General features: G+C 44.7%; 1 protein-coding gene across 2 annotated transcripts; it reads right to left on the minus strand.

Annotated features, from left to right (window-relative positions):
• Positions 1-14337: 14337 nt before the first annotated feature.
• SENP5 (SUMO specific peptidase 5) lies at positions 14338-51155 on the minus strand. Of its 2 annotated transcripts, none has more exons than XM_009559266.2 (9): positions 49690-51155; positions 46299-46404; positions 45994-46141; positions 45318-45365; positions 43330-43407; positions 40549-40686; positions 38772-38855; positions 37368-37418; positions 14338-37273 (listed from the first exon to the last, which is right to left on the minus strand). In XM_009559266.2, the coding sequence occupies exons 1-9, from the start codon at positions 50645-50647 to the stop codon at positions 37163-37165; spliced, it is 1722 nt and encodes a 573-aa protein (XP_009557561.2). In that variant the 5' UTR covers positions 50648-51155; the 3' UTR covers positions 14338-37162. The 2 variants fall into 2 exon arrangements, with proteins under 2 accessions (XP_009557561.2, XP_053930145.1); XM_054074170.1 differs by having other exon boundaries at positions 14338-37291.
• Between the last annotated feature and the right edge of the window lie 20934 nt (positions 51156-72089).

Consider the following 72089-nt stretch of genomic DNA (forward strand, 5'->3'; position numbering starts at 1 on the left):
GGATCAGCCTGTCTGCAATGCTGTGCCCTGAGGCGGACAGATACCCCTGGTAGGAGCCACCCTGTTCCCAGGCTCCAGCACAAAGAGAACTGGGGTTGCCCTTTGTTAAGTGAGGGTGCAGAGACCTCAGCTAGGAGCCAATTCTTGATCTGGGAGTCAATGAACCCAGCCACAGCCTGCCCCCAATTTAGTTTATTATTACCTGCTTTATTTATGGGCACCCAAACGTGGCCCCAACAGCGGGATGGACATTGCACCACCCAGGCAGCACCGTGCAGCCCCTGCACCAGTCCCAAGAAGCCAGCAGCGGAGAGGATCCATGGACAGCATCACCACTCCCCTTAGAAAGTGCTGGGAGAAAGGCAGGATCAGTGGTGTTATTTTACTTAATTTATGACTAAATGCCCCCAGAAGAGTTTAGCTCTTATTACTAAGATATAATGGCCTATTAAGGGAGCAGCATTCCCTGGAAAGCAGCCCGGTGTCAGCGACTCCTTATTGCGATAAGACCTTAATAATCACACGTGGGGTGAGGACAGGAGGAAGCCTGCAGCCTGCCCACGGCTGCAGTCCAGGAGGGATCCTGCCTGCAGGGAGGGAGGATGGTGGGAAGCCCCACCAGGGGCTTTGCTGATTGGGAAGGAAACACCCCAGCTTGTAAATCTGTAATTCCTTGCTAAATGCCTCTTAAAGACAACAAATGTAAAGTAGTGTCCGACACCTCTCATTTTCCTTTATGGCAAAGTCAATTCCTGAAGTCAAAAAAAAAGAACTGAAAAAAATATTGCTCACTCGCTGCTTCAAACACGCCTGTCTTCAGCATCTTCACAGCTTCTTTGACCTGTTTTCCATGTCATCCTTTGGGCAGGGTGGGAGCTTAAGTCCTGAGTGTCTCCTTCCCTTGCAATCAATTAATTTTAAATGGAGCTTTCAGGAGAAGGCATTTCCCACCCCTGTCCCCATTTCTCAGCACATCGCTCGTAAGTGCGATGGTCTCGTTTGCTTCTGGGTTTGTTATTGAACAGGGAACATTTTCTCAGCAAAATGTAAGGCTGAGCGATAAGGACTGGGCAGGAACTGATAGAGACTTTGCAGATCGAATATGATGTTGTTTATTTGACTATGATGTATATTTAAAGGTCTCAGTTACAATTGGCCCCAGGCAATTTCTAATGAGCTGCAGCTGCCTGGACTCTCATTAGCTTTAATGACATCTTCTCAGTACATTTTTCTTGGGGTAAGACCTTGTCCTCTCTATGGTTGTGCACACACTAAAACCAAGAGACATCTCACCCTAAAAGGGCAGCCAACTCAAAACAGTGGAGCAATGATAAATGATGCAAGTGCCCAGAAGAGACAAACCTTTCCTGGAAGAGTCATTGTTTATTTAAGGCAAACTAAATGTAATTTACTTTGGCACGCCTTAGAATTAGACTGGGAGGTATTTGCACGGGGGTTCAAAAAAATAGGTAACAAAGTCATCGTGTGTGTTAGGCAAAGATCAATTTGCAATTTCCCTGATTTTTTGCCATTCGTCTTACTCAATGGACAACCATCCGCCTTCTCAAGAGCCACTTTCCGAGGCAGAAAAGCTGCGAGAAAAAAGCTTGGATTAGCAAAGGAGGCGAGAGGAGTGAACACAAGCCCCAGTGTTAGGCAGCACCTCCTGGCTCCCACACCGAGCCAGCAAGCTGCCGGCACTCCGGCAGGCTGCTGCCTATTGATCCGGCCCCCTTTTTTTGCTTTGGGTATGTCTTCTGGTGCTCTGCCCCTGCTGCCAGCAGAGGCCTTATCCAACTTCCATCTCTTCTTTGGAGAATTGAGGGAGCAGTCATTAATCATCCAAGCTGTCCCCTCCGTGGGAGTACAATGGCCTTCTTTATCCCGCACTTCAACAGCCCTGACATGTATAATAACAATCAGCCTTGACGTATCTGTATTGCACCAAAAAGACTTACTCTAAAGGCTCTTTTGCAACATTTCGGGTTGTAGTTAAAATATATTGGTTTATTGTAAGGCGAGCAGTACAGATCATATCGGAGATGTATACGGGTTTCTAGGTAGCAGGGCAGCATCTCACAAACATTTCTCTCACCGTGTTGCTAACCCAGTCAGCTGAGGTATAGCTGGCAGTTACAGGGAAGATGATACGTGCTTTCATGGGGTGGTTTTCCATCCTGAATGTTTTCTTAGGGAATCTTTCTAACGGGAGAGTTTGGCTGCTTCTTACTGAGACGTGCAGAGCTTAGGAAATTCCTCTCCCAAAATGAGTGCAGTCACAGCACCATCCCAGCGATGCCAGCAGAGCTCAAGAGAAATCACATGAAACCTCCATCTCCAAACGGTTATCTTCAAACCAATCCTGCAGCCAGGGGTTTCTCCAAAAACAAAGGGTTGTGGAAATTTACCCCCCAAGCTCCCCGCAGAGACACCAAAGTCTGCAGGAGCTGCTCATCAGACTTGTCTAGGGGAGGGCTTGGACCTTGCCGCTGCTGCCACACGTGCGCACCAAATGTCTGTGCTAGACACGAGGTGGGAGAGGACAAGCTGAGTACCACATCCCCTGGGCGTGAAGGGAACAGGGGGGAGGTCAGGAGAGGGAAGGGAAACACTGAGCAGAAATGTGAACTGAAAAGGCGGTAAGCCACCTTCACCCACACTGAACTAGTTGAAAGCTGACTTAGGAATTTCTAAGCCCTCCTTAAATTCCTGGGCTCCAAAACACCACTGAGCTAACAGAGGTATTTCTGGACAAGTTGCAGGAGCTCCCAAATAACCAGGGAACACTAAAAAAATAAAGAAAGGCGGGGGGCAGGGGAAAAAAAAAACAGGAAACAGGTGGGGTTTACTTTTCCCTTTCCCCCCTCCTTGTTTCACTGGTTTTTGCGGGAGCAAGCTGCACCTCTGAAGCTCACATTGAGTAGTTTGCTACAAAATAAAAATGCAACCCACTTAACAAGCTCTGAGATTTAGGGAGACACCACTCTGGGAGATATGTGAGTAGGTCATTGGGGCATTCCTCAGCTGTCTAGACCCTGTGGCTAACTGCTTTGCCCCTTCCAGCACCGGTGAAACCTAAGCCTGTCGTTTATTTGCAGCCAGGCAAGCTGCTTTCGCTCAGCCGTCCCGGCAGCCAGGCCTCCATTCGGCTTCGTTGGCTGTGGACCTGGCTCCCAACCCCACCTGGGAGCAGCTAGAGTTTAAAAAGCAGTGGTAACAGAGTGAATATTGGGATTATTTTGCGTCAATGGCCAATCTTGAAATTACAAAACGGTTTTGCTCTCCTGTGCTGGATAAATGGTTTGGAAAAGCATTGCCGGAGGAGTTGCATGGGGTCCAGCTCTCCCTGGGGACCTGCAGTCTCCCTGCAGAGGCTCTGACCTGCTCCTGGTGCAGGCAGACACAGCATCCTCGGCACCAGGCAAACCACGCTGAATAGAGTGTGTGCATGTTGCCCTTTTACTTTCTTCCACGATCCCGCATTTTTTAAACACGTCTTTTCTGCTGGCTGCCAGCCATGGGCTTTATTAAAATACATATAGATATATTTTTCTTTCTTTCCTTTTAATTTTCTGACATTTCTAAAAAAGAAATGCAGGAAGAAAAAGAACCAACCCAAATAGCCTGTTTTCACTCCTCACAGCACACAATGCCCTGGTGAACACCCTGGTGCTGGCGCTGGCAGTGCCTGCTGGACCCAGTACAGATGGAGCCCTGCAGTGGCAGCAGTTCAGGAGCAGTGCTGGGGGCTGGGAGATGTGCTTTGGATGGTACCAGACTCTTGGCAGCTCCAGCAGCAAAAGCAGCTTTTTCCTCTGACATAAACCACTCTCGGATCCAACCTCTCATCCTCTTTCCTTGGTCCTCCGCGGAACCCTGCATGGAGGAGTGATGGGTGCCTGTGGAGCTCTTGCTGCTGAGTGCTGTGAATGGATGTGGGTGATGCCACTGGCTATGACGTGCCGGCGTGGAGCTGAGCCGGGGCCCGGCAAACGCTTTCTATTTGGTCATTTTTTTGGTGCAGTGGTTTGAAGTGTGATTAGAATAATTAGTTATAGGTTTAGCCTGTCCTCCCTACCCCGGCAGTGAATTAGCCCTGATCTCCTTGCCGTGTTTGCATTGCTTGTAAATGTTCTCAGGGGTGACTGAAATTGGTGTGGGGAGGACTGCTCGCCTGCAGCCACGTGGCTGCCGTGACTGGGGGAAGGCATTTCAAACCTAGGGATGGCACACCATAAGCAGCTGGCAAAGGGGAGGAAGATAGTTTGAGCAGAGCCCCACGAGCACTGGGTGTAGGGTGAGAGGACTAGTTCTTATCCCTTTCTGCTGTGAGCCGCAGACGCAGGCACAGAAATTTCAGCTGGTGGGAACTTGCACATCAACGCCTCCATACCTCCAGGTTTTGCTTTCCAGCTTTTCCCCAAATAAAGGCTCGTGCTGCTGTGCAACGTGCTCAGACCATAGGCTTTTTATTATTTCCAAGGTCATTTTCTCTGCAGCAGGGCTGAAAAGCAGAATTGCCTTTTTTGCGCTGTTTATGTCTACCAGATACACACTACTTGCTTTTTCATTTGGATTCATTTTCTGTGCTGTCCTGAGAGAAAGAAGCAAAGCAATTTTCTATTTACTGCAAAATTCCAAGTGAGCAATTTTGTGGATCTGGAGATTGTCAGGAAGAGCTTACTGGACTGTGTTCACGGAGGAGGAGGAGAGCAAAAGTGATAGGAGAAGTGCATGGAGCAGGAGAGGCGGTGGCTAAAGCTTTTACAATCCCATTGCCATCTCAAGAAACCTTTGCCTAAACAGCCAAGACTGGTAACTATTACTGGATGTGTGAGTAATTCCTAGATAATTTTTTAAGTATTTGGAAAAAAACAATGCATAATGAAAACATTACGCTATTGTCGTGCCGCTGACACTGTTGGTGAGTTTCTCAGCTGCTGCGAATCATGCTTTCGCCTTTGACTTGAGTGGAATTATGCCTTATTTATCCCAGCTGAGGATCAAATGCATTGGTCAGTGCTCGTACCACCTTTGGCTTGCAACTCAGAGCAAAGCTCTGCCTAAAAAGCTGGTAAATTCTGCAATGCCTACCTGTAGCCCTACTCTGAAACACGGCCAAGGCTGCAAAGTCCTGGCTACAGCTGGTTGTTGTTGCATCCAGCCTAACCCTGATGTGATGAGCTTTATGCACATCTCCTGGGGATGGGTAAAGGCAGGCAGCTGCTTTGCTGGATCCCGAGGATGGGAGCCCTTGGCAGGCGGTGGGCAGCGGGCTGGGGTGTGAGCAAGGGGCAGGGCTGCAGCCAGGGAATCAGGAAGCACCCAGCTAGCGGGAGGGGAGCATAAATAAGGAATAGTTAGCAGTTTGCACACATAGATTAATTTCTATATGGCTTTTTAGAACTTAGAATAATTTATTGTAATTACTGTTGGCTGAGTTGTGTTTGAAGAAGGCAGGGCTGTTTAAAAGGATTTTTGAAAGGCATTGAATAGGGAGGCAATTATTTTTTTTTTTTTAAATATGTTTAAGGATTATAAAAGTAATTACTGCCCTCAAGCCAGGATGTCTAATTATGTTAAACTGTGGCTTAAGACAGCACAACTTTCATTCTCTTCCTTGGGTGGTTCACACAGGAGCGGAGTGCATGTGGCACAGCTGGGGCAGGGCTTGCTGTGAGCGAGGATGTCCCCACGGCACCGTGGCAGGGATGCAGCCTTGCAGAGACACGGGATGGGTGCAGGCGGATGAGTAGGAAGCTGTAAGGAAGCAGGGGGAAAGAGAGAAAAAATAAAAAGGGAGAAAGGGGGAAATTGGAAGAGCAATGGAAGCAAGGGACTGTGGGTACCAAATGGGTACCTCCGCCACCCCTGTGTATGGGCACAAGCTACCCTGACGCCTGCAGGAAAAATTTGCTCTTGCTTTGAGGAACGGGCACAGTGACCCCTCCGGGGCCTCTTCCTGCCTTGTTTTTCTCTGTTTTCCTCTGGGAGCCCTTCACGAGCAGCAAGAGAGAAGTATGCGTTTATTTTTCAAGCTTGCCTTTTGACTCCAACTCCCCTCTGTTCTTCTGCCAACGTGTGAGAAACAAGTTCAGGTTTAAAAGGCAACCTGAAATGTGCATGCATGCACAAAACTGTTTTATTTTTATAATGCCGTGATTTATGGGCCAGCTTGGGGAAGGGGGGATTTCACTGGTGCTTTTTGAGCGTTTGAAGGTTGCCCATAGCAGGGGAGGCAGCCGACATGCCCCGTGCTGGGGAAGTGGCAGCTGTGGGCAGGGGGAGAGGGCAGCACAGGCAGTGCTGGAGGGGCACAGAGGGTGTTTGCAACCACGCTGCGCCTGCACGGGAGCAGGGCAGGGCTGAACGGGGCAAGGCAGGGAGGAGGATATTTCAGCAACAGAGAGGAGAAGCGGAGCTGCGGGAATGAAGGGCAAAGCTGCATCTTAGGGGTGTGTAAATGGCTGCTGAGATTAGGGTTCAGCTTGGAGGTGGGGAATCCAGGGGGAAGTAATTGCTCTCATAGGCAGAGATGGGTGGAGGCTGGTGTCTGTGCAGAAACCAGGCAACCTCCTTCACCATCCTTTCCAGCATCCAGCACTGGTGGTGGGCTCACACAGCTGACCACACACATCAGTTCTGAATATTAATACATATCACCCAGCTGATCCCTCTCACCTCACACCTCACTTCTCCCCCCTGGCAGCAGCAAGCCCGAAGGCTGTGGGAGGAGCTCCTCTTCCAGCATATCTCGGAACAAATTCATCCCATTTAACCCAAATGGTCAAGCAGCATTGACCCAGAAAAGGCTGTTCCTGGGGCAGCAGCAGGCAGAGCAGGCTGGAGAGTGGGCGGGAGGGCTTTGTTGCACATGGTGCTGGCAAGCAGGGACCAGGGAACTTGCAGAGGTGTGGGGACACTGCAAGGATGGAGAATGCAGTAAGAGACGATGGAAAATATCTGCTTTCTGAGAAGGCAAAGTGCTGCACTGCCACCAAAACAGCAACTAGAAAGCAAACCAGGAGCTGCCAGCACAGGGAGAGGAACAGCAGGGCACTTTCCAGCATCCCACGCTGACCAGGAGGTCTGTTGAGTGTCAGGGCTAGATTTATCTCTGGCTCGGCCACTCTAAGACTACGGAAAATGCAGTCCCCACACAAGATCTTTTTCAAATATAGAAAATTGTTTATCATTGTTATTATTATTGTTATTATTGTTGTACTACCACTATTATTATTTTTCAGTTTAGCTCCCAGGTGACTTTGGGTGATTGTCACCCTTAAAGTCTGTCAGCAGAAATCTTGGTGTGTGTTTTTGGTTTGTTTTTTCACAAGCCACACATGGAAGCAGTTCTTGGTGGTTTGGGTCCTTTGTGTTCTGTGGATTATATAAGGTCTCTCCTGTAAGGAGGCTGAAAAAGGAAGAGTACTAATTATTATTAACTCTGCCAAAGCCAATAATATCCTTGGGTAATTATTGGTTTACCCAATTTTCCTGTGAGCCTACTGTGTAAATACACCACTGTGAAGAGGCTATTATTTCCTCCATGCTCCATCTCGCCATAGCACTGATGGTTTTGGGCTAGTCGTGTGCCCATTGTGAATGGGGTTGTTAATTTTGGCAGGAAATCACCGCCAATAATCAATTACAAGTTGGGAAATGGCATGAGTTGATGCAGTCCCCCCACCCTCCCAGTTCAGCCCCTTCTCTCTTGCCTTGCCAAATGCCTCTGGACCCTGTTGCCCCAGCTGGGGCCATTTGTCACCTCCATGCAAAATCCAGTAGAATTCTCCCCAGGGACCATGGCCACCCCTCCGATGCTTCCCAGGCTAGGCCAGTGTCACAAAACGTCTCAGCAGGGACCATCCCATTGACTGGCTGCCTCCATGTCTGGCCCCAGGAGTGACTTTCCCTGCCGTGATGAAGTATGGGCAGGGAGCCGGCAGGGAGGAAGTGTGTCTCACGGCGGGAGACCCAAGCCACTTTCCCTTTCATCACTACTCATTTATTTGGATTAGAGTCAGCTCTCTCCTGAATCCTTTGTTCGCTGTTTGTTATTCCACATACACCCAGCACTACGCGTTCATCTTTATTAGCTCTAATTGCTTCCCCATTCTAATGGGATCTCACTATTCGCATACAATTGAAAGGAAATGTATTCATTAAAATAATTCTCCTCCTAACTGTTGTTTAGGGTTGGTGCTGTCAGTGCTGCTTGCTGTGATTTTCTCCCTACCCACTGCAGAGCATCAGATGGGACCAGGATGCAGGCACTCATTAACAATTTTGTGTTAATATGAACCGTAGGCTTCAGGCTCAGGTCAGTTTGGGCGATCTTTGTTGACAGAGGAAAGGTTGCAAAGCCACCCGGCTGCTCTTTCTGTGAAGCTTGAGGAGCACGTGAAGGTGTATCACGTGTGTTCTCCCATCCACAGGCACCTGAACAGCTCTCCCAGCTGCATAGGGGCTGTGCTTGGCCCCGCTTGCAGTCCCACGCACCAGAGCTCCCCAGCCTTTGCCTTTAAGGGGAAGGAATTCAATAAGCACGTTGCAAAGAGAGGATGAAGTCAGGGATGCTTGAGAGCCTCTAGGCAAAAGTCCCTGGTTGAAATCAGTGACAAGAGATGGCTTCAAGTAGCAAACAACCCATCTTACTAACAGCTTGGCTTCCTCCCTAGCACTCAGACCAACTTTTCCTCCTTATTTATTTTCTCCCACCACTGCTAGTTAAGCATCTTTAGGGAACAGTTTAATGACCCTTCTTCCTCCTTGCTGTTTATACTCAGCTTTCCCTCTCCTACCTGGGGTGGCTGAGGTACCATCGCCCCCGTAGCTAAGCAACCTCCCCATTAGCACACTTGTGGCTCAGACCAAGGCATCTCCTCACCAGCTTTACACAATTAGCCCTTCAGATTTTGCCTGCAGTGTCCCTCTCCTTCCCTCCTGATGCCTCTGTATGGCTTGTTTCTGCAGCACTGTCCGCTCAAATGACTAGATCTCCCTTTCAATGAAAAAAAACATCCCCTCCTTTATCACATTCCCAATCCTCTGTGAAAGCAGCCTTCCCTCGCCTGGCATATTTATGCCATAATTTGTTAAGACCATCATGTAAAGCCAGGGATTGGAAACTGGCAGTTTCAGGGCTTGCAGAGCTGTTTTAGTGGAGATGGGCAGCATGTTTGTCTTCTAAGTGTGCAGATGTGCAAGAGTTGTCCCTACAAATGGGGCTGATAGGGTCCTTCCCTGTTGGGCCAACCCATGGGTCACATTTAAGTCACTGATGGGCTATGAGAGCATGGGCATGGCTGTGGGCCATGCTTGGAACACCAACACCACCCTGGGTGAGATTCTGGCCGAGACGAGCCCTGCCGGTATCTCCCATGCTCTTTCTCCCATCCTGTGTCACCTCTGCACGGATGGCTTTGCAATCAGCACAAAATCTGAGCCCACACAATGTCTGTTTTCACTAGCAGGTTATTCCTGGACCCTCCCAAAGTTCCCCGAGTGCAGACACAGCCTTGCAGCTTTCCTGGAGCTAATCCTGGACTGGAGCTGGTCTGGGAGCTTCATTTAAAATGCAAATGACTTGGCGTTACCTAACAGCAATGGCAATAATGGGATGTGAGTTTGTACCCGCTAATAGCATCCCGCAGTACTTCTGAAGTAAGCGTCTGCTTTGTCTCCGTGTTTGTCTGTCACAGAAGAACATTACCCAGGCCCAGGCTCCCATTCTATTAATATATTTGCTTAATTACGCTGTACAGAGTGAGTGCCAGGCTGGCAGACAGACTGCAGAAGCTCCGCTATCACTGGAAGTGCTTTGCTGAAGAAGACAGCGGTGACATCACAGGCGGATGACATCAGCCCTGTGACACACTCCCCCTCTTCCATCTGGCTCCTGAAACCCTTCTGACATTGTCCTGCCAACCTCAGGCTTGTATAATGGGGGTGGTGGCTACCAAGTTGCCCCCTGCTAAAAAACACCGTGCTCCACAACAACTTGCCCTGCACATCTTATGCCAGCATCCAGCTGCCGAGTGCAGCCTCCTCCTTCCTCCAGCAAGGGCTCGCAGTCTATCTGCATTTTAAAAGTGCCTATCAAGCCCCAAAAGACAGAGTGTTAGACAGACAGTAACCATCTGCCTGCAGGTCAAGTGGCTGTGACAGGCGTCCTCTGGCCACTAAGACAGCAAGGTGGTTTTGAGACTGTCTTCACTGAGACTCCGGCTGCCTGCAGAAATCACTACCTGCTCTGTCGCTTTTTATTCATCCTTGGGATGTACTTGAGAGCTGTCAGCTCCCTGAGTCACAGCGAAGCTGGACATCTCGCCAAATCTGTGCTCAGGTAGCAAGAGTGTGATGAATGCTTTTGGCCGAGCCACGAGCCCTGTGCTGGGTTTCTCCTCGGCTTGGGCAGCCCACTTGCACCACAGGAAGCTGGAGGGACTGCAGTTGTGATGGCCAGAAGTGTCCAGGCAGCACTGGGAATTGCTAGGGCTCGCAGGAGCCTGCGGTACTTGGCAGTAAATGCCCCTTTAAAATGTCACCATAAGCTGTGTGCGAGGGATGGTGAAGCACTGAGATGAAAATAAGGCACGTGGCTGCTCATGGTGCCTGGTCTTTGGTTGGTCACCTGCAGACCCCAGCTCTGCTTCTGCTTTTTTGGAAGCCTTGATGTTTATTTGGCCAAGTGGCGGGACAGCCTGTATCCAGCCTGGGAGCTTTAATCTCCAAAAGCCCTATTGAGCTGCAGCTGAAGCCTAGGTTTCTCCTTTTCTTCTTCCTTCTGCCTCCCCACTGAGTTATTTCCTGACCCTTCCTCTTCCTTGATGCTTCACCTTGGACCCCTCTCCTCCTTTTCTGCCTCCTCCATCCCTTCTTTGTTCCCCATGCTAAACACCTGCCTTTGCAGGGCTGATGCAGGACACCCTGACGCGTGGGAATTAGCAACAAACCTAAAATAAAGAAAAGTAACCACCACACCAGCCCAACCCCCTCCAAAAAACCCACCTCAAACCACAAAGGAGCAATAATGGTATCACATGATACCTCGGTTACCAGGAGGAGCCCTAGGCACAAACTGCTGATGGATGAAGCCGAGCCAGGGGCCAGGGCAGCCCCAGCAGAGGGTGAGATGCACTCCCAGGCCCTGGGACCTCTTGCAGCAACTTACTGGAACCAGTTCCTGCAATATCCTGGAGCACTTGCAGGTTTGGGGAGGCACCATGCTTACAGGGAGTAATACTCATGGGTCTTGGAAACACATGGCAGTGGCAGCAGGATGCTTTTCTGCTCTTCCCAGCCACAAATGAGGAGGGGAACTGAATGGAGAACACTTCTTGTTCCAAAGAGAGTAAAATGAGATTATTATTTCTTTGCCTCATTCTGCACATAAACTTAACACTTCCTTTGAGGCAGTCCTCGAGGACTTCCCAGACCCTGACTTCATCAAAAAGGAGAAAATTTAAAAAACTAAGCTGTTCCACCAGAGTCGGTCTCCTGAAGCTTATAAACACGACTGAGGTTAGAGAGGGGCAGGAGAGACGAGGAAACATGGGCCTGATCCTGGAAAGGGCAGTGGGCAGAGAAACCAACTGGTGCTGCTGGAGGGGGTTGGGGCAGGCACAGAAACAAGCAAATTCCCTGCAAGCCAGGCCTGCCTGCAGGAAGAAGGATCATCCAAACCCTTTAGAGAGGGAGACCGCAGCCCTGTGGGCAAGGGGCTACCTCTCTGCAGGCATCATCCAAACCCCTCCTTGCCCCTGGTGCCTTATAAAAATCTTCTAAGCAACACACAAGCACAGCAGCAGCAGCAGGAGAGCTGGCGGCTGGAAACCTTGGCTGTTTCAGTCTTGGGGTTTGTTTTGAGATTTTGTGGGGGTCCTAACGGATCTACTCTCCCAAGTTTCACCTTGGTTACAAACCTGCATAGGTCGGTCCTTTAGCTTTATTTACTGTTTGACAGGTTTTTTTCTCCTGCCTTGTCTAACAGCTTTGTCCCCTCACTGAGAGGCACCCCTGCTCTCTGCCTGACGCTCCCTGGCAGCACGGGGCCCTGCCTGTGCTCCCCACTGCCGTCACTGGTGCTCACTGCCACCTTGGACAAACATCTTCAACTGATCCGATGGCTCTGCAGCACCTCGCCATATTCCCCAGATGAAATTCCCCCATACCTTGTCAAGTTTCTGCACCAGTGGCCCTGCTGCAGTTTAATTAAGGCAAAGAATATCCTTGCTGTAGAGCAGCAGATTTCCCTAAGGCCTCATCAACTGAAAAACTTCTGTATGTCCATTCCTCCTCTTCTGGCAGTGCAGCTTTCCCCGGCTGCCCAGGGGGAATGAGTGAACTCTAGATTCAAGGTTCCTCTGAGGGTACCTGTGTGGGATGCCCCTACACCCACGAAAGCAAAAGCGCTCAAGTGCATATGCTCATCAAAATGAGACCAGTCTTGTCCTGGGAAATGATGCCGTTGGTCCAAACCCTGGCTTTGCTTTAGGCTCAGTGTATCAAAATTTAGATCTCGTCTTGTATCTGCACTGGGGCTGCCAATGGCTCTGTGGCTATTGCACAGACCAGAGTTTGTGTTGGTTCTCAAAAAAATATGCAGAGCTAGTGATGGCTTTGCAGCTGGAACAGCAGCCAGAATACCCAATTACTAGTTTTTTCTCCCCATTGAGCTTGACAACAACATTTGTGAAAAATTAAGAGAGAGCAATGCTCTTCTCTGCTTACAGGAGAAACGAGAGCTTATCTGCCATAGGCTTCCAGATGTCATTTTATATTTTCTATAAAAATTTATAGGGAGCCCAGCTGGCCCTAGAGACACAGCTTGAGGAGCAAACAGCGAACTGCCACTTGGCAGAGGCAGTGGTGCAGCACGAGCTGGTGGTGCTGCAGCCTGGGCAACGGCACGCTGCCTTTCCCCAGCTGGGAGTTCACAGACAAAGTGATGCCAGCACCGGCCGAAGCCTCTGCCCTGTGCTGGGCCGAAGAGGGCTCAGCTGTCCGTTGGGCTGGCAGCAGGAAGGCAGTATTTTGTGAGCAGAATGGGCTTCAGTGAGCTGTGGGGAGGGAGCTTTTCCTGCTCACCAGCTTTCCACACTCCTCACTGCTGCTGGATCCAGTACTCCTGTGGCAATCCCTGGCATTGCAAACCATGTAGGAGTGGAGAGGGTAGTCGGATTGGCCCCATCTCTGACTTTGTTTTGCATTTTCAGGAACATAAATTGCCATGGTTACCAAAGCCTGGGCTCCTCATTAGCAACATTTGCTCTCAATGTCAGATTAACGAAGTTGTTCCTTCATAGCACTGGTAAGTGCTGCTGCCGTTCCAGCCACGCTGGTGCCTGTCACTAGCACAGGCAGTCACTTCACCTGCAACCTGCCATGGGAAGGGAAACCAGCCAGAGGGACTTGGCACCGCTGTGGGAAGGCGGCAGTGGGAACACGCAGCCTGCTTTTCCAGAGCTTGTTCTGCTGCATTTCCCCCAGACTCCAATTATATCCACTCATATCATGCAGGTGCCTTGCACCCCCTCACTGAGCTGCAAGAACATATCAGCTTTCATTATCCCTAACACACGTTACCGGCAGTAGTGTCTTTGAAAGTATAAAGCACATCCGCTGTTCGCATCATCACTTGGCGATGACTACGTAACATCAATGCTACGGCTAACGTGCCTTTTTGACCCTATCTTTCTCTCCAAAGAGGAGCTATTTAAAGCATCATATTGAACCATTTCATCTGTCCATAGAAGAACTTTGAGTGCTTCTGATATCTTACAGTGCTTGCTGGTGCCAGCTATGAAAACGCTATCCATGCGCTCTTGTCGGCAAGGAGGGAATGACTGCAGGGATCACCACTCCCTGCCAGGCAAAGGAGAGCTCCGATGGACGGCGTGCCTGGGAGCATGCTGCTCAGCTCAGCAGCCCTGGGATGATAACTGAGGAAAGAAACGTCATCTCATGACAGAAACTCTGGACCCAACCAAATGTCCTGAATGACATCAGCATGTACATCGTTACCCTGGTGATGTAATGTCATCAGGCTAATCCCCAATGTCACGTAATCTGTCACTGGAACAACACTGAAAGAAATCAAACCTGGACCAAACCCACGTCATTTACCCAGACCTACCTAATCCCAGAGAAGCAAGTTAATAACACACATCAGCTCAGTATCTGCTAGTCTTTTATTAAACTCACATAACTTCTATATTATTTTCATTGTTGCCGACTCAGGTTGCCCTGCTTCAGAGCCAGCAAGGACGCACTCACAAGAGATGTTTCGTGAACAAACCTCAGGCTAAAACTTATTTGCTCTCCCTGTCTGATGAATTCTTATGAGTAATGAAAACATTTGTTTAAAAAAAATAAGACAAAGATAGGTCAGATCAAAGTATTTTGTGCACAGAAAGGGCTGAGAACAATAGACCAAATGATTTATAACAGGTCATTTGAGTGGCTCTTCCAGTGCGCTGCTCCTCCTGGCATCCAACGACTCCCTGGTGCTCACCGGAGCCCTTCCCATCAGCACCTGGCATGGCATCCGCATGAGCGCTTACCCGTATCTTTACTGTCGCGCTGTGGATGAACAGCCCTTTTCTCACCCAGCTGCGGCTTAATAAGCTTCTCCAGTGAGCAGAGATTTGTAAACAGTGGTATCAGTTATTCTGTCTGACCTGCAGTACAAAATTGTTTTCCTGCTCCTGAAGGAAATCTTCAGAGCAGAGCTGGGGATACGCAAACACAGCCCCACATAGACCATAAATAAATATATATATGTGCACGCACTCTTTTATTTTGCATGCCTGAAAGCTAGAAATAATGTCTGATGCTCAGAAGAAAGGAAATATTTAGTTAAGAGAAAAAGACAGAGCTGTAAGAAGGCAAGACATACACTATATATTTATTTTTTATGGTGTAAATGGAAAGCCCGCGCTTTCAGCTTCACTGAATTATTTTACAGCATATCTCTGGCAGAAATCGAAAAAATCTGCTTGCATCCGGCCCCTCAATTATTGCACCTCGCTCTTCGGTGTGCCAAAATGACATCTTAAGAAGTGGCAGAAAGATTTGCCTCCGCGTTCTCCCTTGCACGCAGGAAAGCTGCTCCGACGCACTCAGAGGTGTTGGGAGATTTTGTAGCTTAGGTCAAAGGATGTTAATAAAGCACTTGAGTCTCCATATGGTATTTTGGCACTAAAATGTCAGCTGCTTTTCAGACACTGTACTTTAATCATTTCAGACAGGCCTCTTTTAAATGGTTTGTTTAGTTTGCTTAGAGAATAATATTTGTTATTTGGTTTTCAGAATGACTAATAAATGAACTGTCTTTGCTTGGGGAGAATAATGCCACTTAAGCAAAACCTAGTACCGCAGTTCAGAGCTATTTAATAAGAAATACCTGTCAGTGTCAGAATACATTTACTGTGCATTAGCTTTGAAGAATTGCAGAATTAGTTTTCCCCTTGCTAAGTTTACTTTATGTAAAATGTAACACATGAACTGTGAATATGTGGACAGCAAACAGACTGTATCAATGAATTCAGTCTCCCCCGGAAAATGCTGACAGTGGCAAGAGAAACACCTCCTAACAGACACAACTGACACCATCAAAAGCAAAACGCGTGACAGCTGCCAAGGAGCCGCAGCCTCCTGCTTCCCTCTCCTTGTTTAAAAAACAACATCCAATCCAAAATAACACGTTGTAGTCTATTTATCCTCTTGTTTAATCCGCTGGGAAAGCATCAGCATAATTAAACACTTTTAACCTTTTGGTTTTAACTTGCAATGAGGCGGCAGCAAAAAGAAAAACGTGCTGCATGGGAGCTTGAGCCTTGCATCGCTGCTGAACCTCCTGCGGCAGCACCCTGGCACGGCCACCCTCTGCCCAGCGAGGCTCCTGCGGAGCATCCCCATCCCCAGCGCCACTGCGGCACCAGCCCGCTGTAACGAACCAGTGTCCGGCACTGCCACTCTCCAGCAGCCCCTCATCCTTCAGCTCGGATCTGGAGCTGCAAATGGAGAGGTTTTGTTCAACCGCGCCACAGCCACACCTTTTCCATTATTCATGCAACTCAGTGCTTCTTTTCACGACCCAGGTACTGCCTTGGACTCTCCAGCCATCTGGGGCAGCTAGTTGGGAGCCTGACAGTAGGTTGTGTGAAGCAGCAAGTTATTTACTTAGAAACTGTCTCTGTGGCATCTTGACCATCTGGAAAGAATATGGAAATGAGACTTTTAGCAAGATGGAGCTTCTCAGTTGATAAATTAACCAGGCATCTCCAGAAGTAGGCACAGCTGATAAAAGCATGCATTTCTAAGCATTACCCAGCTCGCGTACGTGTATATAGATGTGAGCGAATGCAATTTCCCATCTTGCCCAGACAGCTGGGGACCTAAGTCACACTCCTGCAAAGGTGCCTGCGTTTCTAGGCACACAAAGCCCAACTTCCAGCCATAAAACGAACGTGCAATGAAACGAGGGGCCAGGCAAAGCTGAGTTACAAAGACACGACACCAAAGCCCTGCTTATACAACCAAATCTGCCCCTTGGGGACCGAGTCTGGTCCCACAGGAAGAGCAAGGCTGTGAGCTTTCTCCTGGGTGGCCAGGGAGGTCACAGGCAGCAGGAGCTCCTCCCACATGGCATGGAAGGTGAGGTGCAAGTGTGCACCCCAGCATGGGGCACTTACCCACTCCCCAATGCTACAGCAAGAGCCCAGTGCAGTGGGATAATAACGCATGCAGCCTGGCACACAAGCAGGAACCTTTCAGCTCTGATGCCAGCTCTTACTAATCAAAATGTCACGCTAGGCTGGAGTGGATATGGGTTCCTTGAGCGTGAGTCATATCATTTGCTGATTGCCAGGAGAGTTCCCAGGAACTGGGGGCAGCAGGACAGAAATTACAGCCGTCCTCTGAGCACTGTAATTTGTGCCAGAGCTAGACGGCTCTCTGAACCACCCCAAGACAGGACAATTAAGGCTGGCTTCAAGCCAGATGCAGGTTGCTGGGATCGAGCATGGAGCCCCAAATTAAGCACTGGAGAATGGAGCCAGGAGACACTACAGAACAAGTTTGTGAAATAGCAAAGTCCCTGAAACGGCCATCCTGCCTTTCAAATGCAAATGCCATCTCAAGGAAAGCGTTTTGTTCTGCAACTCTCTGAGTGCTGATTTTTAATCGTCTGAGCAGAGAAAATACATCCAGGCATATGAACATGGAGAAAAGCCTGCGAGGCCTGGCTCAGAGCAGGTCAATGCTACAGGGAAATACACTCCCACCAGCTGAGTCAATCCAAGGGCATTCATTTGGTAAAACACTGCTTTGTGTGTGCAGAGGATTGGTGTTCAATTGCACGCCCTGCCATGCTGTACCCATGTATAGTTACCTTCTGCTAACACAGCCCTCCGTCTTGCTAACAAACTGTAAGACTTCCCCAAAGCAGCTGGTGTCTCTGGTACCTGTTTTCCTTTCAACATCATGTATGAAAAGCCATATACAACAGCAGCCAGCTCCTTCATTGCCCACTTTCCTAGCATCCCAACAAGACTTTTTGCCTGATATAAAGTTGAACTGATACCCAGCAATCCAATTATAAACTGAACTTTATATACTTGCAGCACCAAGAAGGGATCTAGAAAAAGCAATAGCATACCTTGCCAGGCCTGTGATAACCTCCTCCAAGGGGTGGTAAGGGTGCTGCTAAATTCCCAAATAATATTCTAGTTTCCTAAAATCTCCCTTCATCTCATGGGTTCAGCATCACTCAGATGTCCTTCCATCCCAGGACAGCACCTTCCTCCCATCACCTGCATTTTTTTAAATGGGAGCTATGGCGGAGATGGACATTGTATCCGACAGCACCCGCGTCAGCCCATGCACCCAATGTGGGCATCAGGCAGAGGGATGCCACCAGTCCCTGGAGCCCAAGAAGATAAGATCCAACACAAGCTTCAGGAACACCCTGAGGGTGCAGCAGCCTTGGTGGACTACTAAGCAGGGAGTAGTACCGCAGGGTGACAAAACCAAACTTACTTGTATGGAGCAGGGCATTCTTCAGGTGAAATCTTGTGGTGTCCGAGCCCTGCTTGTGGTCAAAAGATGAGTGGTTTCCTCACTTAAGGCTCAGTGTGGTCTGAAGGTCTCCTTCATACTGGCACTGGTGATTCTTGTGTACCAATAAACAGCACAAGACCAGCAGCCAAGCGTCTGTCCCCTGAGCTTGTGGTGCAGCTATAGCAGTCCATTGAGATTTTTAACACTTCCCTCTAAATAATTTATATTTTGCCTCTACGCACAGGAACACATTGAGCTCAAATATGCCCAGATGGTTCTGGGAAACCCATGAGACTTCAGAGTGGGATTTACTGGCCATAGTACTATGTAAACATGTATGTATTTTAAAGACTGTCATTCTGTTTTATTAATTGACTGACAAAAGCGATGCATTGAAGTGAAACTAAAATCTGGGAAATTGTCAGATGATCTTGGATATCTGCAGTGTAGTGGGGCTTAAAGTTGGAGCTGGCAGAGGCTCACCCCTCTGGCTACCAAGCCTAGCGCTCTCCATGTGGGCTTGTCCTCAAACTCGGAGCCCACAGCAGCAGCTAAGCGATACAGGGGGAAAAAAACCTCTGCAGCAGGAAATTACTCAAGATGTTCCATCCCAGGTCCTGTGCTGTGTCCTCTTACTGAACAATGACTCAGGCAGTGTGAGATTTTGCCACTGCTGGAGCTTCACCTACTGATTAAAGTCAGCGGCACCTCATCCACTGAAGAACTCCAGCTCCCTCTAGACCTACCACTGCCATGAGCTTTTTGGGGAGACAGAAAGGTCTGAGACGAGACCCTCTCTTCTTTCATCCTTGGATCACAAGGCTGCAGTGCTCACTTTTTGAGTAGCAAGAGCTTTTTTTCTTTTTTAAGCACTCCTTAAGTTTAACTCCCAAGGCATATGGAAACTCTGTAAAGACAGGAATTAACCTGGGTTTCTAGAAAGAGAGCAGTGTCTAATTTTTTTAAGCAGCAGTTCAGAGGCAAAGATGATCTTCACAATATTTTGACTACCAGTTTTGAGAAAAACATTTTTTCTTTGACATTAGCCTAATTAAAGGATCACAAAAATAATTAAAATGCAAAATGAAATGCAATGCTGTGCATCAGATTGAATGAAACATTCTAGCATGCTTTAAAATGAAATCAGAGATGGTTTTCATTTTGATTACGTAAAACCCCCTCTCCTTCCCCGAGCTCTGGAAAACACTGATCCAAATAAAATCCTTCCCTTCCAAATCTGCCCATACCAGCTTGCAGAAGGAAAGGACTCTCCCTGCCCTGAAACGTCAGGGACTGGAGACTTGGATCCACTTCACACTCAACCCTCAGCTCTCACCAAAGACACTTAGGCTGGATGATATTGGAAAGTGCTCCTACTTGGTGGTGGCAGCTCGTTTAAAATTAGCAGCACCCCTAATTGGGAAGGGGGAAGGCGCTGCCCTGCAGAAATGCCACCGCTGGCCCCCAGCGCAGCGCGGGCAGCTCAGTGCCACTCCCAATAGCCATCACTGTCCGAGGCGGGTTCGCGGCCACGGCTGAACTCTCCGCCTGTTTAAATGTAGCAAGTCCCAAAATGTCAGGAGTTTCGAAGGCAGCCGTGAAACGGTGGTGCGAGGAAGGCAGGGCTGGGTGCTGGCCCACAAACAGCCGCCAGTTGTGGGCTGAGACCCTCTGAGGCACCAGTGAGACTCCTGAGCCTCCACTGCCTCTGCTGTGGCTTTGCCCTCCCCGGCAGCGCTGCTGACCCAGTCGCCTGTAGCTCTTGGCACCAGAAAACACATTTTCCTCTGAGACCAAAAATTTCACTTCACTGTAAACATCAAGAGAATGGCTTGTGATTAAGCAGTTGGGATTTTACAGCATCCTGAGGATGTAAAGCACTATTTAAGCGATAACTATTTTTACTGTTGTTATTTATTAAGTGAGGCTGGTCGGTGCGGGGTCCAGCCCTCTCCACATGGCAGGTGTTCCTGGTGTGAAATGCTGGTGTAATGCTGGCGAGTCCCAGGCGAACACCAGAAAAACAGGTGGCCATGGGCCTTCTGATCCTTCATGGGCTCCCAAAGGCAGGAATCATGAGGGAGACACATTTCAGCCCTAGGAAGGTTGCTTTAACCCAGACCCTTAGAGGTGATCAGATTGCTAAATCCATGGAGGAAATCAGGCCCTGCATCTGCAAAGCAAAGGTAATGCTGCTGGTTTTAAGCTCACTCTTCAAGCGGTGCATCCCTACAGAATGGGGTAAGGCACCATCAGGCACTACTTTTGAGATAAATGCTCTGTTTTTCAACTCCCACCCTATGATCTGGCCAAATGCAGGCAGCTCTGCTCATCCCATAGGGATGTCAGCAGGACCACAACCCCCAGCTCCCAGCGCCTGTGCCGGGGCTCACAGCTGCAGCAGGTTTGGGTTTTATGGTTCCTCACTGGCCACCCCACGTCACTGCCAGACATTACCTCCTTGGGGAGGCTGGCAGGCAGCATCCCAGCGGGGCAGCTGCCAGAGGGGGCTCCGCATGGAGGGATCGAGGGGCTGGCGCAGGTATTGTCTTCCCTGTGGCCAGCTGGGATGCAAAGTGGCCACAGCACTTCTGAAACCTTATTTGTACACAAAATAACACTTTGCAGTATCGCTCATGCTTTGCTGCAGTGCTTGAGGTCATTAAACCTGGAGGAGCCCAGACGCCCCTCCGCCAGGCACCATGCCACCAAGAAACCTGTGCAGACACGGATAGCCCAGCATTGCAGCAGAGCCCTGTCCCTCACCACAGCCACGCATCCTCCTCCCCAAACAGGATGCTCTCTGGGATGTGCTGCAAAAGCCAGAGGATGAGCTTAGCCAAAACAATATCCCAGGCAGTTTCCAAAGGGTTAAGGGGACGCACACACCACATTCTCCCTGCTGTCCTTCTGATCTCCTCCTCACAAAAGTCAAACAAAGAGGCTCTCCTAAGCGAACAAAACTCCACATACGTCTGCCTGCCACCATGGCATTAGGAGAAGAGGGGGAAGAGATCCTAGCTCTCCGCTCACATTTGAACATATGAAAACAAACAAAAAAATTGTGAAAAGCTAAAGCCATCTGAAAGTGCCTCCCCCTCTCCCAAAAGAGTGATAAAGGCTTTTTGGCAGACCAAGGTGGTGTTTATTTTGGTTTGTGTTGTGTTGCTGCTCTGACCCCCTCAGCTGTTAGATGGCAAACCTGACAGCCGGATTGTTTTTACTGGACTGTGCTGAAGTTTCTCGCTTTGCAAAAGAGATTTGGGAGCAGTTTACACCGATGACTTCGGAGGGCTCTGACCAAGGACCATCGCCATGTCCTGCACTGTGCCCCACGTCTCAGTCGGGACTGCAGCCGGAGCTCAGCTCACAGCTGGTTTAAATCATCACTTTCTTCCCATTTCACTGCACAAGGCAGCGCTTGAAGATTTTTCCTTTCTGTTCTGCTGAAATGTGACTCTAATTAGATGATAACAAGGCTCTGACATTTTCTAATCGTAATCCTATCCGTGCAAGGGGACGTTATTAAAACGATTAAAATTATTGATAAAGGAGAGGAAGGATGCTCGGTCAGAGAACTCGGTATTTGGCCCATGGCACAAGAGGGGGAGGACAGGTCTGTGTCTGTCCCCTGGGATAAAGCCACCCCTCTCCCCAAGGATGTGCCACTCTCTAAACACTTGCCTTAGTAATACAATACCTACCATCAAGCTGTAGCCTCCCAGCATGACTAGGACTTAAATGAAAAGCGGTTTCAGTGACAAAAGGTGGGCCCAGCCTTCAGGTAGAACAAATGAAGTGCAGCTTCATCAGAACTCAAGCTGCTCAGGAGATAGCTGGACCCAGCGTTTTTCCACACCTGTATGTGCTCATGTAGGAGCTCCAGTGCAAGCATTACCACTTCAAACGACTGTGGCTTTTAGATCCTCTTTTTGGAAGGTTTTTGCTCCAGGAAAGACAGGGATTAGCATGTAGGGACAAACAATTGGGTTCTTATCTGCTCAGGTGAAATTAAAGGGAACCATGCCCCCATTCACAAGATGAGCTCACCTGGAGTACTGAGCTCTGGAGCCCTCAGCACAAGAAAGACATGGACCTGTTGGAAATGATCAGAGGGGTGGAACACCTCTCCTGTGAAGAAAGGCAGAGAGAGTTGGGGTTGTTCAGCCTGGAAAAGAGAAGGCTCGAAGGAGACCTTGTTGCAGCCTTTCAGTACTTAAAAGGGGGCTTATAAGAAAGATGGGGACAAACCTTTTGCAGGGCCTGTTGCAGTACGGCAAGGGGTAATGGTTTTAAACTAAAAGAGGGTAGATTCAGACTATATATAAGGAAGAATTTTTTTTGCAGTGAGGGTGGTGAAACACTGGAACAGGTTTCCCAGAGAGGTAGTAGATACCCCATCCCTAGAAACATTCTGGGCCAGGCTGGATGGGGCTCTGAGAATCTGATACGGTTGAAGCTGTCCCTGTTCATTGCAAGGGGTTGGACTAGATAACCTTTTGAAGGGCCCTTCCAACCCAAACCACTCAATGATTTTATCTGTAGGCAAGAGACAGAAACGGAGATGGAAAAGTCCCAAGGGCTAAAATCTCCACAAATTAATGGTGATCGGGGCAAGGTTTTACCTTTACTGCCTTCAAAATCCTCCAAGGCAATGCAGCAGTTACATATTCTCTGATCCAGGGGACAGACGTGATATCCTATACCCCCTGCCCCAAATCTGCTGTTGGCCCCACACACCCAACAGTGTGCCATGCGAGGGATGTCCCAGTCATCCTGGCTGGAGCCTACCTTGTAGTTCCCAAGCACTGGGACCAGACCCACCATCACTGGTCTCTGCAGCCCCAAACTGCACTGTTTCTGTGGGATGCCGTTGTTTTGTCTGCAGGATCCTTCTCTTTGCGGGGCTCCATGCCCAGCTCCACATCAGCCCCGCTTGGCACAGAGGCAGGCAGCTCTGAGCCAGTTTTCTGCTCCGGAAACCTTGGGAATCTCCCTTGGTGTTTCCCAGAATAGCCCCAAGGCTCCTCTAATTTCCTACAGCTGCTGCACACCAGCAGCAGCAGCTCCGGAGCATCCCCGACCCAGCCCTTGGAGGTGGCAGGGGCATGCGTAGCACAGCACTGTGGCACAGCCCCAGGAACCAGGGGATTCCTCATCCCTGGGGAAGCCCCTACAGCCGCAGAGAACAAGGCTTATTTTATCACACCGAAACAAAGCAATACAAATCGAAAGGGGTCATAGAAATGCAGGCACTGAAGCCTGTTAGCCAAGACACTGAGGGACAGCTTGTAGGGTCCAACACCAGCCCTCCGTGCTCCCCAAGGGCTGGGAAGATGCACAGCAGTACCTGTCTCGATTCCAACACATCCCTGTAGTTCACATGTTCTCAGGGATAAAACAGAGCGGGAATTTCCCCAGCAGTTGGTGACTGCCAAGTGACTGCTGGCAACTTTCACAGCCCTGCTCAGTGTGGCTGCCTCCACCTGAGGGGCACAGGTTCCCCAGGAGCCCGCTGCCGAGACAGACCCCTGGGGGCTGGTACAGTCAGCAGTACCCAAGTACAGGGCGTTTGAGATGCCTCTCCCCAGCATGCGGGGTCAAACTGCCAATACACAGAGGACTGGAGACACCAGTGAGTTGCAGCGCTTTCTCAAAGAAGAGAAAAGTCCTCTAGAGCCAGCAAACCATTTGCAGAGTACAATTTATTCATCCAATTTACACCTTATTTCTCTTCACAAGCAGATCATAGTCTCCATGAAATTGCTCATTGCTAGAAATTATGCAGCAAATATTTCAGGATACGTATCTCCAGCAAATTGCCTGCTGACAGTGCTATTTCCCTATTCACGGTCGGAAATCTGAGCTGTTTTGATAGGACATACAGCTTCCATAGCATGACTCGTTCCCCGTCATGGAGACACGATGTTTTCCTAGCCTGGCACCAACAGGCAGTGCTTCTTAGCTTATAAATAAAAAGCTCACAACAGAATCAACCTTACAGTGCAAATATTCATGATTATGAATTTGAAAATCACTTCCTATGAATAAGCCTGCACCGTTTGCACTAAAATATGCTGCTTCAGCATCATTCCTGCCAGTGTACATGTTTGCTAGAACAGCCACAGAGAGCAAACCCAAAAAGGTCAGCAAGGGAAAGGGAACAAATTTATGGAGAAATTCAAACATATGTTTGGTGCTGGTTTTTAAAAAAATATCTGCATCAAATACATAGATGGTGTCTCCATCACCCTTGGAGAGAGCACTCTGCAGAGCTTACTGTACAGGGACAGAGGTCTCAACCAATTGATAAACTGATTAATTTTTACACTACCAACTTTGATATTTTGAATGTTTTAATTTCTTTTTAAAATGCTAAAGATTTCTTTGAAAAAGATTTAGAATTCATATTGGAAACCCACAAAGGAGTTTTTAAGATTCTACCTTCTTATTTTAATAAAACATAGTTTAGATATTTTTTTTTTCTTGGAAATATCTTCATTAAATAGAAGAGGAACTAAAGGGCATGGTAATATAATTCACAGACGATACTAAATTAGGATATATTGTACATGGCAGTGCGGACCGAGAAATAATACAAAGGGCCCCAGAGAGATTGGAAACCTGGGTAGAAAATAAATGAGATTCAATTTGGAAAAATGCCGTCGATGCCTCTGGGGAAAATAATTTGAAACACGCGGAAACCTGGGAAGCAGGAATGGCTAATAGGGAGTTTAAAACAATAACAGAGAGAAAATTGGTCTGCAAAGCATTACAGACCCCCTCTAATGCCTGAGGGAGACAGCAAAGAGGTTCCTGTTGGCTGCTGCAACGCCTTGGGGATGGCCACCATGATGCTGATGGAGAGGCACAACAAGAACCGTGACCAAGAACAGGCTCATGACCACAGTTCTGGGCAGCACTGTGCCAAAACCATGCAGAGGTAACGGCGGAGGGGATCGGTAATTCAAGTGACTGGGGGAACAATCAGGGCTGGTAGCTCTATCTGTACCCAACCCTGAAAGGCTGGGGGATGAGGATGCTCTATGGGACCATGATGAAGGTAAGGGAGCAGCTGGACAAGAGACATGCATGCTAAATTTTCAGGGGATGGCTTAGCAGTAAGGAGCAAAAGCATAAAGAGCTTTTTCATAGCACAAAGCTCTGCAGACACATGCATTCCTGCATGCAACCATTTCCCTGCAGGAGATGGGCTGGGACACAGGCAGTCCCTAACTCAACTCAAGTGTTTCTGCTTCTCTTTGGTTTTCCTTCAAACCTATCGAAGTTTATCAGAAGCACAGAGCAAATGTGAACATCAAGGAAAAGGGAAAGAGGGGCCAGGAGTAGCCTAGTCCCCATAGGCCATACACTCAAGTTCCCATTGTCACTGAGAGAGGAGTTGGACCAAAGCTGGATGTTCACACCTCTGTCCAGACTCACAGCAGCTCCAGTCCTGCCAGCAGCGGATACCATCAGGTGCTCTTGAGTTATTAGCACAGAGAAGAAAAGCTGCCTCTAATTTTCCCCAGTCCTGGGGCTGGGACAGGATTGTCCCCCATTTCCCAGAAGGACTGACAACAGTACTAACACTATTCACTCAGCATCCTTGCTTTCTCAAGAACCCTTTCTCCCGGAGACACCTTGTCTGGCAACTAACTTGGATCCTGCTGATTAGGGCAGGAGTTTAGATGTATCACCTCGAAATCACCAAAAGCACAATTTCACACAACCCCAACAGAAATGTGCTCTACAGAAGAAATCCTTTGAACAGGCGATCTGATCCAAGCAAGGAATTGGCTTAATTTATCGCCAAATGCAAATACTGTGCTGAGCTGGACTTAAAACTTTTGGACATCCCCATGGGATGGATCACCACTTTGGTCAAGTCCCCTTATTCACAGAATCACAGAATGGTTGGGGTTGTATGAGATCTCTGGAGATCACCCCGTCCAATCCCCCTGCTAGATTCACCTACAGCACGTTGCACAGGAACGTGTCCAGGCGGGTTTTGAATATCTCCAGAGAAGGAGATTCCACAGCATCTCTGATTCCCCCTCCTCTCCACAAACATGTGCTTCCCCCATCTCTTGGGATCACAGTTTTGAGAAAATAAAGCGAGGAGGATTAAGCTTTCCTACCCCTTCCTGCTTCCCCACTCAGAGGGCTGTAAGAGAGGGGTCTGGCCCCCGCAGCATCTCCCACGCACAGAGGGCACAGCTGCAGCCTCACGCCTGCTGCCTTCCTACGGTTCAGCTACAGCAGCTATCAAACACGCGGGTACAACCTGGCCGTGCAATGTCTGAACCGCAATAGCCCCAACCCTCTCCCTCGGAGCTGCACCAGGTCAGCCTACTTGCAGGATGACATCTGATTTACTTCTTTTAAATTTCCTTTCTAAAGGGTTGCGTGCTATTTCTCCAGGGTACTCGAAGCTCTGCTCACCTGTCTTCTGTATTTCAAGAAACCATCTGAGCCTATATATCCCAGATGATAAACTCTACCTAGCAATTTTCCCCTTTTCATTAAAATTATTTACACCAGAGGAACTTAAACCAAAAATCGATTTCAGAAGAAACAAGGAGGAACAGACCAAGGACTCTTGCTTTTCACTGCTATTTTTTAGCTCTGAAAGGCATGCGCTACGTTTATGAACTTGAGCATCACAAATATATTTTAAAAGGTAACAGCACAAACACTTGTTACAGTATCCATCATTTTTTCTTGACCTTACAAAAAATAGAGCTTGTCAGGTAACAGCATTTTTGACATTTCGAAGTTGTTTTCTTTCACCTTTGGGACAGAAATAAAATCTTTAAGCATTTTGCTGACCGAGCTTTCAGAAGTGTGACTTTGGAGACACCTAACCAAACTCAATATTTATGTTTAGATAAGGCTGAAACTATACAAGACTTTCCACTGACTCTAAAAAATTCCAATTTTAATTCTAATCTAATAAAAGTTATTGTTTCCTCAGAGCATTTCAAATTAACTGGAATTGTTCTTTTCCCCCAGATGAAACCTCTGGCACCGAGGAGGGGCTGAGGACAGTTTTGATGGTCCTTCCCAGAACCATTTACAGGCTCTTGGAGACGTTCATCTCAATCAAAGGGAACTTGTTTACCCTTTTCCAGGACTATTGCTTTGCAGACACATCTCTGAAGCAGCTCATATCTAGCTCTCACAAGAGTGGTCCTTAGGAATGGAAGATGTGCACACACAGCTGGCTCTTGAAGTCCCTGGGAAACCTGAGGACTAGGTTTGAAAAGGCATTTTCCTGCTCACCAGGACTGCCACAACACACTGGCTCCCCAGTCAACCCTGAGTTTCAGCCAGTGAATGTTTAAACCTTCAGCTGAGGACAAGAGAGAAACAGGGATGTCTTGGGAACCATGCCATGTGTAGCACAACAGCAACCAACTCGCAGCCTTCATTGGATTCCCATGGGTCATCGACAATCAAGTTTAAAAAAATAAGGCTGACTTCAATTTGAGTCAAATATTCACATAATTTTTAAAGATAATCTATTTCTAAAGTCAAATGCAACACCACACACCAAGGCAAAAACTGAGGTGTAATCTATTACCTAAATAAATAAAGACATGCTGCCTTTGCCCCTCTGTCATCATGGTTTCAGGGATGTGGGATTTTTAACAGGTTACAAAACCAGAAAGCAGCATCCCTAACTTTAAAATATAGCTAACGCTTCGGCTACTTAAGTGCATTGTGTCCCGCACTAGAACATCATGTCAGTCTTTAGACTGGAATAAAGGATGGATTTATATACTTCACTGTAAATATTTACAGATTTTGTCATTCAGAAAACCCATCTCCTAATGCCACCAGATTCCAGTCCAGCTACTGTAGGGCAAGGTGATGTTCACCCAGCCCAGCTCAGAGGGAACTGGGAAGCCAGCAAAAGTTTCCATTCTTGCTCACCCAACAAATTTGAGTCTGCTGGGGAAGGATGCGTCCTACAAGTTCTAGAAACTCAGAGGAAAAACAGCCACTTCAAGCATTTAAAAAAGCCATAGGTACTAAACCAGCAAATGTAAGACCTTGATCTCTGATACCTGTCTTCTGGAAATCCTCTCATTGGCTACAGTGGCCCTGGACACCTGATGAGAAGTGTTATCATGCTGTTGTGACTAGAATCTGTCACATTCATTACCTTTTACCCAATCACTTAGAAATACAAAACACAGTTTGACAAGCTTCATTTCTGTATTTAACCAGTTTTAAAAGCATATCGCCTGTTTTAATCATATACTGTTCTTCATCCAAGTGCAGTTCAACAAAATTCAAGTTAAAAAGCATCTAAAGGTTAAGCCTGCTTTTCTAAAAGTGAAAAAAGTAAGGTTTTGAATGCAGAAATTGTACTATGTAATTGTTTAAATGAGCATTCCTTTACCATATCATCCTCCCTAGTAAGAAGTAGTGCCATACTTAATGCAAAGAGCTATATTTGGTTACAAATCATGTTTTAGCAATTACACTACACAGCAAGAATGAACAACTCTGTAGTTTTTAATAAAATGCACATGAGAAACAGGATCTTCAATTTACATTTATTTTTATCTTGCTCGTTCATGAAAGGTCATGTTCAAAAACTTGTCTTGTCTTTTCATCACAGCAAGGCCCAGTGTGGCTCCAGCATCAGGTGAGGCACAACTGTCCTGCCCCCCTCAGAACTGAGCTGCATCACCAGTCTAAACTCAGATGTTATGCTTTGGTTTGCAAAGTGAAGAGAGCATCAATATTGCAAGCTGAGAAATACTCTTGAACTCCAGGGTGAAAGATTACTTACATAAGGGCTGGGAAGCGGCACTAGCGCCTTCCTCAGCATGTAGAGCCCTGCTCTCAGCCACACTTTGCATCTGTCGCCTCCAGTGGGTTTGGCAGTTCTCAGCCTGGCAGGTTCCTACAACTTCACACACCCCGGGCCCAGCACCTACAAAGGCAAGAGCTACACCTTACACAGACCTTACTGTCTTCCTTCTTGATTTGTCCCAGGGACAGATCAAGTATTCCTGGTACTAAAATCAACCTGTAAAGCCAAAACTCCTCTTCTCATTTTAAAGCCTACCAAAGGCTCCAATTAATTGCCATCGGCAGCAAACAAGCATCTTAAATCCACTACATTTCAGCCCATAATTGGCTGATCTGATCATTAAAGCTAAGAGGAGGCGTAGGAGGAGGGAGGGATGGTAAAAGGCAGGGAAGGGCAGAACAATGTAAAATAACAGGGCTACCTGTCAAAGCACCCAGGTAATGGACAGTAGCTCATCACTGTCCAGAGCACCTTGCTCTCCTACTGTCTCCATGGTTGGTCAGATGTCAGAAAGGATCCCTACGTCAACACAACTAGCTCCCACGCTAAGACAGGCAAGACTTCACCAGCCGCACTCCAGCTACCTCATGCAGCAAGTACATTACTTTAGCATTTTTTAGTAAAGTTGATAAACCAAGTCAACAACTTGAAGAGGATAATGACTTGGATGAATTTGGGACCATGGCGTTGGCTGCCAACAGCAAGGTCAGTGTGTGCAGTATTTTCCCAATGGGGTCTTTGAAGTCTTCCAAGCCAAAGCCATCCCTAGACCCAGAACTTCACCACCTGAGATCAGGATACTGCTCCAGATCTGTCAACCAGAGAAATCCAGCCAGCATAGTCTTTGGAATAAGAAGGACACAAGGGTAACACCATCACTGTGCAATTCACTTTCTGTCCACCTCGTGGATTAGCATAATTAATGAAGTATTTAAAGTATTTAAAAGCTTATAGACTAGGAAGCAATGCCACCTAGTGAACAGGACGGCATGTGACAGACAGCGGACACCTCTGAAGGTTGGTACCAGGGTGGGGTGTAGATACAGCAAGTTCCCAGTGCTGCCAAGGAGCTCAGCAGCCAAGCTGAGCAGTGCATGGATATGGCATCGGTGCAAGGACTAACCAGGTATCCCACCATCTGTCCCACTAGTCTCTCTAGATACACAAATGCAAGTTCAAAGACATTTTAACCGATGAATAATTTAAAGAAAAATGCATTTTCAGTAGGCTTTGAATTTAAATTTTCCTTCAACAAGACCTTTTAAAGCTGGAAAATATACAGCTCAAAAATGACAGATGGCTTTAAAATTAGAGATCAAATTATATGGGAATTTATAAAGGTATTACAGAGAAAAAGCAGCACTGAATGTTACTAAATTTAGGATAAAGCCTGAGCAGACACTAGCAATTAAATAAAAATTCAAAAAAATTCATGGCCCAGAGGCTGCCACAGTGTTTGGCAGTGGCTGACAGCCACAGCACAGCCCCCACTGCCTAACACAGGGCAATCGGTTCCCATTCCTGCTCTGAACCATTTTCCATTAAGAGATCCAAATTGTGAGCTAGTCAGACTCTCCACACAAGATATTCGATGCAGCAGTTTTTTGGAGTTCTGTTTTTCTTCCCCCTAAACGAATTCCTGGTTTTGTTCAGTTATTTGCAAAACCATGTCAAGTTATAAGCATATGACCACAAATCAGACAGAAGTTGCTACTGATGTGGTTTCTCCCCCCCCACCAGCAGAATTTGCCATGGTAATGCAGAGTTATAAAAATAACAGTATGATCTATAGTAGGGCAGCAGTTTGATCAGACTCAAGACTTCTGGTATGCAAGACTTCTCTACCAAAAAATGTTCCAGCCAATTTGTAAAATTGATGGGACTCCAGAGTAATCGTGCTGGAGCCAAACACTTACACGTTTGATACAGAGGGATTTTCAGTGGATTTGATGGCGGATGGAGTGGGGGAGGGCGTTTGGTTTAACATACACATTCTTTTTGCAAGTGTGGTGCAGACTTTGATGAGAAATGTGTGAGAAGACAACAACCAACGTGGCAGGCGACACGCAACCAGAAGATATCATGGCTTGGTCAAACCATGAGCAGGGAGCTGGAGAGTGTAGCAACACATGAGTTCTGATGGTCCTTGCGTGACATCTGGTGGTCAAAAAGTACCCCGGGATGAACCATCCAACTCAGGCTGCACCCAGGGTATCCCCAGAGCCACAGAAGGCCAGGAGCTACAGCCCTGCCAAGAACTTCACCAGTACCCAACCGTTCAGCTTCTAAAGCATGTTCTGGTAAAATGATCAAATAGAGATTTGAGGAACTGAAACTCTCCAGTCCCTGTTTGCTAAACAGCATCGATTCTCCCTAAGTAAATCCAGTCCCTTCTGAAGACTGGACATCCTGTCTGGGGACAATCAAATGTCTACAAAAATCCTAAGTGGACAGAAGGCATTGCATTTCATTAGCCTCAAGTTTTTCGGCATCTTTTAGCTATATTTTTGTTCTAAAGGAAAAAAACATTCATCTGAAGTGTGATTCACCAGAGGACAAACCACAAAATTCTGCCAAAAATTAAGCCCTGAAGTCTCTTTCTGCCCATTAATAGCAGCATGTAAAGATTGCTGCCTTGTACTAATTGCGTGAGAAAGAGAAGCATTTCAGTATGCAAAACTGAAAGCAGATCTCCAAAGACAAGTTTCCTGAATTAGAAGGCAATGTACTTATTGAAGATACACCTTAAAACTTCTCAGTACCTCAGATTTCTTTAAAAACAAAAAAACCCTCAACCTGAAACCCCAAAGAAGCCAGGAACTGAAAGGTGAGCTGGAACTGACTTAATCTGTAAGAGCCTTGGGGCAGCCCTGGCGTTTGCAGTGGAGCAGCAGCACGCTTGTCTGCTTTTCAATAGGCTGGAGCTGTCAGATGCTGAGGATAAATTGTCAAGCTACGATTGTCCTAAACAAACGTGATGTTCAGCTGAATGTTGCAGAGGGAGTTTCTTCCTTTGCTGCAGTTGCTGCCTGCATTAGGTTCATCTGAAATGCACAGGCCTGAAGTGAGACATAGCGTCCCTATGTGCACAGCAGAGCAATCGTCCCTGCAGCAAGCATCTCTTCCCCACATTTCTCTCCCACTCACCCAAAGGTTTCCATAAACAAGATGGCTCCTTGTCTGTATCACGATCATGTACCATAAACATGACCTGACCCACATTATCCAGTTAAATACATCTTATTTAAAGCTCAGTTTCTCCCTTGCTCTTCCTCCCACAACGCATTTATCGCGAGGCAGTGCAAACAGACTCCCCAATGGATTTTTGATCCCTTCTCTTCTCGGCCACTTCCCAAAGTGGCTCATAAAGAGCCCCAGGTAACCTAAGGTCTGCAGCCTCCAGGAAGTGCCACACTAGGGGAGATGAGTTACCAGCAAAGCTGAAATCAAGCACCAGGATTAAGAATAAAAACTCATCAGAATTTCAAGCAGGAGCAGGAGCTGCTTTGCACATGTCTGCTTACTTGTGCTAAGAGACAACAAACTAGTTGATTTCTCAAGATATTTCACTCGGTTTGCAACGGTTTTTAGCTCTATAGTTTGTAATAATACATGCTCTGAAAACGAAATTCAATCCCCAGATCCTTCTAGTCGGTTACTCATAAAATCCATTAAGTTCAGACACAAGCAAACCAGACTCATCTCTTTCCCTCCCAATGCCTATTACATATAAATAGTAATTATTGTTCCTGGCAAGGCTCTAGTGTCTCTTAAGATTCTGTACTTTAACAATCTGATTTCTTAGCACTTTCCACTGAAGAATATATTTAACAAGCATACAAGTTTCCTCCTCCATGATAGAATTTTTAAATTATGAATGTAATAAAGACAATGATGTTGCCAGTCTCATGATTAATAGTTTAAAGAGACATTCGCTAAGCCTTCATTCCTCCCATTACCACAAATTTACAAGCAGTATACAGCTTTGTACAATTCAGCAAAGACAAGATTTAACTCTATACAGAGCTAAAACAACAAGCACTACAAGAAGAGCATTAATTTAGTTTGATCTGGAAAAGCAATTTAAGTTCTACCTGTTCTGTTGACAGATCTGTGTTTTTTAAATGCCACCTTACTAGAGTGTCTAATGCAACATTTCCACCCTTATTTATGCATTAGGTGACATCTCCAATCTTGTATGTTGTCACTGCTCAAACCACAGTAAGTAATTTCACTGCAGTGCTATGAACAGAGAGCATCATTAGCGTACAGTTCAGAGTTATTGAACTAATCAGCTGGCGAGGTTTCTCCTAATAACACAGATCCCCAAACAAGCTGCTACAAACACTCCCTCAACCATCACATCAGTCACTTTTAAAATTAAAATGAAACCAAACCACTAAAAGAAAATAGCATTTATGGTAAAACTCAATTTTATAACTTCACAGGAATATGGGCTTCATTTGATGCAAGAACACACCCACAAAACACAGTGGTTGCTCAGTGGAGTTAAGTCTGTGTCACTTCCCAAGTTTTAAATATTCAAATAGACTTGTATAAATGCTGCAGTAGATAACGCCAATCAAAACCCTGAGAAAGTAAAGACAGGTTAAGCATTATGCTAGAGATTGAACACAAGCAAGCAATTCTTTCCAAACCTGTCTGGCTCAGCAATCAGTGCAAGGAAAACATTCAAAATATCACCTTTGCACGCAAGAGGGCCAGGTAAGAACGGATCAACAGCATATTTTATAGCACAAAGGTCCAGTCTCCATTTTGCAACTGTCTAACGGATCAGCAAAAGGTATCTCTCTACTTACCTTGCAGGATCAAGGCCACATTTTGCATTTTTTTTATATATATCAGCTGCACAGTAATTTTAAACTATAGATTAAAGCAAATAAAATGGAAACTAGTAATTTATTTCCCATTAAGTTTAAGGTTTATTACAACTCAGGTAGCTTAAATTTGTCGCGCATGAGATGGAGACTTCTCCAGTTCTGGGACTATTTGTATAAATCAGCACAGCGAGACAATCTCTTTGGAACAAGTCGTGAAATTTAAGCATCAGCCAAACCAGTTCAGAGTGATTTATGAAATTCTGAAGATCACATTAATGGAATTGCTAACAGCCATAACTACATCCACATAAATGTGCCTCTCATAATAAAAACATTCTACATAGTTCTGAATGTTTTAAGAACTGGTAAAATGACTACAGATTATGGAGTCCATCTCCTTTAAGGCATCAAAGACATTCTCAAGGAGGAGTTAATTAGTCCAGTTTCACAGGATACACCATTACAGAGTCTGAGATTCTGACTGCCTGTGATTAATTTTAACCCTGCACCAACATACTTTGCTTACATTAGCTCTGTTTTCAATTTCCTCTCCTTTTTTTTTTTTTTTTTTCAGAGGCCTCTCACTGGTGTGTTCACAGCTGGAGATTCAAGTGCAGCTCCTCTGGGCTGACCCAAAACCAACTGGAACACTTGTCGGCAAACCTCTAGATGACAAGAAAGCACATAAGAAGTACTTTCCAACATGTATCTCTCCCCGCCCTGCTCCCCAGTTCACAAGGCAGCAGATTCAAATGCAAGCCTCCCTCCCCTTAATCAAATGGTCTGGTACACACATGCAGTCATTTCAAAGCATCCATGTTCCCATTAAATTCACAGGAATACTCTGCTTTTACCGATGCCACTGATAAAGGGATCATGATTAAAAACTCCTCACAACCTCTCATATAGAGGAAGATGGATTCCTACCAACTGGTAGTAGGCACCAAGTTTCAGGAAAGGACTGTGTGTTGTCTGATGCTCTAGCACATTCCCATGCAATGAAAACTATCAACAAGGCAACTTCCACAAAAAAATAAAAAAAAGGGTCCTTGTGGGAGGCACTGAGTATTCCAGGCTGGTACACTGTCAAACCATGCCTTTTAACATTCTTTACCAAATAGCTCAAGTTTTGAAAATAAAGGCAACTTGTTTATGCAAGTATTGCTTTTCTGCATTTCACATCCTTTCTGCAGGGAGTCTTGCCTGGGGATATAGCTTCACTTGCATATACCCAAAGTTGGCACTGCTTTCAAGTCTCTTTCTGGCCACCCAATTCTCCCTCTTTGTTCATGCTGGTATACACTTTCAGTGACAAGTCACACTAGGGTGAGAACTCCTCTCTCCTCTGGGTTAAAAGCAGCCTTTCGGCTGGGTTAGTTTTAGCCTGGATCAGTTCAGCTGATCCCACCACATTGCAGTATAAGCATTTGGACCGTTTGTGAGATAGCAATGCAGAGAGAAGAATGGCAACACTGGCTTACATGTTCTACTCTAGCACATGAGGAACTACATCCCAAGCTTCAATTTGCATGGAAGTCACCCTCCACTGCTCATAGTCACTTGCTCCCGAAGGTACTGCTGTTCATATCAGTAATACTGCAGGGAAACACAAAGAAACTATGTGCTGTGGGGTGCTCTGCCCCATACGACAGGCAAATGTATTATTGGCCAGTCTGGGTCTTAAGGTTCTTTCTGATTCAGTAACTTCCTTGTTTAAATTATCTAACCAAGTGCTTAATGCCTTCCTTATCATTCTAAATTAAGCCAGTCCTTACCAGCTGCCAGCAAGGGGAAATGGAAACACACAAGGATACCGCAAGACGTCCTTCTCCAGCCCAACACAGCACGCACACGTTTCCATCTCACAGCCTGACTGCGCTTGGCACTCCCTCACTTCTCCCTGCTCCCTCCCATAATCTAGGAGGGATTTGCACCTGGCTTAGCTCAAGCCTGAATTAATTTGCAAGACAGAGAACTTAAAGTGGTTTTCCTCCATCAGAAGTCAGGGCTATGGACAGACACAAGGTGAAGCTGTGCAACAGATGATGTTTAGCACTGAAAATAGTTTTCCTCTGGGCTCACTCCTTAATTTGACTGAAAAAGACAGCAAAGTTATTTGCTGATGTAGCAATCCTACATAACAGTCTCTTCAAACAAAAGCAGCTCTCTTTAGCAAGAAGCACGTCACAATTTACAGATCAGGCTGAACCCCCAAAAGTCTCAAGATCCACTGCCCTCATGTATCCCTGTTCAGTGCAGCAACCCAGCAAAGTCCAGTGGTGGACTCTCAGCTTCCTGCCCCTCTGGAGGGGAATGACATGACATTGCTGGGTTTGTAAAACACCCACCACGAGTACTATTATTCCCAACCAAACCTGTCTGTGCCACTGAATGCAAATAAAAGTAGGAATGTTTGAGACAATCAAACAGCAGATGCAGCAGAGATGAATTAATTTATATTTGAACAAAGGCAAAAGCCAACGGGAGGTCAAATATGACAAGCTTGAAGACAGAGTTTAAAGACAGAGCTGAAGGGAGAGTCACTGAAATGGTACATTTCATTGCATGTTGTGGAACTGAAAAATAAGTCAAAGCCATCTGATATTTAAACAATTACAGCCAAGGAGTTTATCTTAGTATCTAAGCTGTGACTCTTCAGGGCCAGCTTTATAATTCCCCTCAATACACATCATGGAGACTTCTGCAGCACACAGGAACATACCATCAATCTGACTGACCGAACACCTTTGTACTTTTTATCACACAGACAAGTGCCGAAGCTTTATTTGTGCAAAGGCTGCTTTTTATCTATAGGGACAGGGTGATAATGACAGCTGGATAAATGTTAACAGACCAAACTTTAATAGCAACTTGAACTATTAAAAAAGGGGGTCTCCACAATTTAAATCCGTTGATGAATTTAGCCGCTGTAAAAAGTGGTAATTCAGTATTATACAGCTACAACAGGGACAATGGAACTATCAAATAGGCTCTAGCTGTTCTTTTTATGGCATTGATTTTTTTTTTGATACATTCAAAGCATTATTGCATCAGAAAACATATCATGCATCTTTATGTTTCCAGAAAAATTCATCTGTATTTGTAATTTCTAGCTACATCTCAAAGGTGCACCAAATCTACAGTTTTATGGGTTTAGTGCATGCTTTGCCTATATGCATGCTGAGATAATAAATATTAAATACAGGAAAAACATAAGAGAACCAAACTGACATTAGGAATATTTTATGGCAGCTGTTATTTTCTGCCAGTCAAAGAGCTTGTCAAAAAATTGAGGTAACAACAGTGGCCACACCACTCAGCTGAGAATCGCTCAAAATTCACGGAAGTTTTCAGAAATTCAAGTACACAAACACCAGCTGCAACTTGTCAGAAATGCCAGAGAAATTAGGTTGGCTGCATTTTATTAGTCTATTAGCTGGCGCTCACACAGCTCCTTGTAAATCCTTTTTCTCACTCGGGGCATATCTTCTTGGGAGAACTGAAAAGGCTGGTCTAAGGCGAGGCACTTGCAGTACTGAGGAAAAGGAAAAGGCTTGATTGAAAAAAGGGACTATACTTTACTCTATGAACAATGCAGGCCACTGATTTTTCAAACGCAGTACTCTTACCTGGAGCACAAAAACCCCACAGTCACTGTCATTTTTCTGTTGTGGAATGCACTAAAAGGAAAAGAAACAAGAAGAGACATGTTAGATCTTCACTTATCCTTTTGTCTCTAACTCCTGTTTAAAGTTGAAAAGGAGATTCCACATAAGGATTAGGTACCTCATTCTCAGAGCTAGATGTTCTGCAGCACTAGAAACTGGAGTTGTAATTACCTATTCTGATCTCAACTTTTGCAAGGTGACACTCAACACCTTGTTAGAATAACATCTAACATTTAGAAAAATATATAGTGTAGGACAGAAAACAAATTACAAATCTTTCTTTTGAGTTTATTTTATTTTAGTCACCTACACAGAACAGCTTCTCAGTTAGTTTAAATAAATGTTTGTACAGCATTATCTGCTTTACACAGGACCAAACTGTATCAGCAAAGTAACATCGGCCTAGAGGAAGATTACTCTCGGCATCCATGCTACCAGCAGGGGCTTTCCTCCCCCAGCCACACCTAAGGGTCTCAAAGAACACGAAGAGTAGTACCTTGTCAGGTGGTGGTACTGAGCAAGGCAACCTCAAATGTTATCTTTCAAATACAAAGCTAAAAAGTCCCACTCACTAATGCTGCTACGTCTCTGGCACTAGAAGAAGAAAAGTAATTACTTTTCAATAACTCCCAAATCTTCTGCCTCACAGAATACAGGACAAACTGATCGCACAGAGTGTGCAGGAGTGCAGAGAAGAATCATTTCATCATTGTAACAGCATCTAAAAATAATCGTGTGCAAGGAGGGAGCTGCTGGGAGTGTGTCTAGTGTGCAATGACCTGTTTTATATCTTTGGAGCCATTATGAGATGGCTATGCAATTCACATATTCCCTCATTTACACTACACAGAAGTTATTCCCTTTCATTGTTGCCAGGCTTTGTTTACTTGTGATCAAACGTAATGTGCCACAAACAGCTCTGGAGACCAAAGCCATCTATCCATAGAAAATATAGAATATAAGCAGTAGCAGCATTACCCTGTTCCCTCTCTCACTAAATCCCATCCATTTGGCATAGTTCAAAAGAGTCCTTTCAGGAAAGCAAGGAAGCTGAGTCTCCAGCTCATTCAGTCCTTGACCTTGTGCCAACACGGGTACCGGCTACGCATTTTGCTGCACAGATTTAATTGACCAGAGATTAAGCTCAGACCACCAAGTCACTTGCAGAAAATATTAAAGACCTGATTGAAGCTGGATGAGCAGCAGAGCTGTAAGTCCCATGTGTAACCACCTGTTTTGCTCCCAGCACCCTCTGTGTGGTCAGCATAAAACAATTAACTGCTTGTACAAATACAGGGGTTTAGAAGCAGCCTCCTAAAATTGCCAAAAAAGTCACACTCCTGGGCTTGAAGTGCTGCTATTTACCTTTGTCACAGCAGTCTGCCAACCCTGAAGAAACTCAGGGTGATTCTTCTCTTTTGCTTCAGTCAGCAAATACTTTTGAATGTTCTTTAAAAAGGAAAGATAAAAAAAAAGGAATAATATTATTTACCAGCTAAAGAACATGACACATTGAGATCTCCGCTGGCATCCTTTTGACAATGAGAGCAAATTTCAGGTGAGCACTAACAATTAGGAGCTGAGTTCCAATCTAGAGGTAAAGATATGAACTCTGGTGGGTACTCTGCCTTCTACCATCAAGGGTCATTTTGGTCTATGAAGGGGAGCTTTAAGACCCCTCAGCCTCACTGTACACTGGTATTCTTAATACTAGAGTAGCTATAGCAGTCATACAGAGTCAGAGTGCTCTCAAACATGCAGAGACACACTGTGCAGTCTGGCATATGTTCTCTCCTGGTTTCTGGATGACACCAAGGACCTTACATTCAATATGATAGCATTTTCCTGCCTGAATCTCAATACAAAACACTTCGAGTTCTGCAGATAATCAACAAAGCTCCAGGGAGAGTTTTAGTGACACACGGGAAAAAATAGTCTGACACAAGTGAAGAGAGGGAAGCATGATAAATGAGCCTATGGTCTTGGGTTAAGCAAATCCTTCTACTTCTCTGTAAACAGGCTGGTGGTTTATAGCACAATTTAAACACACTCCAGCACACTAACATTTACCATCGGGTGGATCAGGATCATAGTGGAGTTCTGGGTATTGGCCCCCCTTCTCCTACAAAGGGCAAGATTAAAAATGTCTCAAGTTTGTGAGACATTTAAATGCAAATGCCTTGCCTGGAGCAGGATGGGAGACTACTGTGGAAGACTGCAGGAGAGGCTGTAGGGGCTGCTGGGTGGGACACCCTGGTTTAGGCTGCAAGTTCAGAAGCTGGAGAGCATGAGGTCTCCATCTCCCAGAACAAACATTAGCTTCATCCTCAACAAATGCCAGCAGGAAACCAGTATCTTCATTCAGAACTTCTAGCTGGGAACCCTCCTGGGTACAATAATTACTATTCTTGTGGAAACCAGCAACTACACACAGTTAAAAGTAGAGGCCTGGTGCATCAAGCAAGCAATTAAGTTGACAAAATTAGCTTTTGTAACAGGGTCATTACAATTTGCTGGTCCCAGCAAAAATTTCCTGGCTGCTTTTTACCAGGAAGACTGATAATTTAACTCCAGCATTCAGCTTGCGGCTTCGAAAGGTTGCCGGGTTATAATTGCAGGTACACACCCCACACCAATGCATATAGGAGGAAAAAGGCAACATGCTGTTATTAGCACAGGAACACACAAACCCTACTGGGCAACACTACAGCATCTTCAGTCCTCTTCTCTCACCCAGGCAACCTCCCCCAGAAAGGACCACAATTTATCATTTCATAAACACAAGTCCCTCAGCAGTTTAAAGAACTGTGTTTACTCTGCTCCTTGATACTCTGCTTCCCTATGGTAGTTGGCTTTGAGTCCCTGCTTTCTGCCTGAGTGAAAAGACAGAGCCACAAAAGGTATGCTGATTACATGGTCAGGCTAATTAGGCAACAGGCAGTCTAACCTCAACTCCCAGCTCTGATGTGACCCTTGAGGTCTGTGCTTCAGACTCCTCAGCAGGACAAGCCAATTCTCATTTCATACACGGCAGGACAACAACTGATATACTGCATTTAAAGTTTAAAGCTAAACAGAAAAAGGGGGGTTGGTGTGTTGAAGAAAACAGTTTAAACTTTGCAGACAGAGCTGTCACTCTTACCTCTACACAAAACTTAAAATGAATGCCTTGGGAATCATAAAACGAAATAATTCGATTGGGGATGTTCACAGTAATGAGGGACCAGTGGACTTCCAAGTGAATAGGAATTAACAAGAGAGTCTTTTTGAACAAGTCCACCTGTCAAGAAGAACAACAAGCATTAAAGATGATTCCACAGAACGCACCAAAGCAAGACATTAATTGTATCTAAGCCTCCTCTCTGATACCCCCTAAATGAAGTATTCTTTTTTATTCTTCACTCTTCCAACAGATTCTTCTGGTTTATCTTGTACACAACTTAGTAGCAGGCACAAAAATACAGTTACAGCCCAGAGTGCTAAGGAGCACTGTACAGTTCGTCAACACTGTATCTGTGGTAAAAGCCTGCTCACATCACACTTTAACATCTGCATTGAGGTGGGATTTCTTAAGTAACAATGGTAATACAATCAAGCTTCAATTTGGGTTAGCTACGTATCTTCAGTAATGACACTCCTGCAGTATGAACACCACTGACTTCTGTCACAGCTGCATCATGGATAGGTGACAAATGAAGCAGTTGTGATTACAGACACTCCCCAAAACCCAGCAAACTGGTGCAATTTTACTCCCTCTGCCATAACACAGAGTTGTCAGAGGAAAGCAGAGAAGCAGTGCCTGATGCTTTGGTGAGCCAAGGAAAGGAGCCGGGGGTGGAGGGGGAAAGCAGAGCAGATTCATCCTTATTTGAACTTAACTTTGTAGCAGATGTACTGTGGTCACAGGCAAGCAAACAAGGGAGAAGGTCTTAGTACAGAACAAGTAGATCAGACACAACACCCCCAGTGCCTGTGTGGCAGATGAGCCCTTATGCTTTTGGAAGCCAGTCAAGCCAGGGCCTTATATGATCTTCCTTCTCCTAGCTCCTCTTGGAACAGTTGTCTAATTGCTGGGGTTTTGGTGGCACAGAAAATAAGCAGAAATAGAAGACTGAATTAAATGGACTCATCCTGTGGGAAGACTTCTCTGCTGCTTTTTTTTTTTTCAAGCCTTGTGCCATTTGAACAGTACATAATTGCTGCACTACTGGTAAAGGCAGGCCATTTGTAGTAGAGAACAGTGTATTTTTTAAGTAACAGTGAAAAGCTAAAGGCACAAAAAGGTCTGAACATTCACAGCAGTTATCAGCCAAGACTTGCTCACAACAATACTTCGATTGTCACAAGCATCGACAATTCCTGCTTCCACCTGCAGAAACCGCTTCCTGACCAGATTACAGCACACTTGCTACACAACGATCCATCGTTCTCAGAGAGGAGAAGCAAAGAGATGCCAGCCAGCAGCAAGCTGAGCCCACAAAGGAAAACTGGAATAGAATAAATGAGCTACACCTTCTGTGGTGTCCAGCAACAGCAGAGCCAAGCTAAACACAAGGGTCTTGATGTGACCGTAGCTGTGAGATTGCCGAAGGCACACAAAAGTGTAGCAGAAGAGTGGACACAGGCAGTCTAAACCTGGAAGTGCCTTTGGTTAAGACCTGATGTACAGAAAAAATGGTGGCAACTTAGATTCACTTCCCAGAGATGCTGCCAAATCAGCTAGCTGACATGACAGTGGATCAGAGCAGGAGTGCCAAACTCTTAGAGGCCAGAGGGACAGACACAAAGAGGAGCTTTGAAACCATGGCAGCTAGATGCAGGGCATGTCCTTCTAGGCTCTGGCCTCCTGTATCCCAGAGACAGCACATTTATGAAACCTGGTACAATACTCAGGTGCATTTAAAAAGCAGAAACAAGTTTCCCTTAATTGCATATTGCAGGACAAAGCTGTCTACCGAATCCTTCCAATGGAAACTGCTTAGTTCTCATCCTTGCTTTAGAGATTCTTCAGGAATTGACGTCTAAATGTCTAAACAGCTGTCCTGTTCTCATCTGGTCCCTCCTCAGCAGCAATATGAATACAGGCCCTGCTTTCAGAATCTGCTTTCACTTTTGGGGTTTTTGCAAAACTTGGATTGCTGGAGAAAAAGAACATTTCAAAAGAATCTGGGAATATTAAGCACCAACATTCAGTCTCTCTTTAAGGAGATTTTAATAAATTATATGAATAGATTTTATATTTGGATAATGAGTTCATCTCTAGCATTTCACGTGTGTGCTATTTAAGTGCTTCTGCAGAAAGATCATACATTCAAGCATGGTCCTTCATTAGTCTTGCCTCATCTCCCATATTAGAAAGGACAAAAATTCACAAAAAAAAGGGCAGCACTGCTCTTTGCATTAGCTACCTTAGGAAATATCATAACTCATGATCTGGTATAGGGTGGAAAGCAAGGCGAATTCTGTTCTTATCACACAAACAACAGTTTGGCATGCTAGGTATTGCTCTCTAATTTCTGCTCCCCAGTACCTGCAACAATTGGGCTTTATTGAACAATCCCAGTTTGTGATAAAAGGAAGAAGCAGAATTAGTCTGCTCGCCTGTAGATTACTGCAGGTGTACCTGCACCATCAGGAGCAATAAGAGACATTTCTTGGAGCTAAATTAACATCTTGCACAAACATATACAAAGAGATAACCTACCACCGAAGATGAAGCCATTCAAAGTACGTTTTTACAACATAACCATACTGACTCGAATGGTGCCACACTACTATTTTTACTAACCTCTCCTCACTCTTACAGCTCCTCTACAAACCTATCCTCTGCAGGTAACACAACACATTGTAACCCAGATTCAACTCAGTGATTCAACCCAGCACAAAGAAACCAGAGCACAGACAACACGGAGTTAAAGGATACCTTTTTAGTCCATCGTTTCACCCCATTATATCCTTTGGTTACGAGCTGTCTATGAAAAAAGCTGTTAAAGAAATGAACCTAAAAAACAGAGAGAGGAGAAATGAGCATAGGAATTTTCATGCACAGTCATTCCCCTTCTCCCAGCATAATTTATATAAAATAATTTATAATGAAACAACATGTAATGCAGGTTTAGAAACAGAACCCTGGCAGAGACAAACATTTGGGAAGCCTACACTATTGCTGTTCTTCAGCAGGCAAATAAAGTGAGCCTCACTTCCCTAAAAGAGGCGATGTGAGCCACTGTAGCATTCATATTTACACTTTTTTATCTCTAAGCATATCATGTTTAATTTTTTCTTGAGGACAGATTTAGGAGAAAAACACCAGGATAAGGAGTTAAAACTTTTTTTGTTCTTTACAAGGATTAAGGAGGAGCACACTAGACTGGCAAAGTGGAGACAGAAGAGAAGGGAGTAACTTCTGTTTTCAGTCGCTGGAAGCTCCAAGACTCAAAAAAAAAAAAAAAAATTAATCAAAACAGTTATGAGATTTAATCCAACAACACGGTCATTTGTATTCCACTACTATGACCAGCTCCAGACAAAACCCGTATTCTGCTATTTAAAAGCATTTTTAAGTTATGCATCCATTTTGTAACTAAAACCCTACATTTATGGCAGAAAACATCATATTATGTTTAAAAAAAATATTTCGCTCCAGGTTAACACTATTATTCCCTGTGCTTAGCTTCTCGCAATTACAGGAACAGATTAATACAAATGGAAATCTACAACATCTGTTTTTAATAATTCTGCTAGTGTAGCAGTGGTAGAAGGCTAGAGTTATTACTTGAAAAAAAAAAGTTAGAAAATTCAGCATCTGAAAACACAGTCTAACACCCATTAGCTATGCCAACAGACTTCAAAACCACATTCTGAGGTACCAGCACAAAACCTCCCAGGAGGATTTCAATTATGCACTACGAAGAAAAAGCAGACACAAGCAAACAGATACAATCTCCAATAGCACAACCCCAGCACACACTCGGGAAGTACGGAGAATACTAATGAAGAATCACCATCAGCACCGATCAAAGCAACAACACTCTTTCTTCTGAGCCTGAAGATTTTAAGAGTTACGTTCTGCAGAGCTCATCTAAAAATGGCTTTGTTTGGTTCTTCCTTTGTCGTCTCACCTGAAAATTGTTCAGCTCTACTAGTAAACAGATGGCTTTTTATAATTGCCACTGCTGCAAATTTAGTCTCAGAAGGGGAGAGGTTGTTTTCTTGATTATTTTTTTTTTCCTTTCTTTTTCTCAACTGCCACCAACAGTCAGACAGTGCAGTTGGAAAGCAGTAAGCATTCTGGGGAGGGTGCACAAGCCAGAGAGTCCCATACAGTCAATACTGCTAAGGAACCAAGCAGCTCTGCATCAATCCACGTTCACCAGGCAGGCAGCTGATGCAGTTTGAGCTGTCGTGGCCCCCACAGCTGCGAGGTGGGCGGGCGGGTGAGTGCACACACAGCACATGTGCATGGTTCAGATGCTGCCATTCATGGCTTGTCATCTCAGCAGAAATCCATCTTCATCAAAAATTTCAGCTGAAACACCAAACTGGCAGGGGCATGGATAAAGCACTTCAGAACCAGATAAACTAGAAACAAACTTCTGGGGGAAAAGAAGAGCGGAGTAGGTGAAAACAGGACTCATGTCTTCTACAGGTACATCAGTAACACTGGGCTATCACAAAGACCACCTGCAGAGCTAATCCAGTAAGTTCCTGAAACAAGAGCAACAGCACTGAAAACTGCATTTTAGCACAGGAAAGGAAGAAAATTTGAGCAGCATACAGCAACAAATCATAATGGAACCACTCAGAACATCACTGAGCTAAATCTTGATTCTGTATCTGAAATAGTCAATACTTCATCCTTTCCTCTCAATCTTTCATTATGTACATTTTCATAATAACAAGAAAACTCACCTTTTCAGGGACTGCATCCATTATGAGTTCACCGTACATGTTAATTATCTGCAAGAGTCAGTAAATATTTGAATATGTACAGAATAATCTTGTAAAACTCAAATTCACAAGTTTCCATAAAATGCAGGACCCAGCACACTTCAAATAGCAATAAGGAGGTGAGCGATTATAGTAACATTTTGCGGTAGTCTGAAGGACGAGCACTCTGGAAATCACAGTGGCTGGCCCAGGGAGAGACTGTAACTGGCTGCTTGAAGTCTGCCTCAATCTGGAAGGCAGTTTAATTCAATTTAAGCTACCGGTGCATGCCCTGGGCACTGCAGCTTTCCTGTTTTTTGGCTGTGAGCCACAGTCTGCTGCTTCACTCTGTTGTTCTTGTAATCTGCTTGAGCTTGGGGGTGGGAGGAGATGCTAAAACCTATAAGGGCAGCCAGTATTTTCTCAAAATAGTACATAATGTCTTCAAAAAGAAACAGTTTAGTCGTGACACCTCCTGTCTTCCAGACTTGCAACCATTACTATTGCACCTGCCATTGTAAAAGCTGCTCACCATTTCTTCTCAAGCGTAAAGCAATGACAGTCCACCTATAACGCAGCAGAAGGTAAACAACTGATAACCTAATATAAATGAGCTAAAAAGGGGTAAGGAAACACACAGACACCAAGCATCTCTGACCTGGTCGTTCAGCCAGTTCTGGCCTTCCAGTGTAGCTAAATCATCCATATCTAGCATGTGCTTATTATAGAAGACACGGAAATTGCAAGTGGAGTTTTTTGGATGTTTTTCCCGATACTTCATGATTTCCCTGGTGATAAAAGGTTTTCTAAAAAAAGGATTGAAAAGGTAGAGAAAAAAAAATATCAGTCAAGGTCTTATCAAATAAGATAAGACTTCTGTTCTGTTAGGTGTCAGACATGGAGCGTGCATTAGCAATGCAAGCAACTTCTTTACAAAGTCTAGAATTTGATACTGCTACACACCTATGGGAGAAATCTTCATTAAAGACTTCTTTTAATCTTCCCATGACATCTTTTTCACATAGTGGAACTAAACTGCCATATTTCTTCATAACTTCATCTAGGAATCCTTTAAATATACCAGAAAAATGAAAGTGCAAACATGTAAAAAACACTCCAGGTTCACCAGTCCAGCAAAGCAGTCATTTCTTTCATGTAGGAGCAGCAATCATTCTGCACCCAACCAAAACCATGCATAACAAGTATATAAAACTAAGCTCAAATTGGCAACATTAAATAAAAGCAGGGAAAGAAGGACAAATATTAAAAAGCAGCAATCTGATTCCTCAGCTTTACAGGGAAAGACCAGGCCCCATTCTTCCCATATACACATGCATGCAAATCAAACTAATTACACCAGTGCTATGAGGAGAATCCATCCCACTGCTCATTTCAATTAGCATCTTACATAACTTTACTGCAACACAAAAAGCCATCAGTCTCCACAACAATTTTCATTGAAAATCCAGTATCCTGTCCTTACAGTAAGCAGAATTACTCGCCTCAAATGCAAGCAGCTCTAGTGGGCAGATCGTTTGCAGTCTGCTCAGCTTCTCTGCTCCCACCAGAGCAAAGGGAGAGAGAGAGACCAGACAGACTCACCACAAATTTAACTCATTTACCCTGGTGTCTGAGCGATGGCATTTAAGGTGCCATGGACAGCCATGTCATCCTGCCATTGCCTGGGAAGGCACTGGACAACCATAACACCAGAAACACAAGATATTAACTAGAAAAATAATTAAGAGATGAATGCTGGGGGAATTAAAGACCCTAGGAAATACACTTTTTTTTTTCTCAGACACAAGACTGAGTAGAACAGTGGAGACATAAATCCCACCCAAGCATCCAAACCACTTTGAGAATGAAAGAGAATGGAAAACAGGATGTCAACACTTGCTAGTGAAAAAGAGAAAAAAGACCAAGCTGTCCAGCTTTCTCAAAATGAATTTTCAAACGCAGCAGAAAACACGTGTTCTGTGTACAGGAAGCTGGATCTGACATCAGAGTCCATGGAAAAGGCACAAAACCAAAGATCAGGATGGGAAGAAGCAAGACAGAAGAAACATCTGATAGAAAGAAAGTGCCAGAAGAACAGCAGTAAGGAGGGGGGTGGGAAAGAAAACAGAAAGATGAAGAACAAAGCACAAACAGATGAGAAAAGCATCGAAGATGTAGCAAGAAGAACACCTGGATGTGCGACAGAAGGAAGGGAGGATCAAAGAGTGCGATCAGAAAACAAGGAAGAACTTTTCATAGGAAAATACCCTTCCTGGAGACTCTGCTGCATGCTTGCCTAACAACTTTTATCCCTTATATCTCAGTAGATTGTGACAGAGAGGATATATCTCACTCTGGCTACAAGTCTAGATAGATGTACACAGATGCAAGTGTACCTTCTTCTAACATATTAAGTTTTTAAAAGGTTTTTATTCATACACACACATGAAAGATTGTTCTTGTAGTTACAACTAAAAGTACCAGAACTCCAAGAGACCTCTAGCTAGACTCTGACCTCGCTTGGGCAAGTGTAGCTGTGTAACTCGGGGAAAATACAAAAGCTCAGATCTAGTGCAAGATCAGACACTCATCATGAACAGGATATACCATGGGGCTCTGTTTGACACCTAATAGCACATAAGAAGGCACTAAATATTGCATTTAACATCCAAGTTCGGCTGCTGCAGAGAAATTAAAAACCCAAGAACATCCATAATACTAACATCTCCTTCATGGATCTACTCTAGCAACCCTTGCCAGGTTAGCAGTATCTTGCAGGGTGCAGTTAATAACTAACACCATCCCTAAACAGACTAGCACTTCCATACATAGTTATATCCAAATTAAAATTAATTTTTACAGCTTTTCAGCTGAGAAAACTCAGTAGCGCTATACTGTCATTATGAGTGTGCACATAGCATAGACTTGGCCTCAATCTTCAGAGAGGAACCCTCAGGTCTGAAGAAAATGGAAACTGGTCCCACCTACTTTCATTCAGAAGAATGAATGTGTAAGAATCCTCTTAAAATTGTGAAGTGTGGGAAAGTTTGCATTTACTGTCTGTCTTTAGCTTTATTTTATTTTTTTAAGTTATTCAGCCCTCCATGAACAAGAACATGACTGCACAGAACTTTAATCTTTGCCACCCTGATACAATCTTGGCTCTTGACTGTTACAGAAGAATTAGGTCTCATTTTCTGCTGAATAAACTTAAAAACTCCATTGTATAGAGTAGTCTATTCACTGTGGCACCAGTTTCCTTCAGTTTCTAACACAGCACATGGTCCTTGCTGGATCTGATAAAGCCAGTTGTAGAGAAACACACCTGGCACTAACTTGGGGATATGGAAACCTAAATTATCTTTTGAGGTTCAATGCCTTCTTCTCCACATCTTGCTTTAGAGAATCAATTGCAAAACTGAAGTATAAAACTGTGAGCAGAAAAATCAGAGCACATTAAACTTGAAACAATCCCTTTAACACCGGTTGACACCAGCTTCAGGCCTATGGGAATCTATGAAACCAGTTTCTGCAAAGTAAGCCTTCCGTTATCACACTACCACTGAACTTGAGCATTATATTAATTGTACAAGGTGGCAAATGTCAGCTTACCATTCCTTACTATGTGCATAGTATGCTGCTATACATAAATAAGACACCACTTGCTATTTTTACCACGTTCCTCTTTAGAGAGACTAAATATTGCACGCTCAGCACTGAGCAAAAATACGCCAAAGCCTTTTTGCTGAACCTTTGCTAAGACCAGTCTTGCCTTTTTTAAAAATATAGTCTAATAAGATTCATTAAGCCTACTTTATGAACAATCATAGAGAAAACTAAGTGACAGGGAACAACATATGGCTATTTAAACCTGAGATTCACCAAGTGATGCATTTCAGTCTAAGACAGAGCGAGAGAAGAGAGGATAAGGCTGGAAGGAAGTATTTACAACACTAATGATTTTCAAAAAACAAGTTGTGAGTAATAATTGCCAACCATTTAACAAATTGGAAGTTTTAACCCCATAACATCTTCTGAAACTACATAATAAAAGACATTTTAAATGCCTATCTACAATTTTCCACAGAGATTCCAGCTAAATTACATTGTATTCTCTAAAACAAAAGCAACAGAGGCACCATTGAGCAGTCCCTCAAAAATAGCTTGTCACATAAGCACTTGTTTGTCCTTCCTTCATGCAGCTCTCATTTCATTAAGTGTTATGCTAAGCACCCTTTACAATTCACAATAAGAAAACATTTTAATAAAGGAATTAACACAATATGTAAACTCCATAATGCATTCATCAGGTTTTGGGAACTCCTGGAAGCCCTAAGATATGTAAAAGGTATACCACAAAGCCACGTTGCCAACTGCTCATCAGCCACTTGGGAAGCTTTCTGACTGTTCCTTCTGCCTCCCTTTTGAGTTCCTGATTTTAGCCCTGTGCTTTCTGGTGAAGGCTCCTCGAGAGGACTTTTACAGTAAGGGTGATCTAGTAACTTTGCACTAAAAAAGTCTAGGTTTAAGGAGTCCTCTACTTCCATTTGGCTAGAGCTGTCCTCATTTTGTGCCAGCTCCACGGATAAAGGTCCATTTGCAAAATTATCATTGACATCCGAATCCTGCAAGGAGGACTGCAGCAGTGTCATTCCATCTACACCCACAACTTCATTAGATTCTGCATAATCTTGTTCTGAAATGGCAATTTCTTTTTCCGTCACGGAGATGAAAATGTCAGAGCAATGATCCTCTGCCAGAGCCCTGTTGGTATCCACCTGGTGCAAGGTCTCCGTCTCTGGAGAGGCTGTAGCCTGCTGTTCTGGCAGGATAACATCTGCACTGCCATCCTGTCCTTCGGATTCGGGCTCCTCAGAACACGGCTCAGCACACAGTAAGGCATCCTGCATATGGCAGATCTCAGGTGCACATATTTTGTTCTCCTCACCTAAAGATTTGGGTGTATTACTGTTCATATCTGATAAACTGTATCGGTTCCAAAAACGGTTTCTTTTAGATTTCCAGTAGGAAAGCCAACTACACAATCCCCTTTCAAAATCCCGCTGGAGCGTCTCTGGATGGTCCCTTGTAACTTTCTCCACCCACCTTGGCTTGATTTTTCTCAATTTGCAGGTTTTGCCTCTTGCTCGAAGTTTTGGGGATTTTATAATTCTATACCGAAGCCTAAACACAGAAAGTTTCTTATGCATCATAAATAAAGATCTCTTTTTTACAGTATGATGGTTAAATTTGGACCTCTTTATAGTTGTCAAGGGGCCACAAGTTCCATTCCACTCCCTTTGCAACAGCATTTCCTTTTAAAGTTGTTTAAAACTACAAGGACTGTGTTGCCCTCACCATTATTGCTCTCCCCTCACTATGTACAAAACCACCTTTCTTTACAGGTAAGGCAGCACCATCCAGTGTACCACATGAGGCATAACGGATATTGCCAGAAATGCTATCAAGTATAGCAACAGTTTCAAATTCTTCATTCAAGCATCTTCATTCTGAAAGGATTCATTGTCGAGTTTTCTTACTGCTTCTCCAGACAGGCTTTCAGCTTTGTGATAGGGACAGGACCTTTTTGCTCTCAGTAGTTTCGTAAGGAAAGCTGTATGGTTCAACAGCAGGTTTTTGATAAGTTTCTGCATTTAGAGGCACATCAGGAGCCCACCTGCTTTGGAGCTCAAGTGCCGTCCTTCTGCACTGCAGTGTTCTGTACAGTTTGTTGTGATTTAAGCTCACAATTAGCTGAGTGCTCCGTCTTTCCTTCTTAGCTAGGAAAAATTGCTTTTGGAAGCAGTATTTCCCAAGCTCCCCAGATCCAGTGGTCCATCTTCTAGACTGGGCCAGCAACTGACTTCTTTTCCAAAGCAAATGTCTTCTATGGCTTTTCATTTTTCTGCTGCATTATGATCTTGGAAAAACAGCTGAAAGAATAAGGGAAATGAATTCAGAGTTATCTGGATTGTAACATAATAGCAAAACACTAGGGCACATTCCTCAGGCAACATGCCTATCTAAAATTCCACCCGTCCTCCAAACACAATCCCACATTCCCTAGAACATTCTCACTTGCGCCAAAAGGAAAAAAAGAAGCAATAGCTGCAATGGCTTGGTGCATAAACAGGCTCTTCTCATTTACCTTCCCTCGAGGTAAAGCAATAAATAGGCAATCCCAACCCAGCCCACAGTCCCTTTATGTAATTTCTGACTTTCTGGCCTGAGGTTAAATCTCTCTCAATATCCATGCTGTTAGAGCAGGCATGGTTAAATCACTTGACTCAAAAGGCTTTTGGAAAACAAAACTTTGAAGTCCAACTTAGTCAGCAAGCGTGTGCAGGTACCTAATTCCATCAGCACTCTACAAAGTGAATGCTTATTGTTGTGCAATAAATGTTAGCAGGCATGCTGAAGACACTCCACACGTTCACAGAGTTTTCCCTTAAAGGAACAAGCAACACATACTGCCACAGAAAATTTCATTCTCTGACTAGATAAAAAATTACACAGCTTACTCTGTGAATTGTTTCCTCTATATTTACAGCAAGAACTCACTCCATACAACAACACCACCATCAGCTTCTATAGTCGGTGTTTATCTTTGCATTAACAAAGCGATATCAATGCAGGACACCAGTTAATCACCTTAAAAAATCCCTTTCCCAACTAAAAACCTGCATCTCAAAGTCTGCAATAAGGATATATCCAAGACAAGGCAAGCGTGTAAAGTATGCATAGTAATACATATTCATCTTCACTACATAACCATAAATATTAATTCAAAGGTAGAAGACTCCAGAAACACAAGGGGAAGGCATCAGCTGCATACACACCTGAAGATGTTTCATGCAAATCGTCCCAGCCTCACCAAGTACATCACAGCCTGTATTTTACAACAGGGTTTGCCCCTGTCTTCTGTCCAAGTGATTCTGACTTACAGACTATTATAACAAACTTTCCCTTGGCCATATCTGCCCAAAGCATTATACATAGGTATCACCTGGCTGAAAACAAAGTCTATAAATGGAAATAAAACATCAACAGTTGGACTTTAAGACAAATATGAATGTTAGACACCTGCAAAAACAGGTATTTAAAATATGACTTAAGTAAACAGCAGGTGGGTTTGTTTGTTTTTTTTCCCCTTTTTGCGGAGGAGTGGAAGAGGAGTAGGAATGAAAAGAGGATGAAGAATACTATACAGCATTCAAGTAAGGTATTCCCACCATACTGAAAGCAGTCCAGAGTTTACTACCTACAACCTACAAAGAAATCGGGCTACCTCTGGGGAGAGGTGTGCAAGACAGTACAGATTAACAGCATAAGCACCACAATAGGATCTAGTTCTTTTGTAACCCTCTGCTAGTCACAACTAAGTTATCATAAAAGTCAGGACACAACGCCTCACTATGCCAATTTTCTCATACTTGCTCTTCCAGCGCTCAGATACTTCCGCACACTAGATCCAGTTTACACCTGCTTTTACAGTACAAACTCTAATTGTCTGTCTATTGTGTACGGTACCTTCAAAACATTCCTGGAGTGGCCCCAGTAAACACCAGACAAACCACAGCCTTGCTAGGACAGCTTATTCCAGCCACATTTCCATCCAGGTAAAACAAACAAACCCTGCAAAATCACAGCATTCTCAACAGAGCCACGTATGCCAGGGGCTCCTGCCAGCACGGCGAGTTGCGAGGACTCAGGGAGAAGCATGGCTTCACTGCTTCTCAGAGTCTCAGCAATACCTACTGTTTTTTAAGAGCACCTCTGAATGATTTGGAGTTATTGCTTTTCTCCTTGCTCTCTCATAGCCAAGTTTTTCGAGAAGCATTCCCTCCATAGGCACTGCTTTAGATGTGGAAGAAGGCTGAGTGACTTCTGTTTTTTCAAACTGCTGTGGATTATGCAGGAGCAGAAATGCCTAAAGCGGCCACTGTTTCACCCACAGCAGACTGAACTAATGATCACAGTGGGAAAAATACTGAGCTAGATTTTAGCAAAGATAAGTCCTGTCAACATAAAGAACCTGAGGCAAACTTGAATAGAGAGACAAGAGTGATGCCACAGTTTCAACACAATCAATTGCAACAGCAATCGAAATAACTCATTTTCCCATCAGTGTCATGAAATCCAACTTCTTAAATTGCAACAACAGAAGATCTTAGGAAAGCTATTCTACCCACCTGTTCTTCTGCTTAGTTTTTAACTTAAAAAATGCTTCACATTAGAAGTTGCAAGATTAAAAAATACTTCAGATTTGTCTGCAATGCACATACCAATTTCTCCACAATGGAAGGGTTTTTTTTTTTACTAAAAAAGTTTCTCTTTAAAATGGGAAGAAACTCTTCATTCAGACTAAGAATGACTAAGTCATTCAGACCAAGCAAACTTTTCCTGCCCTCCTCTCTCCCTTTTCAAACATAATCAGTTCTGAGTCGGGATACCTTTCAAGCAAAGGCCTACAAGGACCAGTCAATCCCAGTCCTAGGAGTTAAAACAGTTCACTTTTCTAATAGCAGTATTACTTACAATGACAAAAGATAATCCATAAGCAAATATTTAATTAAAGGTGCTGCTTGAAGAACTTATGTTCCATCAGTGCTACAGTATTACTGGTTTTAGTTGGCAACACAAATCAGCAAGGCAAAAGGACAGCTCAAAAGTGCACTGCTAAAAAAGGAACTGAAGTGAGCAGTACGTGATCAAATACAAAGCAAGTACTATCTACAGTTTAAGAACCTGAAGAGAAAGTCATATTTTTGCCCCATACACTGACACAGAAGAAAAACCTCTGATGTCGAGGAACTCGCACCATTAAGAGCCATTAGGCTAGCACAAGCCATAACTTCACCGCACAGGGATGCTGCCAAGACTACACCAGCAAAATCTGAAACCCAGGAAAGCCCAAGCTGTGCACCTCCCAAAGACCTTAAGTGAGAGAAATTTACTGTCTTTAGCCCTTACCCCTTCAGCTGTGTTTGACAAACCATCTGCAAATGATTACATATGAAAAGGCACAATCTTCTTTGCACCTGACAAAGACAACTCGGAACTGTTACAGCTCTGTACTAATGACAGATTCTGGTTATAAATTTGCTTTTTACTTTAAGCTTTTGAAAACATACTTGGAGCCACTCAGTTTTCAGAATAGAGACTTATTCCAAGAGCTCCGGTAGGTTAGAAGCAAGCGTGATTTTGTATCAACCTGACATAAAGCTGGCCTAAAATTCACTGAACACCTACAGAAGATGAATGGAGTAATGTGAGGCCCTTGATCTTTTACTGAGCAACAAATTCAGTGCAGGTACATGCTATGTTTTAGTTAGAGCAATTAGCAGCTCACTCCATTTGCAACTTACATGGTTGCAGCTTATGTCACTTTCAGTGAAATTAAGTACTGGAAAAGACACTGTACATTCACATCTTTCACTGTTTTTAAGCCTGTTACAGTTCAGTTACTAATTAATCGTAGGCAGTTCTATTTATTTTTCTGGCAGGTTTAGACAGCCTAGGTTTTAATTGACAAGCACAGGAAAGGCAGCTCTGGCCTTCAGGTAACCAAAGGTTTCTAGCTGACACCCAAAGCACCAGACCACAGAAGCCTTTTGCCCACACAGGTGCAGAACAAAACTATAGCACTGCAGGAGCACAGCTTCCTCATGCTTAGATCACCACAAGCTATCTAGGGCTGCTTCCTGGTAACCAGCAGATCAAGCAACATGTGTAATTCAAATACAGGCCATTTGCTAACTCTTGTTAGTTCCCTCTCCCCACCCCATACTGCTATTCAAAATATATAAGAAACTTGTTTTGAAGAGCAACTGTAACACAAATAAAGCAAATGGCCTTGGGAGCCTGGTATTGTGTGGGAACGAGTACTTCCTGCATCACCTGCTCCGATGGCAGGCAACAGTTCTTGCAACACCCAGTGAGTCCAGCCTTTCCCAGCAAAAGTCTGGGACAGTGTTCCAAGGACAGAAGATAAGCAGGAAAGGGAAAGCCGGCCCAAGGTTAGAGAACTCGGCAAGAAGATGCCCTCCTCCCTCAACTGGATTCCAAAATCGGAAACAGTGAGAGGAAGCTGGGGAAGGGTGTCTGTCTTCAAACTGCTGCGTGGCCAGAACTAAGCTGGTAAGGTCAGGAAGTCTGAAATGACTCTATTAGCACATGCAGAAGTAATGTGGATTCACTGCACTGGGAACTATGTCCTCTTTGCTTTCTTTTCTGAACTAATGTGCACAGCTCTTTGAACTGCTAACCAAACATTTTGCCCCAGAGATGAAACAAGCCATAGGGAACACACTTGGACAAAAAATTATGCATTAACACAACACCATACAGAAATGGCCAAAGTTATCAACTTGCAGGAATACAGCAGGGCATACAGTCATGACTTGAGCTACCATGCGGCAAGGGTTAAACTCTTACAGTTACTTTGGTCTCTTCCGTTCTCCCAACTGGTGCTTTAGGGAATCAACCCACCGTCTCACTGGTTGGCTACACATGTGCTAAATTTATTTCTGGCAAGATCAGGATAATTTACTTCCAAAACCATCTGCCTTTAGGCTAAACTAGATTAGTGGAGATACATTTATCAGATAAACTAGCATTTAAGAGAAATATTGTCACAACTCAAAGTGATGAAAGAGAGCAAACTCTAAATTAAAGAGCCCAAAGTTACTTTTGTAGAAATAAGGTGTAAGAACATAAATAATTTTTAATCTTCAGGCTCTAGATTGACTTCAACAAAGTCTCACTCAAGCTTTGTCCCTTCTTTCCTAAATACCTCTGCAAGGCAGCAGCATAGAAGTAGCTGAAACAAAGTCTGTCAGACTTTGCTCTCTGGGGCCTGTGAGGGGAATAAAACCTGAAATTTCAGTCAAGGTCTTTGCACATGTCTCGGATGAAGGGTCTCTCTGATGTGTTCTAAAAGCTTTTCTTAAGACACGGTATATTTTCACAAGTATTAAACACATACTCCCACAGCTTTAAAAAAAAGATGACTTCTCTACTCATGTTTGTGACCCACACAGAGATAAGTAAAGGTGAGACCATAACCAAAGGCAATCTGCTCCTCTTCAGAGGAAGAGGGTTCCTCTTCCTGGAAGTCTGAGCTAGAACAAGTTTAGTTTGGCGATGGCTGTAGAGAGAGCACGTTGGTTAAAGCCAGCCTGGGCTCCTGCCCCTGCCGAGCTCCCAGCACAGCCCGGCCTGCAAGGGCTCGGGGAGGGCAGAGCAAACAGCTGATAAGCTCTCTGCCTACACAACCAAAGGGCTAGGAGTGTCCGTGAGCAGGGGACAGCGCAGGGGCAGAGAAGATGGCTCGAAAGCCCAATATGGCAAAATAATCTCGCAAAACCCGAGAATCCGTTTCCCGAGACACCCAGCCCTGCAGCCCCGGGGGAGCTCCCTGCTCCCCAGGAGGGGCCAGGCCGGGCGCTGCCGCCGGGTCGGAGAAGGCTTTGGAGACCATCAAGGCCAAACGTACCCGTCCCCTAGTGACCCAGAGCCCCGGCATCGCCTCCGCCCGTCGCTTCACCCCCTCCAGGGATGGGGACTCCGCCACCTCCCCGGGCGGCTCTTCCAGCGCCCGAGAACCCTTGCAGCGAAGAAACCTTCCTCTCTAATGTGAACCCGGCCCAACCCGAGCCCGTTCCCTCTCCCGGATCGGCCCCGCAGGCCCTGCCGAGCCCTCTGACAGCGTTGGGCCCGCCGCCCCCCGCTCACCTCCGGCCCGGCCGCCGCCAGCGCCGGCTCCGCCCGCCGGGACCGCATCGCCCGTCAGCCCCTGCGCCGGGGGCAGCGGCCGCGGGCAGCGCGCCTGCGCCGGGAGCGGCCTCGGGATACCGCGGCCCGGCTGCTGCCCCTCCTGCCCCGCTCCCTCCTACGCCTGCTCCACCTCTTGCCCCGCTCCCTTGCTCCATCCTTGTGCTGCCCCTCCTGCCCCGTTCCCTCCTGCCCTGCTCTCTCCTCGCGCTGCCTCCTCTGTCCTGCTCCCTCTTCCCATTGCCCTAACGTCCCTCCTGCCCCGCTCCCTTGCTCGCTCCTTGTGCTGCCCTTCCTACCTCTTGCCCCGATGTCTCTTCCCACTTCGCAGCTGCCCCTCCTACCCCGCTCCTTCCTCGTGCTGCCTCTCCTGCTCCACTCTGCCTTTTGCCCCGTTCCCTCTTCCTCCTGCCTTGCTCCCTCGCTCCTTCCTTGTGCTGCCCTTCCTACCCAGCTGTCCCTCCTGCCCCGCTCTCTGCCCCACTTCCTTCTCCTGACCCCGGAAAGCCCCAGCAGGATGGAACGTGGGGTCGGGGATGCTAAAGGAGAAGGCTTTCCTGCTGCTGGTGTCACCGGGCAGCAGCTCCCCTGCCCTGAGGGCCCCTGGTGCTTCGGCTGCACCAGGAGCGGCTGCAGAAGTGAGGAGTTTTAAAAAAAAAAACAAACAACAACCCAACTTTTAAAATAAATTATTAATATCTCAGTATATGGAGGTATTCCTGGAAAACCTAAACTGAAAAATCACTTGTAGCGATTCTGGTCTCAGCAGCCTGGGGGCCTACAGGAAAGCTGGGGAGAGGCTCTTTATCAGGGGGTGCAGGGATAGGATGAGGAGTAATGGTTTTAAGCTGAAAGAGGGGAGATTTATATTAGATATTAGGAAGAAATGTTTTACTATGAAAGTGGTGAGGCACTGGCACAGATTGCCTGGAGAAGTGAATGCCCCATCCCTGGAAGCATTCAAGGTCAGGTTGGATGGGGCTTTGAGCAACCTGATCCAGTGGAAGGTGTCCCTGCCCATGGTAGGAGGGTTGGAAGTGGGTGATCTTTAAGGTCTCTTCTAACCCAAACCGTTCTATGATTCTATGAAAGCTGCTCCTTCTGTGGGTCCAGCTGCTGGCAGGGCTTTCCCAGGCTGTGGCTGGGCAGCAGGGCTGGTTTCTCTATGTGCTGTGTTTTGTGGGTCATGGAACACCATGCGTTCTAGTTCCTCTGCCTGAAGCACGGGGAGGAAGACACCGTCCAGTTTAACTGCTGTGCTCTGTTGTACAGACACATTATGGAAATGGGAAGTGCTCCAAAACCATTGCATTTTTGTTGCTGGGTGGAGAAAGGTTACGCTTCCCTCACTGTAAGGAGATGCTAAAGGAATTTCTCCAAATTAAAAAAAGTCAACGAAGCAGGAGAGATTGGAAAGCAGTTTTTTGCTATAGCTTTGTGCAAGGTGAACTACTTTGTGATCATGCAGTATCCATTATGTTGTGCATTCCTCTAGGAATTACAGTATCCAGGCCATGGGTTGTGAAATGTTATAACAAAGAAATAAATAAAAAAAGGATAGAGAAGACAATGGGGTGATGCAACAAACAAAATGGCAAAGTCTGTGCCAAACTGAGAGTTGCTGGCTTTTATTTGTTTGTTTGAAAAAACTCCAGCCCAGCTCTCTTGTTAAATACCGTGCTTTCCTAGGCAACCGTTTGTTCTTCTTGTACAGTAAATCCAGCCAAAGATGGGATAAGCAGTTTCAGAGCAACAGGACAAGTCCTCTGGCCTTTATGAAACACACAGTAAACAGGGTGCACAAGGTAATGCTTAAGACGTGAAGTTAGAACAGGAATATAATAAGTGGAAAGAGGATTCCTCCCCCAATCCATCGGAGTGCTGCAGTGCTCTCTGGATGTAACAGCACCTCTGCACTCAAATCGTGGCCTGACCCAGGTGATCATTAGTGTAGTCTACGCCAGGCACTTGAGACACATAAATGGGAGCCCGTGTTCATGAGATCCTCTTAAAAAAATCATGATTTGACTTTTAAAATGTGGAGTTTTATGAGCTGCCTGGTTTTGCCTGCAAGGATCAGCCTTATCACACGTTCGTGCTTCCTCTCTGTCCATGAGGGCTAGTAGCAGATCTTTAAAAACTGGAAGCTGAGATTCTCAGATGAGTAAGATGCTTGTAAACACTGAGGCTTTATGGAATGCGCAAAAGACATGAGACTTGTGAAAATTAATTAATAAATAAATAAATAAAAGCCAGACTTGGAAATGCTGACAGAAAGGACTGAATACCAACTGCATTACTATAACATTTTTGTGGCTAAGCTTGCAGCCTCGATGTTTTAACGATGGCAGCCTTTACTGCATTTAACAGAAGCCTGGATTTGATTCTTTCAGAATAAAAGGGCTTTTGAATGCTCTGTAAAGGCAGTTTCTTGACTTCATTGATTGCCGACACAAACACCAGAAACTAAATCTCCTACATCTTGAGCTAAAGCAACAATCTCATTATTTTGGACAGCAGTGAGCTTGTACAGGAAGCAGTTGCTGGAGGAGGACATGTAGCATGAGCCGAACCAGTTGGCTGCTCTGTGTCTCATGTCGCCAAGCAAGAACAGGGCCAAGGTAAATCTCCACATAACCACGTTTTATGTGCAGGCTGCTAACAGCCAGTCTGAATTCACAAAAAAACGCAAATAGCCACATCAGGAAACTCAGCAAAAGATTATTCAAAGTGGCAGCATATAAGAAGGAAAATAACATTTGTTCTTTGTTGTCCCTGACTATTTTTCCACTTTTGAATATGAATAAAATTAAGAACTCCTCCAAAGAGCTTGCACATTCCTTCACTTAGCTTCAAGTTGTGATGTAAAGATGACACTGGCAGAAATGCCAAATGCCGGTACATCTCAGCACACACTTGTGAGTAAATGCTTTGAAAGGATTGTTGTTGAATTGCAACAGAGCGAAAAGGCTTTAAAAAAGGTACATTCACAGCAGGTGAACTCCAACTTGAATGCAACTACATAGGCTACTCTTTGGCCCATGCTTCAGGAAGCTTGAAGTTCCTCCAGGCCATAAGAAACTTCATGAGGTTAACCCTTCTATAGCACAGCAATACAAGGGGTGGGAAGAAAGCAATAATTCAACAGAGGTACCCCAGACTCCCCTGTGAGGAAACATTCTGACTACATAATCTTGCTTCTCTACTTTCAGCCCCTGCTCAGCTACTGAAGTGAATTTTGATCAGTTGTCCCTGCTGCTGATGTCCCCACGACCACCCATATACTCACACTCCACCTCTGATCCTGGTGCCTCCACCTCTACTTGCTCACTTCGTCCTTCCAGACAAGGACAAGTGCACAGCATCACCTGAAAAGATCACTTCAGCATATCTCAGAGGTGAAGCTTCTAAAATGGCATTTTGGCTTGTATCAGAAACAGTGTGACCAGCAGGTCCAGGGAGGTGATTCTCCCTCTGTACTCAGCACTGGTGAGACCACACCGTGAGTACTGTGTTCAGTTCTGGGCCCCTCACCACAAGATGGATGTTGAGGCTCTGGAGTGTGTACAGAGAAGAGCAATGAAGCTGGTGAGGGGGCTGGAGAACAAGTCTTATGAGGAGCGGCTGACAGAGCTGGGGTTGTTTAGCCTGAAGAGGAGGAGGCTGAGGGGAGACCTTATTGCTCTCTACAACTACCTGAAAGGAGGTTCTGGAGAGGAGGGAGCTGGCCTCTTCTCCCAAGTGACAGGGGGCAGGACAAGGGGGAATGGCCTCAAGCTCTGTCAGGGGAGGTTCAGGCTGGACATCAGGAAAAAATTTTTCATGGAAAGGGTCATTGGGCACTGGAACAGGCTGCCCAGCGAGGGGGTTGAGTCACCTTCCCTGGACGTGTTTAAGGCACAGGTGGATGAGGTGCTGAGGGGCATGGTTTAGGGAGCATTAGGAATGGTTGGACACGACAACCCAGTGGGTCCCTTCCAACCTAGTGATTCTATGATTCGATGAAAATTTAAACATTGGCTTCTATCTCACAGTTAACAAAAAGTGGCATTTCTTCTTCCCTCAAATTCAAACGGACTTGATAAAGATTAAGCCTCATATCACTACAGCCATGCAGATGCAGGCACAAAACTCATTTAAGAGGTTGCCAATTTTCCAGGTGCTCATCTCACTACATACCAGCCCAAAGCAAGGGATGTCAATATAATGTATGCCACAAACTCCAAATTGGATCTGCAAAATGACCTGATTCAAAAAAAACACCCCACAACATTTTAAAAGCAGACTTTTCATAGCTTGTTTGGAGTGTGCTCCATGGCCTGCACAATTCATTCAAGGCAACTTGTGGCAGAGGTGAGGGTGAGGAGACCTCTGACATTTCCATCACTGCAGGGTGAGGTTTTCAGTTCCTCTCTATAATTATAACCCAATTATATAAACACAGGTAGAAATTCTAAAGTATGAAACTACCACTACTTGCACGTTCGCTCAACTGCATTTAAGATATCTGTGCTTTCATAATTATAACATTGACAAGGATTTCAGAGGGAAGCCTAATTTTCTTGAGGAAGAGAGGATGCTTGGTGATTGAGGATGACATGTATTAATATCAATATTCTGTGCCACCATAAACCCCTAGTGTGAATCTCCCTGCATCTGGCATTTCAGTACAATGCTCCATCCTATGGTGGTCACTAGTCCTTGCTGGTTGTTACCTGTCTAGCCCAAACTGCAGAGCAGAGAATACTTCTGTTCCCTGTCCACGTTCCATGCAAATCAGAATAGCTTGGGCTGCCCTCACCAGCAGTTTAAGTGAAGATACCCAAGGTTGGACTGAAGGATGAAGAGCCACACAGCCCATCAGCTCTGCTGTGGATCTGATGACTGCCCTCAAACAGGTGGGACCAATAAAGCCCCAAGTGATTGTTGCTGCTAGCAGAATAGACAGGTCTCTGAGTGCTTCTCAGATCTCACTCTGAGATACCAATTGAACTGCTTCCCTGCCCTGCAAGTGTTTTGAAAGCAAGAAGATTGAAGTTAAGAGGCCCCAGATATAACTCTTGACAGGGACTGTGGAAATGAAAAAAAAGGCTCCCCTAACATTGAGTTTAGCTTTGAACTTGGATAGTCCATAATTATATCTTGCTGTACGTCTGCACAGACCAGAGCGCATTATACCATGTGCAGGCTACATTTAAACTAAGCTGTTCCAGGTACTGCGGGCAGTGTTGTCATGGCACCAATACAGTACAGGCTGCTGAGCCTGCTTCTGAAACTGAGAAAATATGCAGGTGACTATGCTCTGCTGCACTCCATAGCTCACCAGGGCTGCTACTCCACTAGGTAATTTAAAGCTAGTTTTAGGTACATTTCCACATGTGTAGATAGGCAGTGCAACCAGCCTGGGAAGTTTCTTGCCTCCAGTCACTCTTTTTCACTCCTGTATCTCTGCCCCCTCCCACTGTTCCGCTGGGTGTGCTAATACTGCTGTCTGTGGAGCTCACTGGAAACTGAGTGCTTGAAGTGATCCACATGGGTGGATGGGTGGGGGAAGAAGCAATACCAAATTGTTTTCTCTGGAGTTGCCCAGGTACCACTAGGAGCAAGGACAGGCTGAAGCAATCAAGGCTAGAAGAATCCAATTATCCACCAGCAAAAATGTGTGTGGAACCAAGGTCTCAGAATAGCTACATCCTGACACTGCTCTTGTAGTAAACAACTGCCCTTCAATGTGCACAAATTATGTTAGTCGAAACGGTGTTACAGAACCGATAAATGTGGTCTCTTCCAACCTATTGACAATATTCTTCATTGAAACATGTTGGTTGTGTTCTCTCTAATAGTAGTACACTGGGGCCAAGATCTGGAAGAAGGCTGCCTCCAGGAAACGCTGCTGATGCATAGCATCCTACTGGTACATTTTGTCTTTTGCTTGGCAGGCAAATGTGGGACTTTCTTTTGACACTGTGCTGCTTTCAGTCGTATCAGATTGTGAGGGGTTTTTTCATCAGAAACAAAAGAGTGAAATGGAATAAGAAATAAATTAGAAGCAGGACAAAGCTGTCATTGTGATTCTTAGAACTTGAGAGAAAAAGACATAAAAACCTCCTACGGCAGAGATTTGATTATCAGCTTTCCCAGATGATACTATTATTGTAATTGCCCAGCTCCTTCTAAAGCAGGATGCAGCTACAGTCATTGCAGCACCAGAATTTTGTGTTGAGAGGGAGGTAGAACATGCAGTGTAGGACAGAAATGAGAATGTTAGTCACTGAAAATTCTTCATTATCAGGAGCAGATGAAGAATCTGAGACCATTTTCACAGAGAGAAGAGTGCTGGAGGGGCCTTCTTACATGTTTTCAGATCAGTGAAAGGGAATTGTGCTTATGCATTTTTCTTAGCCTTGGAAAATCGACTAGGAGAAAGTAAGATCAAATGGGGAGTTAAAAATCAAATAGGCAAGGATGTCATCCTTTCTCAGTGTCCAGTCACAACATTCATGCATTATCATTTGGATATCTTCTATATCTAAACCTTTTGAAACATAATGAACTTTGCTTTTTGAAACATAATGACCTTTGCTTTTCATATTAGAACTGACAAAAAATAGCTTATTAATCTCTACTCAAAAATTGCTCCAAGGAAAGAAAATCCAGGCAATTTAGTTGGAGACCTGGTATGTACGGAAAATGTTTCTGATGGCAACCCTGTTATTCACACACCTGCTCGTTTTCTCAATTGAAGTTAAAAGTGAAAGGGGAATGCCTTAACCTGAACTAGGGGCAACTGCAGTTCAGAAACTATCATCTCATAGACATGGCGTAGTTTGATTTGTGTATTGCAAAAGATGCAGCTGCAGATCAGTACTGTCAGCCTCTGCTCCAGAGACGTAAGTTCGTTCTGTGTCCTTAACATTTTTAAATGCTAAGGAGATAGCATCCTGACCATGTGGAGGGATGTGAAAGTGTTCAGAAACTACCTCTGATTCCTTGCAGTCCTTGGAGGAGCTACAGAAAAAGCCACATCCCATCACCGAAACAGCTAAACCTCTTTAACTTCTTCTGTATAAGTGTCTTTAAAACAAATGTATAGTCTCAGATAAGCAGTTGGATGAGATTCCTGTGCAGGTCCGAGCCCCACGTGAATAACCAACCCTATTAGTTTGAAGCCTCAATTGCCAGCATTGGAAAGGTATCCATTGTGGCTGGGCCATGACTAATGACTGTGACTACTTGAACTTCAAACTGATAAATGTTGAAGGTTTAAGCGCATAGGTTTTTGCTAATGACTGAAACTAAAAAGGGAAAACGGGATTCATTTAATGACTCATTATTATCTTTAAATATACAAAAAATCCACAAAAACTTAACCAAAGCAAAACCTGTACAATAAACACCAGGGATCCTACTGTGCTGAAATTTATTGTGGTATTAACCAAAACTGACAATGTAAAAAGGACATCCGGTCTGACCTTGCTGCTAGGACTTCTTCTGAAATGAATATCAAAGAACATGCTCCTCCAGTGACAAGTCATTCCATCTAGATTAGAAGAGGAATCTCCAGGAGAAGAGGTCGTTCCTTCTCCATTCATTATGGACAGACAAAAACAGCTCCTACAGGTTAAAATTAAGAGAGAGAAACCTACCTTTAGTGAAGAACAGTTTCTTCCATGACTAATTTATGATCAAAGATGGTGGACAGATTTCCCAATCCAGACGTGACTGCTCCCAGAGTTCAGATGTGATAGGAGGCTGCAGGTGGCAACCTCGGGATTTGGAGACAATACCATCTAAGGAAGATGTTTAACCTCTTGTACAGCTCGTCCACTGGCAGAGCCCAGCCAAACTCTGTAGCCAGACAATCTGCTTTTTCAAAACAGAAGTTCATCTCTCTCCTGTACAATAAACATTTTCTTGCATTACGAAAATGCTATGCCTATTGTTTTGAACAAAATCCTCACACTTATTTGACCGAGGTGAGATTTTTCATAGATTCTCATATTTCTGCACTGCAGTACTGTCCATGTGTACCTGCAATAATATTACAAGGACCAGGGGTCAGCTTTCTTCAAGAAGAGTAGCTGTAAATATTCCTGGAGACTCTTATGGATAGTGGCCCAAAATCTGCACTCACTCCTTTTCTTTGGGTAGGAGGGAAACACACTCATTTAAAGTATGTTAGATAATAATTTTAACTTACTGTTCTTGAACACCGATTTGTGATTCACAAAATCACAAAATGCAACCTGGAGTATTATACAATTTGTTAAATTGGCTGAAAAGGAGCCAAGCACTGATCACAGCTAGCTCACATTTTAAACTAGAATGAAGTTGGATTAACTAAAAAGAACACAAAACCCAAACTATTCTGGATTCACCCTAGTGACCTGAAGGCTGAATATCTGCTCAATAAAAATTTTTAAGGTTACTAAAATTCTGGCTTTTGATCAATTATTCATTTGCAATTCTTGAGGACGTTCTTCAGTTTCTCAGATTATACTAAAAATTAATAAGTATAAATAAGAGAAATAAGCAAATAAGAGACTTGAGCATCTCAGCAAAATACACTAATGGCTAATCGTTGTGCTGTCCAAAAAGGTGCACAGCCACAATGCATTCAATAATATGTTAAGAGGAAGTTCCTATTGCAGTAAAACAAAATCTATTGTAAGGGATTTCTAGATAGACTGCAGTTAATATCACTTACAGGAGGTCTTTCCTGTCTCTGGAACAGCAGGCCAGCATGGGCAGCCTGTTGGTTAACTGCAAGGATTTTCATCCAGTTCACGGTCAATGATGAGCTGCTGCTTTTGGTTACTGTCCTCACCAATAGCCTCACCAATGACGGTTTCCTTGGATGCAGGCCTTGGCCGCTGAAAAGTGGCAGGCAGTTCTTTGGGTTCTGTGCCACTTTCTTAGCCAGATGATGGCACTCTGAATTATGGGAACAGGAAAAATACTGCAGACAACAGTGAGAACTGTGACACAGTTTTCCACAGGAGAACCACAAAATAAAATAACGCCACTGCTAGCAGTTATAACTACAATCTTTTGTAATGCAGCTGATCTTTAAGCACAGGTTGAACTGTGCTTAGAAACAAAATGCATTTTGTTTCTTGAATGCATTTTTCACAATTCAACATCAAAATTCTTCAGAGGAAGGAATGTCATATTTTATGACTGGGAGAGCCTCATTTGGCAACATACTGCTATTTAGTTCCCAGTTTGTAAAATAATAATTGCCTAGCCAAGGGAGGGTCCTATAAAGATGTTCTGGGCACTCAGCTAGCAGAAATCATGACTGCATGCATGGCTATCAAAAGAACTGGAGAAGATCTTGCGATGTTTTCAGGTCTGTCCCCTTGTCCCAGTGTAGGCTCAAGGTAGGAGATTTCTAACCCTGTCCTAAAATAAAATTACACGTGCCCTTCCCAGCCTAGTGACATCTCTAAATTTAATACAGATATCCCTTCCCAGGACTCACCTGCATAAACAAACTTTTGTTCTCACACCTTCCATGTAGTAGCTTGAGATTCTTAAAGAATGGGTTCCTCTCCCTTTTATCATTACTCAGGAGTTCTCAAACAATTTACTCCCATCGATCTGTCAAGGCAAGCATACTCAATGAAATTTTTCAAGCAATATCTTCTTTACTCCTCCCTATCCTCCCAGGGGAGTCTGTACCTACAGACAAGCTTTAACTAGGTGAAGCCTTCAAAGTCCAAGTCCCTATTAAAACTTCACTTGGAAGACGAAAGAGCTGCAGAGCCTCTGGAAGGATAAAGCCTTGACTGCTGGAGTTTTTCAAACTGTGCATCCCTTTGATCCCTTTCCCAATATGCAAAATAATACTAAAATTCTCTCCTGGATTTCATTATACATAAAAAGACATGAAAGTGCAATTATTCCTTACTCATCAACAACTACCCACCAACCCTAGCTCCAAGCTAGACTATTCTGGCTACTTCAAAAAATGGTTTTGAAATTTCCATTTCCAGATTGCCCTGGCAGGTATAACTGTGACTTTGCAAACAGCTACAGCTGTGTGTGCTAATTGCTTTCCTCTAAATTATTTATGAGACACTTCTGACATGAGCTTTCTCACAACAGCATGTGCTAACCATTGGCAGTAGGCTCCTGAACTAGTGGGAACTCCATCACCTGCCAAGGTACAGAAAAGCCAGCTATTAGCAGGCACTGCCTCCCTGGCAGCGTGTGTGCTGAACTGTGAGGTCAAGCTCTACCTGCTTTCATCTCCTTTTCCAATAACTGCTCAATAGGAAATGTATGTGTAAGCATTATATCTGCATATAACACACACCCTTTACTTTTGGGATTAGATCAGAGAATACTGGAGACTGCTTAATTTAGATAAGGCAGAATATAGGGTGTCAATGACCTGTGGAAGACAATCCATTTCACTAAACAAGGCTTTTCAAGCTCTGGTCCCAGGTGCAGTAGGGGTTCTGTAAAATGCAATTAGGAAAGCCAGAAATCAATAGGCTTAAATTCACCACAAAGAGGGTAGCAGCTTTACCAGAAAGTTTTTACAAGATACCTAAACCGAAAAAGAATACAAAACATGCCTATAGACAGCAAAAAATATTTATCATGAGCCACCACTTCCCATTGCTTTTTCCTGGAGGGCTTATCACTGCTATCCAGCTAAGAAGTACTTAAAAAGCTATGGCTAAAGGTAACCATAAGCCTTGTCAGTTAAAAGAAACCAAAAACAACTGGTGTTCCAGGGACCAGCAGATTATGTCAGTATTTTTCTTTTCTTTTTCAGATATGAATAACTGGCAGGGAGAAGCAGTTGGAACCAGGTTGGCTAGAAGAAAAATTTCATGTATTGAGTTGCAGGAGCTCGTCAAGGAGCAGCCAGAGGAATGAAGCAAAGCAGCCTGTTAGAATTACTGCTCACTATTGGTGTTTTTATTACCTTCCCAGGAGGCTATAAAGGTTGCTGGGTGAGTAACCAATGCAACATCTTCATGAGTTTCACAGCTGTGTTTAAGAACTAAATTTAAACAGGATACCCAGCCAAACTGTAGATGAAATTGTACATTGGACCTTTTTCTAAGCAATACTTTTACCCTGCCTGTGCCACAGATTTTAAACAATTTGAATTATCCTTGTGCTTATTTATTCTACATATTTGAGAAGTTTCACAATGTTTTCTGTACAGAAGGCTACTGGCCCCAGATACAGTGGTTCAGACAAGAAAGAGAGGGTGACAAAGAGAGGCCCTGTTGGTGGTATTTCAGAGTAGGGTCACATATCCCTAAGCCATTCCACTAAGTGCAGCAAAGATAATAACCTGAATTGGTGTGGGAGGGTGTGCAGAGGATGACACACCATAATCCAGCGGTGCATTAGTGAGGAGGAAGGGTGGAAAGTGTAGTTGTCCTACGAGCACCCAGAAGTTTCACTTCTTGACTCCCTTTCTCCTTTGTGGTGGAAAAGACTCTCTGGCAGTATCCTGTTTGGCTGGTGGTACTTGAGAGTTGAAACAAACGTCCCAGATTCCAAGCCTGCTTCCCCAAAGAGATGGGCCACGTGGACTTTCTGCACTTCCATGAAACAGCAGCCTGGTGATAAGGAAATGGGTCCCCTACAGAAGAAGAAGAAGAAGCAGGGAGGAAGCTGGTGTTCCAGCCACCCACCACAGATGCAAAAGGAGACAGGACAGAAGGTATCTGTCTGGATCTGACACAGACTAACAGCATGGCACAGATAAGGCTAGGAAGTCATTCACGCCTCATTTCTCCCACCTGTAAAATTATTCCTCCCCCTTCATCCCCACAGGCACATCATTATGATTGCTCAATTAATTAACAGTTTAAAAGAGCTCTGAGACACTCAGATGGAAGAGAAAGATTTTTTTGTATTTCTGCTTCTCCAAAGTGACATGCGTGAACATTGAATTTTATAAGTGTTTTGCTAAGGATGATGAATTACCTCCAGTTTATGGATGGGAAAGTTAAACCATGAAAAGTGAAAGCATATATTTTCAGAAAGAGCCTCAGGTTCCAAGATCCCACTTCCTGAGTGCCCATATAAACTTATAAACACATCTTGACTTTCACAGGGCTGAGCACTCCTAATTCTAAATATGAACAGCCGTAAGTAAAGGCATCGAGCCACTGAGAGTCATGTGCTCAGGATGCCAAATAAAGTATCTCAAAGCTTAACCCACCCTGGAAAACCTAAATAGGAACCCACCCAAGAGAGCCTGAATGGAAGCAGCACACTCAAGTGCTTTGTCCACCACATCACACACAGCATGTTTGTGTTTGACATGAGCTTTGTGCCACTGCGGGACCAGAACAGGTGATCAGACTTTCAGAAGCATCTATTACATGGCTCTCTAGCACAGCACGCTGTAGATGAAGGTATTAAGGGAGTGAGAGTTTTCCTAAACAAAACAATTAAACCTCACATAAAAATAGAATGCTGAAAGGAAATCTGCCCATTCTGTGCTATTATTATTTTAAAGAGAAAACCCAAGTTCCTGTCAAAAACAAGAGAATAGACAATTTTCAGCCAGCTTTAATGGCAAGATCTTTTGGAATACTCAGCCATCTGTCACAGCAGGAGTTCTTGTTCAGATCTTTTGAAAAAAACTGGCCCTTCTTCGGGAACTTGGTGCTTTTGAAACTCCAGCCTCAGGCCCCTCCTAGGAACCACTTCTTCCAAGGAAGGTCCTGCTCTTTTTGTGTCTATCGGTACCATCCTCAGTGCAGTAGAAGCCGTCAGTAAAACAAGTAGAGATGGGCTTAAAGTGCAAAACTGGAAAATTACTCTGAGCGAGCCCAAAATCCAAGGAAAAATGGGTAGGTTAAGTCCAGAGCTAACTGTACTTTGATTTAATGTTACTTATAAAAACCATTGCGAACATATATATGTGGGTGTCTCATGAAAATTGCTCACTGAATCCTCCTTTTCCCTCAGGAAGATTTATTTCCCCCCTCCTCTGACTCTTCCAGCCCTTTCCTCTTCCCTCTCCCACTATCATCGACACCTTTTCCTAGGTAAAGAACAGGTAACAAAGGGCTCAATTCACCCAGCAATAAAATGAACTGCTTCTTGCTTGTAAAAGACTCTTATTATTGGGACCTCAATTTAGGGTGGAAGAAAAGCTTCCAAATAGGCCTCTTTAGGGGTTAATAAAATCTGCTTCACAGACAGGAAAATTATGCCGCAGGTGAATCAGCTCATGCACTGGGACCAGGCAAACAGAGATGGTATGATGCACAGTAGTAAATTAAAACTGAAGTGTGATCCCACTGCAAACACCTACATCTGGAACCTGCAATGATTCCCCTTCACTGAACAAATACTTCAAAGCAATGATCTGAAGACAGCCCAGCAAAGTGGAGCACTAACCTGGACATTTGCCCTTTCTCTGCTATTGGTGTGTTAGAAGAACATGTTACTGGTCTCTGTTTTAATACATATAGATTAAGCTCTTTGTGGTTCTCTGGGATAGAGACAAAAACCATGTTACTTTCAATGGAGCAAGAATTCCAACAAATTGATGAGGTATATAAGAATAATTTTTATTTCTAAAGTGGGCCAAGAGCCTTTGAAGTTACATTATTACCTCCAGATAAAAACCCAGACAATCCCTCCTGCTGCAACGGAAACCTCAGTAAAATTCTGGCTACTTGAAAGTCAAAGGCAAAATTCCCACCAGTTTCACTGAGAACAAGACTTCAGGCCATGAATGTATTCTGTAGAGGGTTTCCTACCAAATGTTTGAAAATTATTTTTTCCAAGGGAAAAAAGGAGTCAATTGTTTTATTGTATTTTCTTTAAAAAGCCATAACCAAATATTTCATTTTAGATTGGGGTCAATCCCAATTAAGAAATTTCCAGTTCCCACACATGTCTTCATGAAACAGTGGAACTGTATTGGCTGACATGTTCCGATGCTAAATTGAACTGACACACAATAGCTTGATAATGCCAGGCAGTATGTTTTGAACTTTCCATACCCACAAAACAAAAAATTCAGCATGTCAAGGTTCTTCTCCATCCCTCCCCAATTTGGATAGAAATACATATTGCCATTTTTCAAAGATGTTTTTAAAATACAATTTGCGTCAACAATGGCTACCACCTGGCACAGCCCTACCGACATTAAGTAGTTACTCTTGAATAAAAAAAGCATAATTTGGAACAGAATTTGGCCTGAAGAGCTCCATGTCCCAAAGAGCCCAACAAAACCTTCCCCTTGGCTCTGCTCATTCCTTTTGAGGAAGAACCCAGCAGAAGGGAGGCAGTCAGTGTGACTGCCAGTTTTGCAGAGTCCATGAAACTCTCAGGAGACTTGACCCGAGTTTTCTGGCTCTTGGATTTCCAACAGAGGACTCTATTGAAAATGATCCTCTCAGGGGCTCCAAGATCTTAACCTTTCTGAGTCATTAAAGAATATTCAGCCCGTAATACAACAAATACAGCAAACTCCCACTTGCTACAGCACAGCAATCTCAGAAGCTACTGAAACATAAACTAATGGCCAAGAGCTTGTTCAGCAAGGCTGAAGCCCCAGGAACTGAAAAGAACTTCACCACTCATTTAAGTTTAAGCACAAGCTGAAAGGCATGGCTGAATAGGAATGGCCTGAGGAATTATGCAAATGCTTAGATGAATCCAGGTCCAAATATGAATTACTTCAGAAGATGGAGAAGCAAGCAGTGCAATTTAATCATTTTTATCTCCTTAACAAGAATGCACAAGTTCTTACAGCTAATATTACAGCATCTTCTGCTTCTGCCAGAAGGCAAATGACCTATTCTTTAACAGTCAAGCTCTCCTCATTTTCAAGCTGAAGATTAGTCCATTTATGCTGAACAGTGGCACAGAATGACAATTTCATAATGTATAGATTGAGTGCTATTCCATTCGCATGTTACGTTACCTTGCCCTTTCTTCCACTGCACTTCCACTTGCAATTGACTATCATGGTAATAA

This window comes from Cuculus canorus, chromosome 9, assembly GCF_017976375.1.
Source record: "Cuculus canorus isolate bCucCan1 chromosome 9, bCucCan1.pri, whole genome shotgun sequence".
In the NCBI taxonomy this organism is placed as follows: Eukaryota; Metazoa; Chordata; class Aves; order Cuculiformes; family Cuculidae; genus Cuculus; species Cuculus canorus.

Coding starts and splice junctions, on each gene's coding strand:
- SENP5 (XM_054074170.1), bottom strand. CDS start 50,647: ATGCTGTTGCAAAGGGAGTGGAATGGAACTTGTGGCCCCTTGACAACT. Junction 46,142..46,298: donor AATGAAGATTTCTCCCATAG/GTGTGTAGCAGT, acceptor TCCTTTTTTTAG/AAAACCTTTTATCACCAGGG. Junction 40,687..43,329: donor TGAAACGATGGACTAAAAAG/GTATCCTTTAAC, acceptor TCTTCTTGACAG/GTGGACTTGTTCAAAAAGAC.